Source organism: Eucyclogobius newberryi, unplaced genomic scaffold, assembly GCF_026437365.1.
Source record: "Eucyclogobius newberryi isolate DKJ021-1_F unplaced genomic scaffold, fEucNew1.0.hap1 SCAF_3, whole genome shotgun sequence".
NCBI classification, from domain to species: domain Eukaryota; kingdom Metazoa; phylum Chordata; class Actinopteri; order Gobiiformes; family Gobiidae; genus Eucyclogobius; species Eucyclogobius newberryi.
In genome coordinates this window covers 42687132-42759220 of record NW_027315945.1, presented here as the reverse complement: position 1 = coordinate 42759220, position 72089 = coordinate 42687132, and the positions used below count along the sequence as shown (strand labels likewise).

At 49.5% G+C, this 72089-nt stretch overlaps 1 protein-coding gene and 1 pseudogene across 1 annotated transcript; both read right to left on the bottom strand.

Annotated features, from left to right (window-relative positions):
• Window positions 1-1488: 1488 nt before the first annotated feature.
• LOC140374510 (dynein regulatory complex protein 11 pseudogene) lies at window positions 1489-4029 on the bottom strand (annotated as a pseudogene).
• A 10983-nt stretch (window positions 4030-15012) lies between these two features.
• Window positions 15013-34284, bottom strand: prune (prune exopolyphosphatase). The gene is made up of 9 exons (XM_072461259.1): window positions 34055-34284; window positions 30126-30251; window positions 29844-30046; window positions 23935-24116; window positions 21512-21670; window positions 20896-20990; window positions 19134-19292; window positions 16608-16698; window positions 15013-15500 (listed from the first exon to the last, which is right to left on the bottom strand). Exons 1-9 carry the CDS (start codon window positions 34091-34093, stop codon window positions 15313-15315), a joined length of 1242 nt encoding a protein of 413 aa, XP_072317360.1. The 5' UTR covers window positions 34094-34284; the 3' UTR covers window positions 15013-15312.
• Between the last annotated feature and the right edge of the window lie 37805 nt (window positions 34285-72089).

Genomic DNA, 72089 nt, shown 5'->3' with positions numbered 1-72089 from the left:
GTGGAGCCATCTTAATGCCTGATTTGATCAGACTTTCAAAATGGCTGGGAAGGCCCATGGGTGAGAGTGGAGATGAGAAGGAGAATGATGAATCTTTAGTGGGAGTAGATGTTGCAGGGGGAACCCAGGGCTGGTGTGAAGGCAGGGGCGATGACAGGGATGTTGTTGGGCTTGTCACAGATGGGTCCAAGGCCTTTGAAGATTGTTCCTTTGCTGGAGGCGGTGGAGGTGAATGTGGAGCAGCTGGAGCTGAATCCTTTGCTGGTGGTGGTGGAGCAGCTGCTGATGAATCCTTTGGTGGAGGCTGAGGTTGTGGTGCTTTTGATGCTGAAACATTGGCTCGGTCTCTGGCTGAGGGAGCAGGAATTCTTCTCTCATTCCTCTCTTCTCTAACTATCTGCTCAGGACCCTGTCCAGGCCCAGTCCAATGCCTCAGAGCGTGGAGCAGGTTCTCTGTCAGCACCCTCACTCCACCTCTGCATAGGTGGGGGCCATTTCTCTTAAACAGGTCCTCTCGTTTCCAGAATAGATAGAAGTTCTCAATATAGTGTAGTCCTCTCGGGGAGCACTCTTTGGACAGCCATGTGTTCAGCTGAAGAAGCCGGCTAAACTTGTTTATCCTCCTGTCGATGTTTGGAAGAGGTCCACTTATGAAAGTTTTGATTTCCATTTTATCAAGCACGTCGAATAACTTCAAGAAGTCTTTTTTCAAAACTTCAGTCTGTTCCCGCCGCATGTCCACTGCACCCACGTGCACAATCAGCTGTTTAGCTCCTCCATGCTTAGCCATAATATTTGGAAGGAGTGACGTTATCTCAGAAACAGTGGCGCTTGGAAAAGAATGTGTGTTTATCTTTTCATGCGTCACGTGACTTATCGCGCCGTCCCCAACTAAAACAATCTGCGTGACCTTGGCTTCTGGCACAGATCCTCCTCGCTGTATTTTGGCCACGTCATCGTTCCTTTTTTCATTTAATTCCATCTCTGAAAGTGGTAAAAATCTGTTGGTGAGCTGTATTTTAGGTGACTTCACGTTATCTTTGTATCGTTTAGGCTTTGCTCCAAGTTTGTTCCAAGAAACAGCCTGGTCTTTCTGGTTTTTAGACAGTTTTGGAAACGACACAGAGTCACTGCGGTTTAGATTGAAAGTAGCAGTTTTTCTTGTAAAAAGTGTGCTCTTCTTACCGTCGGTTGACACAGGAATGGTATCGTGAAGAACTTTTTCAGATTCCAAAACAAATATCCGTGTTTTCAGCTCATTAATTTCTTGTTGATATTTCCGACAGCGTTCACAGTCTTTCTCCCTTCTTCTCCCGGACATGTCGCTGGCGTCAGATATGTCGTTAAAACTGGAAAAAATTTCTTAAAATCCTTGGTTTACTTGAAAAAGTCTAAAGCAAAAATGTTTGGAAGACAAAAACTGATTAAAAAGCAAAATAAATAAGGAAAGCAGCGATAGCAAGCGGAGCGAGCAAAAAAGCGTGTGCACTCTTCGGAAGCAGAGTGTATAGGAAAGAATCAAACAAAGATTATCTGCAAAATTGTCAGATTTTTGACACTTTTATTTGCCTTTTTTCTTTGTATCTTTGCCTTTGGCAGGTTTGGCGGCAGGCTCGTCCCTGTCCTGTCCTGAAGCAGCTTTAAGGCGCTTCTTGCCCAGAGGGGTCTTTGCGTACCAGCTCTTCAGAGCCTCTTCTTTCTGCTGCAGCACTGGATCAACTGTGGATAAGGACTCGATGAACTCCAGAGCGCTCAGGGGACTTTTTTCTTGCTGCAGGATTCGTCTTTTTGTCAGAACTGTCTGAATGACCTTGACAATATGACCGGGAGTGTAACCCTCAGAGATCCTGGAGAGTGAACTCAGATTCAGGGACGGAGTCACTTTTCCTCCATGTTTTTGAAGGAGCTGCTTCCACAGAATGCACCGGGAGCCGTAGTCCGGGGTGGGAACCAGAAGGATTCTGCTGTAGATTCGACACAGTCCTTTTATGTTGGCGCTGATGGGATCATCGGTTGTTCCAATGATGAGCACTCGATCCTCTCCTTTTATTAACTTCAGACATTTAGGCAGGTCTTTTTTCAGTCGTCCAGGATCAAGCTCTATTTCTTCAAGAACATTTTTGTGAAACATCTTTTCTGCATCTCCAAACCAAATGACAGACGGCTGTAACAACCGCGCGACCTTGAAGACCATATGAAGCATCATCGTGAGTCCACTTTTCCCAGGGAACTTCCCAACGGTGTTGAGGGGCGACAGGTCAAACAGAGTGGCCCCCGTTTCCTGACAGATGGCGTGGACCAGCATCTTTTTGCCTACACCTGCCGGGCCGGCCAACAGGATGGACTTGATTAAAGGAGCTTTTTCATGGACAAACTGAGAACATAAAGGTAAAATGGCATAAAGAGATAAAACCTGCCGCACGTCTGACAGCGATGGCATGGGCTCGATGTCGCTCTCCCTCAGCGTCGTCCCGAGATAACTCGAGTCCCCGAGAAAATCTTTCATCTTGACATGATGTGGTTGTTTGAAAAGCCCCTGCTCCGCCAGCTCCTGACACAGAGACTCAAGCGTCCGATCCGCCGTCAGATCTTTTTCCTTTTTCTTTCCCTTTTTGGACTCTTTCTTTTTCTTGGCCTTCGCTTTTGCCTGACCAACTTTTTCTTTATCTACATTTATCTTCCACTCAGCAAGCTCGTGTCTCATCTGCTCGTCCACCTGCAGTCGAATCTCTGCTTCAATATCTTTCCTCTTCTCTTCCTTGATTAGTTCCACTTCATGCTTTTGATCATAGTTTTCTGATTCATCACGATTTTTCCAACAGTCGTCATACATTTGATTTCCAACAACCAAGTCGGCCAAAAAAGCTGATGGTAACATTTTTAGTCCCGTCTCCTCTTCAGCTTCCTCTATCTTGCCCTTGTCCTTCTTTCCTTGTTCGTCGTTTCCTTCCACCATTTCCTTTGCAGCAAGTTCTTCCATTAAGACCTGTGGATTCTTTTGAGCAAAAATGAGGGTTGATCCTCCGTCTTCATCGTCTGGATAATCTGGAAATCTTTGCGTTGCATCTCGACATTCAAAAAACCACTGTCTGATCTGGTCTTTCATGGTCTGGCTCATGTCGCGTGCTTCTACACTTCTGAGTTGATTGGTGATCGCTACAATGGATTTCTGAAAGTCGTCCTCGTGCTGCACTTGTACGAGTCGTGTGCGAGTCTCATTTTCTCCAGCTGTGATTTCTGAAGCAAGTGTTTCATCATATTTTGGATGAATGGCCATCCCCAGAAGAACCTCCTCCTGCTCTCGCTCAGTCTTTGTTCTCTTTCTTGTGACGTGGCCCTTCCAGAACTTCTGAACACAGATGGTGGCCGCCTCGACGTCCGCCGCCTGTGGGTCCTTGTTCCTGGACGTTTGGGTCATATTCCCGCCTTCTTGGTTCAACTTGGCCCTCAGTCGTCCTTGACGCGCTCTCTCCACAACTTGGATGAGCTTCACGGCCTCTTCCAGACTCATTTCCTTGTCCACATCAAGTGGTGGACATTTAGTGTTCTCTATTGCCCTAAGGATCTCAGAGACCATTTCTTTACGTTGTTTTACATCTTTGCTGCATTCACTTCTAAAATGTCGTGGAATAGGAACCTCCAGATCCCTCGGTGTTAGTTTTAAGCCGTGTAAAACATCGTCCATATAATGGTATTCACAAAACTCTTTTTCCACCATTTCATTTTTCAACTCTAGCACTCGTCCCATGACACCATCAAGATTCGCCCTGATGACCGCTCTCTTCTGCGGGTGCACCACCTGGTCATACACCACCTGCAGGTCTCTGAACACCTGAAGGTATCGCACATAAAGAACTGCGAGTCGCTGAAAAAACACCACTCTGTCCTTCTCTGGACGAAGAGGCTCTGGAGGCAGTTCTGCCGCCAGGAGCTGGCTCAGCTCGGCCTGGGCGTCGGCCCAGAGCTCAGAGTATGTCCTCTGGGACATGAAGACATACAGACATAAAACCACAACAGCTCAGAGTATGTCCTCTGGGACAAGAAGACATACAGACATAAAACCACAACAGCTCAGAGTATGTCCTCTGGGACATGAAGACATACAGATGTAACTTATATAAAGTGTTCTGCTTTAAATTCACATGGGACTGAACATTCTTCTTTTAATAACGGTTGGTGCATTTGTTGTTGTTGTTGTTGTTGTTGTTTTATGGCGGCTGCATCACCTCCAGACTTTATTCTTTAGACTTTATTTGTTGTTGTTGTTATTGTTGTTTTATGGCGGTTGGCATCCAAGTGTTACATTACCGCCAGACTTTATTCCTTAGACTTTATTCCAGCTCTACACTTCATTTGCCGCCGCCTCCTGTAGTTATACGTCTTCTTCTTTGGTTTTTATCATCATTCATGATGATGACATCATCATCATGAGTGATGTCATCAAGCAACAACAACACAACAGATCATCGAATCTGGTTGTCACGACAACACAAGATCCTCTAATGCCAGAGTTGAAATAGTTTAGAATTCTATGGTGAACTTTGCTGTTTAATATGCATATGACAGTTTAGACACATGTCCCAGCGTCCCGTGTCCTTAGACACATGTCCCAGCGTCCCGTGTCCTTAGACACATGTCCCAGCGTCCCGTGTCCTTAGACACATGTCCCAGCGTCCCGTGTCCTTAGACACATGTCCCAGGGTCCCGTGTCCTTAGACACATGTCCCAGCGTCCCGTGTCCTTAGACACATGTCCCAGCGTCCCGTGTCCTTAGACACATGTCCCAGCGTCCCGTGTCCTTAGACACATGTCCCAGCGTCCCGTGTCCTTAGACACATGTCCCAGGGTCCCGTGTCCTTAGACACATGTCCCAGCGTCCCGTGTCCTTAGCTCCTCCTTCTGCAGGAAAAACTACAAAACCTCTCAGTGAAGGACAGATGTGAGACAGTGGCAACAGGGACTTTTGAAAAGGTCCTTGTTCTTCCCTAACAGACGGTGTGGGTTAGTGTTTTTAACCCTGCGCAGGTTAAAAACACTTTTTCTTATAATACAATTCATGTTGTAAACATAAAACAACAAAAACAGACCGTGGGTCATCCAGACCTGAAGAGAGCAGAAAATATTTAAGCTTAATATTTGGTTATAATAAACTTTTCACACTGACTTTGAACGAGTTACGCACTTATATATTTCTTCTCGTCAAGACTATTGTAAGTGGCTGTAGTGTGGGCGTGACCAGTCCTCTACTGTCCTTATGCCTCATGTCTAATGTCTCATGTCTCATGTCTCATGCCTCATGTCTCATGTCTCATGCCTCATGCCTCATGTCTCATGTCTCATGCCTCATGTCTCATGTCTCATGTCTCATGCCTCATGTCTCATGTCTCATGCCTCATGTCTCATGTCTCATGCCTCATGTCTCATGCCTCATGCCTCATGTCTCATGTATCATGTCTCATGCCTCATGCATCATGTCTTATGCCTCATGCCTCATGTCTCATGCCTGTCTCATGTCTCATAACTCATGCCTCATGTCTCATGTCTCATGTCTCATGTCTCATGCCTCATGTCTCATGTCTCATGCCTCATGTCTCATGTCTGATGCCTGAGTCATGCCTCATGTCTCATGCCTCATGCCTCATGTCTCATGCCTCATGTCTCATGCCTCATGCCTCATGTCTCATGTCTCATGCTTCATGTCTCATGCCTCATGCCTCATGTCTATCTCATGTCTCATGCCTTATGTCTGTTTCATGTCTCATGTCTCATGCCTCATGTCTGTCTCATGTCTCATGTCTCATGTCTCATGCCTCATGCCTCATGTCTCATGCCTCATGTCTGTCTCATGTCTGATGCCTCATGTCTCATGCCTGTCTCATGTCTCATGCCTGTCTCATGTCTCATACCTCATGTCTCATGTCTCATGCCTCATGCCTCATGTCTCATGCCTTATGTCTCATGCCTCATGTCTCATGTCTCATGTCTCATGCCTCATGTCTCATGCCTCATGTCTCATGTCTCATGCCTCATGCCTCATGCCTCATGCCTCATGCCTCATGCCTCATGTCTCATACCTCATACCTCATGTCTCATGCCTCATGTCTCATGCCTCATGTCTCATGTCTCATGCCTCATGCCTCATGTCTCATGCCTCATGTCTCATGTCTCATGCCTCATGTCTCATGCCTCATGTCTGATGTCTCATGTCTCATGTCTCATGTCTCATGTCTCATGCCTCATGCCTCATGTCTCATGTCTCATGCCTCATGTCTCATGCCTCATGTCTCATGCCTGTCTCATGCCTCATGTCTCATGCCTCATGTCTCATGTCTGATGCCTCATGTCTCATGCCTGTCTCATGTCTCATGTCTCATGTCTCATGCCTCATGTCTCATGTCTCATGCCTCATGCCTCATGTCTCATGTCTGATGCCTCATGCCTCATGTCTCATGTCTGATGCCTGAGTCATGCCTCATGTCTCATGCCTCATGTCTCATGTCTCATGTTTCATGTCTCATGTCTCATGCCTTATGTCTGTTTCATGTCTCATGTCTCATGCCTCATGTCTGTCTCATGTCTCATGCCTTATGTCTGTTTCATGTCTCATGTCTCATGCCTCATGTCTGTCTCATGTCTCATGCATCATGCCTCTTGCCACCACAGACATTGTCTGTCTCCATCGCCACCACAGACATTGTTGATTCATTTCTCCCTGTGGCCCTAAGAGGCAACTGTTGTTGTGATTTTGGGCCTTACAAAAATAAATTGATTTGATTTGATGTCTCATGTCTCAAGCCTCATGTCTGTCTCATGTCTCATGCCTCATGCCTCATGTCTCATGCCTGTCTCATGTCTCATGCCTCATGTCTCATGCCTCATGTCTCATGTCTGATACCTCATGTCTCATGCCTGTCTCATGTCTCATGCCTCATGTCTCATTCCTCATGTCTCGTGCCTCATGTCTCATGTTTCATGTCTCATGCTTCATGTCTCATGTCTCATGCCTCATGTCTGTCTCATGTCTCAAGCCTTATGTCTGTCTCATGTCTCATGTCTCATATCTCATGTCTCATGTCTGATGCCTCATGTCTCATGCCTGTCTCATGTCTCATGCCTCACGCCTCATGTCTCATTTCTCATGTCTCATACCTCATGCCTCATGTCTCATGCCGCATGCCTCATGTCTCATGTCTCATGTCTCATACCTCATGCCTCATGTCTCATGCCTCATGTCTCATGCCGCATGCCTCATGCCTCATGTATCATGCCTCATGTCTCATACCTCATGCCTCATGTCTCATGCCTCATGTCTCATGCCGCATGCCTCATGTCTCATGTCTCATGTCTCATGCCTCATGTCTGTCTTATGTCTCAAGCCTTATGTCTGTCTCATGTCTCATGCCTCATGTCTCATGTCTGTCTCATGTCTCATGTCTCATGTCTCATGTCTCATGTCTCATATCTCATGCCTCATGCCTCATGTCTCATGCCTCATGCCTCATGCCTCATGCCTCATGTCTCATGCTTCATGTCTCATGCCTCATGTCTCATGCTTCATGTCTGTCTCATGTCTCATGTCTCATGCCTCATGTCTAATGTCTAATGTCTCATGCCTCATGCCTCATGCCTCATGCCTCATGTCTGTCTCATGTCTCATGCCTCATGCCTCATGCCTCATGTTTCATGCCTCATGCCTCATGCCTCATGCCTCGCCTCATGCCTCATGCCTCATGCCTCATGCCTCATGCCTCATGCCTCATGTCTCATGTCTTATGTCTTATGTCTCATGCCTCATGCTTCATGTCTCATGTCTCTGGCCTCATGCCTCATGCTTCATGCCTCATGCTTCATGCCTCATGCCTCATGCCTCATGCCTCATGCCTCATGCCTCATGTATCATGACTCATGCCTCATGCCTCATGTCTCATGCCTCATGCCTCATGTCTCATGCTTGATGCCTCATGCCTCGCCTCATGCCTCATGTCTCATGCCTAATTTCTCATGCTTCATGTCTCATGCCTCATGCCTGTCTCATGCCTCATGCCTCATGTCTCATGCTTCATGTCTGTCTCATGTCTCATGTCTCATGCCTCATGTCTAATGTCTCATGCCTCATGTCTGTCAGATGTCTCATGTCTCATGCCTCATGTCTCATGCCTCATGCCTCATGTCTCATGTCTCATGCCTCATGCCTCATGCCTCATGTCTCACATCTCATGCCTCATGTCTCATGTCTCATGTCTCATGCCTCATGTCTCATGCCTCATGTCTCATGTCTCATGCCTCATGCCCCATGCCTCATGTGTCATGTCTCATTTCCCATGCCTCATGCCTCATGCCTCATGTCTAATGTCTCATGCCTCATGTCTGTCTAATGTCTCATCCCTCATGTCTGTCTCATGCCTCATGTCTCATGCCTCATGTCTCATTCTTCATGTCTCATGTCTCATGCCTCATGTCTGTCTCATGGCTCATGCCTTATGTCTGTCTCATGTCTCATACCTCATGTCTCATGCCTCATGTCTCATGCCTCATGCCTCATGTCTAATGTCTCATGCCTCATGTCTGTCTAATGTCTCATGTCTCATGTCTCATTTCTGTCTCATGTCTCATGCCACATGTGTGTCTCATGTCTCATGTCACATGCCTCATACCTCATGCCTCATGTCTCATGCCTCATGTCTCATGTCTCATGTCTCATGCCTCATGCCTCATGTCTCATGCCTCATGCCTCGTGCCTCATGTCTCATGCTTCATGTCTCATGCCTCATGTGTGTCTCATGTCTCATATCTCATGTCTCATGCCTCATGTTTCATGTCTCATGCCTCAAGCCTCATGCTTCATGCCTCATGCCTCGCCTCATGCCTCATGCCTCATGTCTCATGCCTCATGTCTCATGCCTCATGCTTCATGCCTCATGCCTCATGTCTCATGCCTCATGTCTCATGTCTCATGCTTCATGCCTCATGCTTCATGCCTCATGCCTCATGTCTCATGCCTCATGTCTCATGTCTCATGCCTCATGTCTCATGCCTCATGTCTGTCTCATGTCTCATGCCTTATGTCTGTCTCATGTCTCATGCCTCATGTCTCATGCCTCATGTCTGTCTCATGTCCCATGCCTCATGTCTCATGCCTAATGTCTGTCTCATGTCTCATGTCTAATGTCTCATGTCTCATGCCTCATGTCTGTCTCATGTCTCATGCCTCATTTTTCATTTATCATGGCTCATGTCTGTCTCATGTCTCATGCCTCATGTCTGTCTCATGTCTCATGCCTCATGTCTGTCTCATGTCTCATGCCTCATGTCTCATGCCTCATGTCTGTCTCATGTCTCATGTCTAATGTCTGTCTTATGTCTCATGTCTCATGCCTCATGTCTCATGTCTGTCTCATGTCTCATGTCTCATGTCTGTCTCATGTCTCATGTCTGTCTCATGCCTCATATCTGTCTCATGTCTCATGCCTCATGTCTCATGCCTCATGTCTCATGCCTCATGTTTCATGTCTCATGCCTCATGTCTCATGCCTCATGCCTCATGTATCATGCCTCATGTCTCATGCCTCATGCCTCATGTCTCATGCCTCATGTCTCATGCCTCATGCCTCATGCCTCATGTCTCATGCCTCATGTCTCATGCCTCATTTTTCATTTATCATGGCTCATGTCTGTCTCATGTCTCATGCCTTATGTCTGTCTCATGTCTCATGCCTCATGTCTCATGCCTCATGTCTGTCTCATGTCTCATGTCTAATGTCTCATGCCTCATGTCTGTCTCATGTCTCATGCCTCATGTCTCATGTCTGTCTCATGTCTGTCTCATGCCTCATATCTGTCTCATGTCTCATGCCTCATGCCTCATGTCTCATGCCTCATGTTTCATGTCTCATGCCTTATGTCTCATGCCTCATGTATCATGCCTCATGTATCATGTCTCATGTCTCATGCCTCATGTCTCATGCCTCATGTCTCATGCCTCATGCCTCATGTCTCATGCCTCATGCCTCATGTCTCATGCCTCATGTCTTATGCCTCATGTCTCATGTCTCATGCCTCATGCCTCATGCCTCATGCCTCATGTCTCATGCCTCATGTCTCATGTCTGATGCCTCATGTCTCATGTATGATGTCTCATGTCTGATGCCTCATGTCTCATGCCTGTCTCATGTCTCATGCCTCATGTCTCATGTCTCATGTCTCATGCTTCATGTCTCATGTCTCATGCCTCATGCCTCATGTCTCATGCCTGTCTCATGTCTCATGCCACATGCCTCATGTCTCATGCCTCATGCCTCATGTCTCATGCCTCATGCCTCATGTCTCATGTCTCATGCCTCATGTCTCATGTCTCATGTCTGATGCCTCATGTCTAATGTCTCATGCCTCATGCCTCATGTCTCATGTCTCATGTCTCATGCCTCATGCTTCATGTCTCATGTCTCATGCCTCATGTCTCATGTATCATGTCTCATGTCTCATGCTTCATGTCTCATGTCTCATGCCTCATGTCCGTCTCATGTCTCAAGCCTTATGTCTGTCTCATGTCTTACGTCTCATGCCTCATGTCTCATATCTCATGTCTCATGTCTGATGCCTCATGTCTCATGCCTCATGTCTCATGCATGTCTCATGTCTCATGCCACATGCCTCATGCCTCATGCCTCATGTCTCATGTCTCATGTCTCATGTCTCATGCCTCATGCCTCATGTCTCATGCCTCATGTCTCATGTCTGATGCCTGAGTCATGCCTCATGCCTCATGTCTAATGTCTCATGTCTCATGCCTCATGCCTCATGCCTCATGCCTCATGTCTCATGCCTCATGTCTCATGTCTCATGTCTGATGCCTGAGTCATGCCTCATGCCTCATGTCTAATGTCTCATGTCTCATGCCTCATGTCTCATGCCTCATGCCTCATGTCTCATGCCTCATGTCTCATGTCTCATGTCTGATGCCTGAGTCATGTTTTATGCCTTATGTCTGTTTCATGTCTCATGTCTCATGCCTCATGTCTGTCTCATGCCTAATGTCTCATGCCTCATGCCTCATGCCTCATGTCTCATGTCTCATGCCTCATGCCTCATGTCTCTTGTCTCATGTCTCATGCCTCATGCCTCATGTCTCATGCCTCATGTCTCATGTCTCATGTCTCATGCCTCATGTCTCATGCCTCATGCCTCATGTCTCATACCTCATACCTCATGTCTCATGTCTCATGCCTCATGTCTAATGCCTCATGTCTCATGTCTCATGTCTCATGCCTCATGTCTCATGCCTCATGTCTCATGTCTGATGTCTCATGTCTCAAGTCTCATGCCTCATGCCTCATGTCTCATGTCTCATGCCTCATGTCTCATGCCTCATGTCTGATGCCTCATGTTTCATGCCTGTCTCATGCCTCATGTCTCATGCCTCATGTCTCATGCCTCATGTCTCATGTCTGATGCCTCATGTCTCATGCCTGTCTCATGTCTCATGTCTCATTTCTCATGCCTCATGTCTCATGCCTCATGCCTCATAACTCATGTCTCATGTCTGATGCCTCTTGTCTCATGCCTGTCTCATGTCTCATGTCTCATGTCTCATGCCTCATGTCTCATGTCTCATGTCTCATGTCTCATGCCTCATGTCTCATGTCTCATGCCTCATGTCTCATGTCTGATGCCTGAGTCATGCCTCATGTCTCATGCCTCATGCCTCATGTCTCATGCTTCATGTCTCATGTCTCATGCCTCATGTCTGTCTCATGTCTCATGCCTTATGTCTGTTTCATGTCTCATGTCTCATGCCTCATGTCTGTCTCATGTCTCATGTCTCATGCATCATGCCTCATGTCTCAAGCATCATGTCTGTCTCATGTCTCATGCCTCATGTCTCATGTCTGATGCCTCATGCCTCATGTCTCATGTCTCATGTCTGATGCCTCATGTCTTATGCCTGTCTCATGTCTCATGTCTCATGCCTCATGTCTCATGCCTCATGTCTCATGTCTCATGCCTCATGTCTCATGTCTGATGCCTGAGTCATGCCTCATGTCTCATGCCTCAAGCCTCATGCCTCATGCCTCATGTCTCATGCTTCATGTCTCATGTCTCATGCCTCATGTCTGTCTCATGTCTCATGCCTTATGCCTCATGCCTCATGTCTCATGTCTCATGTCTCATGCCTCATGCCTCATGTCTCATGCCTCAAGCCTCATGCCTCATGCCTCATGCCTCATGTCTCATGTTTCATGTCTCATGCTTCATGTCTCATGTCTCATGCCTCATGTCTGTCTCATGTCTCAAGCCTTATGTCTGTCTCATGTCTCATGCCTCATGTCTCATATCTCACGTCTCATGTCTGATGCCTCATGTCTCATGCCTCATGTATCATGCCTGTCTCATGTCTCATGTCTCATGCCTCATGTCTCATGCCTTATGTCTGTCTCATGTCTCATGTCTCATGTCTCATGCCTCATGTCTCATGCCGCATGCCTCATGTCTCATGTCTCATGCCTTATGTCTGTCTCATGTCTCATGTCTCATGCCTCATGTCTCATGTCTCATATCTCATGCCTCATGCCTCATGTCTCATGTCTCATGTCTCATGTCTCATGCCTCATGCTTCATGTCTCATGTCTCATGTCTCATGTCTCATGCCTCATGTCTCATGTATCATGTCTCATGTCTCATGCTTCATGTCTCATGTCTCATGCCTCATGTCCGTCTCATGTCTCAAGCCTTATGTCTGTCTCATGTCTTACGTCTCATGCCTCATGCCTCATGTCTCATGTCTCATGTCTCATATCTCATGTCTCATGTCTCATGTCTGATGCCTCATGTCTCATGCCTCATGTCTCATGCATGTCTCATGTCTCATGCCACATGCCTCATGCCTCATGCCTCATGTCTCATGTCTCAAGCCTCATGCCTCATGTCTCATGTCTCATGCCTCATGCCTCATGTCTCATGTCTCATGTCTGATGCCTCATGTCTAATGTCTCATGTCTCATGCCTCATGTCTCATGCCTCATGCCTCATGTCTCATGCCTCATGTCTCATGTCTCATGTCTGATGCCTGAGTCATGCCTCATGCCTCATGTCTAATGTCTCATGTCTCATGTCTCATGCCTCATGTCTCATGCCTCATGCCTCATGTCTCATGCCTCATGTCTCATGTCTCATGTCTGATGCCTGAGTCATGCCTCATGCCTCATGTCTAATGTCTCATGTCTCATGCCTCATGTCTCATGCCTCATGCCTCATGTCTCATGCCTCATGTCTCATGTCTCATGTCTGATGCCTGAGTCATGCCTCATGTCTCATGTCTCATGCCTCATGTCTATCTCATGTTTTATGCCTTATGTCTGTCTCATGTCTCATGCCTCATGCCTCATGTCTCTTGTCTCATGTCTCATGCCTCATGCCTCATGTCTCATGCCTCATGTCTCATGTCTCATGTCTCATGCCTCATGTCTCATGCCTCATGCCTCATGTCTCATACCTCATACCTCATGTCTCATGCCTCATGTCTCATGCCTCATGTCTCATGCCTCTTGTCTCATGTCTCATACCTCATGCCTCATGTCTAATGCCTCATGTCTCATGTCTCATGTCTCATGCCTCATGTCTCATGCCTCATGTCTCATGTCTGATGTCTCATGTCTCAAGTCTCATGCCTCATGCCTCATGTCTCATGTCTCATGCCTCATGTCTCATGTCTCATGCCTCATGTCTGATGCCTCATGTTTCATGCCTGTCTCATGCCTCATGTCTCATGCCTCATGTCTCATGTCTGATGCCTCATGTCTCATGCCTGTCTCATGTCTCATGTCTCATTTCTCATGCCTCATGTCTCATGTCTCATGCCTCATGCCTCATAACTCATGTCTCATGTCTGATGCCTCTTGTCTCATGCCTGTCTCATGTCTCATGTCTCATGTCTCATGCCTCATGTCTCATGTCTCATGTCTCATGTCTCATGCCTCATGTCTCATGCTTCATGTCTCATGTCTCATGCCTCATGTCTGTCTCATGTCTCATGCCTTATGTCTGTTTCATGTCTCATGTCTCATGCCTCATGTCTGTCTCATGTATCATGTCTCATGCATCATGCCTCATGTCTCAAGCCTCATGTCTGTCTCATGTCTCATGCCTCATGTCTCATGTCTGATGCCTCATGCCTCATGTCTCATGTCTCATGTCTGATGCCTCATGTCTCATGCCTGTCTCATGTCTCATGTCTCATGCCTCATGTCTCATGTCTCATGCCTCATGTCTCATGTCTGATGCCTGAGGCATGCCTCATGTCTCATGCCTCAAGCCTCATGCCTCATGTCTCATGCTTCATGTCTCATGTCTCATGCCTCATGTCTGTCTCATGTCTCATGCCTTATGTCTGTTTCATGTCTCATGTCTCATGCCTCATGTCTGTCTCATGTCTCATGTCTCATGCCTCATGTCTCATGCCTCATGTCTCATGCCTCATGTCTCATGTCTCATGTATGATGCCTCATGTCTCATGTCTGATAACTCATGTCTCATGCCTGTCTCATGTCTCATGCCTCATGTCTCATTCCTCATGTCTCGTGTCTGATGCCTCATGTCTCATGTCTCATGCCTCATGTCTCATGCCTCATGTCTCATGTCTGATACCTCATGTCTCATGCCTGTCTCATGTCTCATGCCTCATGTCTCATGCCTCATGTCTCATGTCTGATACCTCATGTCTCATGCCTGTCTCATGTCTCATGCCTCATGCCTCATGTCTCATTCCTCATGCCTCATGTCTCATGTTTCATGTCTCATGCTTCATGTCTCATGTCTCATGCCTCATGTCTGTCTCATGTCTCAAGCCTTATGTCTGTCTCATGTCTCATATCTCACGTCTCATGTCTGATGCCTCATGTCTCATGCCTCATGTATCATGCCTTGGATCATTAAATGCTGTTGAAAGACTTTATTACACATTGTACAACATTATAACGATGTAATTTCACATTCACAAAATATAATTCACTTTCATTTACATTTAGTTCATAACTTCAGCTGCATCGATGCCATTCTTGAATCCTTTATTTAACAAACACAAAGTCCAATGAAACAGTAAAAAGTGTGTTTCCTGTAACTCGACCGACCTGGATTTCAAAATAAAATGTTTAAGGTCGGGTTTTCTTGATTTTCATTAGTATGTCATACTAATGATGTCATACTAATGATGTCATACTAATGATGTCATACTAATGATGTCATACACCACTCCCGGTCCTGGACTCAGTCCCGGTCCTGGACTCAGTCCCGGTCCTGGACTCAGTCCCGGTCCTGGACTCAGTCCCGGTCCAGGCTGAGTCTGGTCTGCAGCTCTGTCAGGTTCAGGCCCTGGTCCAGAGGACATCCTTCCACCAGACTGTTGACCGGAGTGGGAGGAACCTGTAGCTCCTGAGCGCTCCACGTCACGTCCTTCACAAAGTCCTTCAGCAGCGGCAGCAGCTTCTTCCTCGATGCCACGCTGTTGCCTGGAAACAAAGCGGTTGAAAAAAGCATTATTTGTCAAGTTCTTGTCCTCTGAACGCGTCTTGTTCCTTTGAGGGTCAGTTTCCTGGACTTTAATATGACATTTTAGTTTTTTTAAATCACAGCATCTACTAAACACATTACTACTGTTTCTATAGCATTTGTATAATAAGATGAAGACTTCACTTCCTGTGAGAATATTCTGTTCCTCATTCTACTGAGCCTCTCTCAGTCGCACCCACACGCCCTCTTTCTCTAGCGCTAACCTAGCCTAGCCGCTAGTGTCATAAACAATCCCTTTATCAGGAGGTCCCGCCCAGTGGGCAGGGCCTCCTGAGTAGGATAAATATCTGAGTTCCCAGACTCTTCTCAGATTGAGAATAACTCTTGGATGAGAGTCGAAATGTGAGACCAGACGATAAACTGAAACTTTTTCTACGACGTCATATTTTCTGGTCCAATGGGATCAAAGCTGAACTGAACAGCTGCTCGTCCAGATGAAGCCTCAAAACAACGTAGTCTTGTGTGTTTTGTGGAAAGTTCAGGCTCATACGCAGGGATGGCCCCTCCCACTTCAGAGGGTTCATCCCTATTAGTTCAGAATCTGACCTATGGTCTTAGTCGCCTAAAGTGGATGAGCCCCGGGTGCAGAGCAGCAGTGTAAGACGCTCTTCTGTCGCTGAGCTCCTGCCCGCTCTGTCGCTGAGCTCCACGTGAGGCAGAGGTCACGTGAGGCAGAGGTCACGTGAGGCAGAGGTCACGTCAGGTAGAGGTCACGTGAGGCAGAGGTCACGTCAGGTAGAGGTCACGTGAGGCAGAGGTCACGTGAGGCAGAGGTCACGTGAGGCAGAGGTCACGTGAGGCAGAGGTCATGTGACGCAGAGGTCACGTGAGGCAGAGGTCATGTGGAGCAGGTTAACAGATGCCAAATGTTGTTTTACTTTTTACAGCAGTTGAGAATTTGATTTCCAATAATCCAGCAATGCAAAGAACATATATATTTTCCAGGGCATCTGGCTTCTTCCCTCATTTTCCATGTCATAGCTACTTTCCCTGAAGAACTTTGAACTTTAAATATAGTTTGTACTGAAAGCATCAGGACATTGTACCTTGGTGAAAGGCGGTGATGTGCGGATGGACGCAGCTGATTGGTCGAAGTTCGAGGGCGGGGCTTTCTGCTTGTTCCAGGTAAAGACTCACCTGAAGAAAGAGTTTGAGTACTCGAGTAAATGGTCATTCCATTACAAAAAAGCTTTGATTATGACTTTACTGCCTCGATAATTCGTTAAACTTACATATTTAATTGAAAACACGGGAAACTGTGGCGAGCGGAACTACTTTAAGACCCCAAGATCAACATAAAGGGTTACCCTATCCTTTAACCCTTAACCCTAACCGTTAACCATTAACCCTAACCTTCAACCCTGACCTTTAACACTTAACCCTAACCTTCCAATATTTATACTGTTCTGTGGTAAGCCCCGCCCATTGGGCGGAGCCTCCTGAAGAGGAAAGAGTTGTTTGTTTCAACAGACACTTACCCTCTTTGTATCTACTGAGCCTCTTCAGTCCTTTAATGGACTCTTAGTCTCCCCTTTGTCTTTGTGAGACCCTGGCTCACCCTGAGGACCTGAGGACATCTAAATGTCCTGGTCCTTTCCCTCTCCAGGGGTTCAGGATCCCATTGTAGACCACAGGAAACAAGAGTTGGAAACCTTCTCTGATCACATCAATGCTGTGGACCCACATATCAGGTTTACAAGAGAAGACCCTAAGGAGAATCGCTTGGCCTTTCTTGATTGTTCCACGATCAGAGGAGAGGACGGGAAACTCCAAATAGAAGTATATATGAAACCTACACACACGGACCAGTATCTGCTCTTTGGTTCCAACCACCCACTACAGCACAAGCTGTGATCAGAACCTCACAACACAGAGGACAAGAGGTGTCCACCAGCTCAGAGGACGAGAGGTGTCCACCAGCTCAGAGGACAAGAGGTGTCCACCAGCTCAGAGGACAAGAGGTGTCCACCAGCTCAGAGGACGAGAGGTGTCCACCAGCTCAGAGGACGAGAGGTGTCCACCAGCTCAGAGGACGAGAGGTGTCGACCAGCTCAGAGGACGAGAGGTGTCCACCAGCTCAGAGGACGAGAGGTGTCCACCAGCTCAGAGGACGAGAGGTGTCCACCAGCTCAGAGGACGAGAGGTGTCCACCAGCTCAGAGGACGAGAGGTGTCCACCAGCTCAGAGGGCAAGAAGAAAGAGGAAAAACATGTGTGAAATGCCCTCTCAGCCTGTGGTTACCCCGCTTGGGCTCTCAACAGAGTGAAGAGAACCAAGAAGCAGGACAAAAGGGAAACTGAACAGAGAAGGAAGGGTGTTTCTATCCCTTATGTGTCTGGCCTGTCGGAAAAACTGCAGAGAATTTTTAGACAACACGAAGTCCCTGTTTATTTTAAACCAGGAAACACTTTAAGACAAAAACTGGTTCACCCAAAGGACAAGTTGCCGACTCAAAAACAGAGCAATGTAGTTTATTCTGTCCAATGCAGTGAAGAAAGCTGTAAAGAACGGTACATAGGTGAGACAAAACAGCCTCTGCACAAGAGGCTCTATCAGCACAGAAGAAATACTAGTTCAGGACAACAGAAGACACTGGAGTTCAGGACCACAGAAGACACTGGAGTTCAGGACCACAGAAGACACTGGAGTTCAGGACCACAGAAGACACTGGAGTTCAGGACCACAGAAGACACTGGCGTCCAGGACCACAGAAGACACTGGAGTTCAGGACCACAGAAGACACTGGAGTTCAGGTCCACAGAAGACACTGGCGTCCAGGACCACAGAAGGTTTGAAGCAGGAGAAAAGATGGTTTGAAAGACGAGTTAAAGAAGCTATTTTTGTTAAAAAAAAAAAAAAAAAACCTTCTTTAAACAGAAACGGAGGTCTAAGGTTCAATCTTCCTGTGGTCTACAATGGGATCCTGAACCCCTGGAGAGGGAGAGGACCAGGACATTTAGATGTCCTCAGGTCCTCAGGGTGAGCCAGGGTCTCACAAAGACAAAGGGGAGACTAAGAGTCCATTAAAGGGTTGAAGAGGCTCGGTAGATACAAGGGGGAGTTTCTGTTGAAACAAACAACTCTTTCCTCTTCAGGAAGGCTCCGCCCAATGGGCGGGGCTTACCACAGAACAGTATTAATATCGGAGTTCTCGATCTAAATTCTCTCATTGACAATGACTCTTGGATGAAGTCGAAACGTCTATTCTTTCTGAGTCCAGATGAAACAACTGAAGCTTTTTCTACAACCTTAACCCTGACCTTTAACCTTAACCTGACCTTTAACCTTAACCTGACCTTTAACCTTAACCTGACCTTTAACCTTAACCTGACCTTTAACCTTAACCTGACCTTTAACTGTTAGTCTGGTTAATTAGTCCTTTATATATTTATATATATCCTTTGAATATAAATAAATAAATCACCCCGAGACTAGACCGAGACTCGCCCCGCCCCGAGACTCGCCCCGCCCCTCGCCCCGCACCGAGACTCTCGCCCCGAGACTCTCGCCCCGAGACAAGCCCCGCCCCTCGCCCCGAGACTCGCCCCGAGACTAGACTGTGGGAGACTTACCTGCTCTCTGATTGGCTGGCTGATGCTGAATACTCCAAGCTCTCTGATTGGTTGTTGTGTAGCACTGAAGGAGATTGACATGAGCAGGAGTAAATCAAATCCCATCCTCTGACTGAAGGCTGAAAGCTCCGCCTCCAGGGCCCGCCCATCCAGGAAGTGCTTAACAAGAAACAATAGATTTGAGCTTTAAAGGAATAAAAGTGGATTTATTGCAGATTTGAGAAATCAGCGACTGTTAGCCCCGCCTCCTCTACAGCTCCGCCTCTACAGCTCCGCCTCTACAGCCCCGCCTCTACAGCCCCGCCTCCTCTACAGCTCCGCCTCCTCTACAGCCCCGCCTCTACAGCCCCGCCTCTACAGCCCCGCCTCTACAGCCCCGCCTCTACAGCCCCGCCTCTACAGCCCCTCCTCTACAGCCCCGCCTCTACAGCCCCGCCTCTACAGCCCCGCCTCTACAGCCCCGCCTCTACAGCCCCGCCTCTACAGCCCCTCCTCTACAGCCCCGCCTCTACAGCCCCGCCTCTACAGCCCCGCCTCTACAGCCCCGCCTCTACAGCCCCGCCTCTACAGCCCCGCCTCTACAGCCCCGCCTCTACAGCCCCGCCTCCTCTACAGCCCCGCCTCTACAGCCCCGCCTCTACAGCCCCGCCTCTACAGCCCCGCCTCTACAGCCCCTCCTCTACAGCCCCGCCTCTACAGCCCCGCCTCTACAGCCCCGCCTCTACAGCCCCGCCTCTACAGCCCCGCCTCTACAGCCCCGCCTCCTCTACAGCCCCGCCTCTACAGCCCCGCCTCTACAGCCCCGCCTCTACAGCCCCGCCTCTACAGCCCCGCCTCTACAGCCCCGCCTCCTCTACAGCCCCGCCTCTACAGCCCCGCCTCTACAGCCCCGCCTCTACAGCCCCGCCTCTACAGCCCCGCCTCTACAGCCCCGCCTCTACAGCCCCTCCTCTACAGCCCCGCCTCTACAGCCCCGCCTCTACAGCCCCGCCTCTACAGCCCCGCCTCCTCTACAGCCCCGCCTCCTCTACAGCCCCGCCTCCACAGCCCCGCCTCCACAGCCCCACCTCCACAGCCCCGCCTCCACAGCCTCTACAGCTCCGCCTTGTTCATTAGCGCGATCGCATCATCATCTCGTCTCTTCTGAGCTCTGAGTCTTTCTCTTTGTCATGTTTGTATCGTAACTGAACATATCGACATATCAACCACACATGTGTAACCATGGAAACGTGCTGCAATGGGAACCAGGCTGCAGGTGTGCAGTAGCACGCAGGGAATGATTGACAAGTGGAAGAACTACTCCATGTTCACGACAACAGGAAATGAGACATTTTACTCACCAAAAAATCTATAATTCCTTCGAGTGCCAAGTTAAAAGTTGATTAATATAAAAGGAGTAAGTGTGTCTTTAGAGCTTTATAACACTCAGAGGTGTGTCTTTAGAGCTTTATAACACTCAGAGGTGTGTCTTTAGAGCTTTATAACACTCAGAGGTGTGTCTTTAGAGCTTTATAACACTCAGAGGTGTGTCTTTAGAGCTTTATAACACTCAGAGGTGTGTCTTTAGAGCTTTATAACACTCAGAGGTGTGTCTTTAGAGCTTTATAACACTCAGAGGTGTGTCTTTAGAGCTTTATAACACTCTGAGGTGTGTCTTTAGAGCTTTATAACACTCAGAGGTGTGTCTTTAGAGCTTTATAACACTCTGAGGTGTGTCTTTAGAGCTTTATAACACTCAGGTGTGTCTTTAGAGCTCTTTTACCTGAAGGGGGCGATAGAGGACACTGATGCCGAGGTGAAGGTCGGGTCCAGACACAGACTTAAGATCCTTCTTCAACATCTGCTCCAAGTTTAGACCTGAAACATCCAGGACCAGGACTAAAGCAGGTCTAAAGCAGGACTAAAGCAGGACTAAAACAGGTCCAAAGCAGGACTAAAGCAGGACTAAAGCAGGACTAAAACAGGTCCAAAGCAGGACTAAAGCAGGACTAAAGCAGGACTAAAGCAGGACTAAAGCAGGACTAAAACAGGTCCAAAGCAGGACTAAAGCAGGACTAAAGCAGGACTAAAGCAGGTCTAAAGCAGGACTAAAGCAGGACTAAAGCAGGTCTAAAGCAGGACTAAAGCAGGTCTAAAGCAGGACTAAAGCAGGTCTAAAGCAGGTCTAAAGCAGGACTAAAGTAGGACTAAAGCAGGACTAAAGCAGGTCTAAAGCAGGTCTAAAGCAGGACTAAAGCAGGACTAAAGCAGGACTAAAGCAGGTCTAAAGCAGGACTAAAGCAGGACTAAAGCAGGTCTAAAGCAGGACTAAAGCAGGTCTAAAGCAGGACTAAAGCAGGTCTAAAGCAGGACTAAAGCAGGACTAAAGCTGCTCTTACCACTCACGTTGAACTTGGCCTCCTGCAGCTCTGAGAACAGCTCAGTTCTTTGGGGCAGAGTCTGGACTTTGGTCTGAAGCTGAAGAATTACGTCCAAGTCTTTGGGAGTCACTTTCCCCGCCTCAGGCACCAAGTCCACACAGTCCACCAGGATGGTCCCTGTGGGGGAAAAAGTGAATTAAATGAGTCATTGAGGCAATAAAAATATTACTCAATTTACTTGATTCATCGTTGCAGCTGTAAAAAAGAACTAAAAATGACTAAAACCAGGCCCTAAAACCAGGCCCTAAACCCAGGCCCTAAAACCAGGCCCTAAACCCAGGCCCTAAAACCAGGCCCTGAAACCAGGCCCTAAAACCCAGGCCCTAAACCCAGGCCCTAAACCCAGGCCCTAAACCCAGGCCCTAAACCCAGGCCCTAAACCAGGCCCTAAACCCAGGCCCTAAAACCAGGCCCTAAACCAGGCCCTGAAACCAGGCCCTAAACCCAGGCCCTAAACCCAGGCCCTAAACCCAGGCCCTAAACCCAGGCCCTAAACTAGGCCCTAAACTGTCATCACATTTCACTTCTGGAACTGTTCGGTTTGAGCACTTTTCCTCCCTATTTTTTCTATTCACATATTTTGTCTGTTTCGTTTCTTGTTTAATGATCTTTTCAGTTTGGTATTAGATTGGCCCCCGGCCCCCGGGCCCGGCCCCTGGTGCCTTTAAAAGGTCCCATAACATGCAAAATAGACTTTTCAGAGCTTTTAACCTTCTTACATTGCTATTTGTGCTTCATATGTGTCCAGAGTGTTTTTGTGATTGATTCAGTTTTTAGCTTTAGTACAGACTATCTCCTTCCTCCAATCTCCAAACTGACGGGCGGTGTCTACAAGACCGCGTCATAATCACAGGCACGCCTCATCATCCCCCCTCCCGGGTCGCGGGGGCAGCAGTCTGAGCAGGGGGTCCCAGACTTCCCTCTCCCCAGACAATTCCTCCAACTCCTCCGGGGGGATCCCGAGGCGTTCCCAGGCCAGCCGAGAGACATAGTCTCTCCAGCGTGTCCTGGGTCTTCCCCGGGGCCTCTTCCCAGTGGGACATGCCTGAAACACCTCCCGAGGGAGGGGCCCAGGGAGGGAACAGATGCCCGAGCCACCTCAGCTGGAGGAGCAGCGGCTCTTCTCCGAGCTCCCCCCATGTGGCCAAGCTCCTCATCTTATCTCTAAGGGAGCGCCCAGCCACACGGTGGAGGAAACTCATTTCGACCGCTTGTATCTGCGATCTTGCCCTTTCGGTCACTACCCAAAGCTCATGACCATAGGTGAGGTCAGAACGTAGAGCGACCGGTAAATCCAGAGCTTTGTCTTTGGACTCAGCTCCCTCTTCACCACAACAGTCGATGCAGCTGCTGCACCGATCCAACTGTCAATCACAGGCTCCATCCTTCATTCACTCATGAACACGCCCCCGAGATACTTGAACTCCTCCACTTGGGACAAGGACCCCCCACCCACCTGGAGAGGACAAGGACCCCCCACCCACCTGGAGAGGACAAGGACCCCCCACCCACCTGGAGAGGACAAGGACCCCCCACCCACCTGGAGAGGACAAGGACCCCCCACCCACCTGGAGAGGACAAGGACCCCCCCACCCACCTGGAGAGGACAAGGACCCCCCACCCACCTGGAGAGGACAAGGACTCCCCACCCACCTGGAGAGGACAAGGACCCCCCACCCACCTGGAGAGGACAAGGACCCCCCCACCCACCTGGAGAGGACAAGGACCCCCCACCCACCTGGAGAGGACAAGGACCCCCCACCCACCTGGAGAGGACAAGGACCCCCCACCCACCTGGAGAGGACAAGGACCCCCCACCCACCTGGAGAGGACAAGCCACTTTTTTCCAGTCGAGAACTATGGCCTCTGATTTGGAGCTGATTCTCATCCCAGACGCTTCACACTCGGCTGCAAACCGTCCCAGTGCAGCAGCAGGTCCGGGTTTGATGGAGCCTGGCCCACCAGGTCCATGTTTCTGTTGCAACTCTGGTTATATTTTTGGGCCCGGGGTTTGAAAAGTCAGTATTTATTTTAATGTGAAATCTTAATAAAATCCTTTACATTTGCTTTTGTCTCCAGTGTCATTCCAAATATGTTTAAGCCCCTTTTGGGGTCATAACAAGGACAAACACGGTTGTCACTCGGCCACATGCAGAGGATCATGCCCCCGCCCCGCCCCAGCCCCGCCCCGCACAAGCCCCGCCCCGCCACACTGGGCATTGAAATATGTGCAACGTAATAAACTAGACAATGGGAAATGTAAATGTTTTAAATTATGGGAAATTGGGCCTCAGGCCATATTGCTTGGGGGTCCGGAGTTAGCCCGCGGGCCGCCTATTGGCTGTGGCTTTGGGGGGGTGTGGCCTGTTGCCGTGACTCACCATAGAGCAGTGTGGTGATCTGGGGATCGTCCAGCAGCTGCGGCGCCTTCTGCAAGACTCGCTCTGCCACCAGCGTCGCACACGAGCCCACCATCTCCACGGCAACGGGACAGGAAGTGACTCGCTCCAGTCTGTGATGGTCGATGACCTCCACCACCGCCTCCTCCAGGTCGTTGTCAGAACTGCACACAGAATGACACAGTTCTCCTCTGTTCTAGCGTGTTCTCCACTGTTCTAGCGTGTTCTCCTCTGTTCTAGCGCGTTCTCCTCTGTTCTAGCGCGTTCTCCTCCTCTGTTCTGGCGCGTTCTCCTCCTCTGTTCTGGCGCGTTCTCCTCCTCTGTTCTGGCGCGTTCTCCTCCTCTGTTCTGGCGCGTTCTCCTCCTCTGTTCTGGCGCGTTCTCCTCCTCTGTTCTGGCGCGTTCTCCTCCTCTGTTCTGGCGCGTTCTCCTCCTCTGTTCTGGCGCGTTCTCCTCCTCTGTTCTGGCGCGTTCTCCTCCTCTGTTCTGGCGCGTTCTCCTCCTCTGTTCTGGCGCGTTCTCCTCCTCTGTTCTGGCGCGTTCTCCTCCTCTGTTCTGGCGCGTTCTCCTCCTCTGTTCTAGCGCGTTCTCCTCCTCTGTTCTAGCGCGTTCTCCTCCTCTGTTCTAGCGCGTTCTCCTCCTCTGTTCTAGCGCGTTCTCCTCCTCTGTTCTAGCGCGTTCTCCTCCTCTGTTCCAGCGCGTTCTCCTCCTCTGTTCCAGCGCGTTCTCCTCCTCTGTTCCAGCGCGTTCTCCTCTATTCTAGCGCGTTCTCCTCTATTCTAGCGCGTTCTCCTCTATTCTAGCGTGTTCTCCTCTATTCTAGCGCGTTCTCCTCTATTCTAGCGTGTTCTCCTCTGTTCTAGCGTGTTCTCCTCTGTTCTAGCGTGTTCTCCTCTGTTCTAGCGTGTTCTCTGTTCTAGCGTGTTCTCTGTTCTAGCGTGTTCTCTGTTCTAGCGTGTTCTCTGTTCTAGCGTGTTCTCTGTTCTAGCGTGTTCTCCTCCTCTGTTCCTGTTCTAGCGTGTTCTCCTCTGTTCTAGCGCGTTCTCCTCTGTTCTAGCGCGTTCTCCTCCCCTGTTCTAGCGCGTTCTCCTCCTCTGTTCTAGCGCGTTCTGTTCCTCTGTTCTAGCGCGTTCTGTTCCTCTGTTCTAGCGCGTTCTCCTCCTCTGTTCTAGCGCGTTCTCCTCCTCTGTTCTAGCGCGTTCTCCTCCTCTGTTCTAGCGCGTTCTCCTCCTCTGTTCTAGCGTGTTCTCCTCCACTGTTCCTGTTCTAGCGTGTTCTCCACTGTTCTAGCGTGTTCTCCTCCTCTGTTCCTGTTCTAGCGTGTTCTCCACTGTTCTAGCGCGTTCTCCTCCTCTGTTCCAGCGCGTTCTCCTCTATTCTAGCGCGTTCTCCTCTATTCTAGCGCGTTCTCCTCTATTCTAGCGTGTTCTCCTCTATTCTAGCGCGTTCTCCTCTATTCTAGCGCGTTCTCCTCTATTCTAGCGTCGTGTTCTCTGTTCTAGCGTGTTCTCTGTTCTAGCGTGTTCTCTGTTCTAGCGTGTTCTCTGTTCTAGCGTGTTCTCTGTTCTAGCGTGTTCTCTGTTCTAGCGTGTTCTCTGTTCTAGCGTGTTCTCTGTTCTAGCGTGTTCTCTGTTCTAGCGTGTTCTCTGTTCTAGCGTGTTCTCTGTTCTAGCGTGTTCTCTGTTCTAGCGTATTCTCTGTTCTAGCGTGTTCTCTGTTCTAGCGTGTTCTCCTCCTCTGTTCCTGTTCTAGCGTGTTCTCCTCTGTTCTAGCGCGTTCTCCTCCTCTGTTCTAGCGCGTTCTCCTCCCCTGTTCTAGCGCGTTCTCCTCCCCTGTTCTAGCGCGTTCTCCTCCCCTGTTCTAGCGCGTTCTGTTCCTCTGTTCTAGCGCGTTCTGTTCCTCTGTTCTAGCGCGTTCTCCTCCTCTGTTCTAGCGCGTTCTCCTCCTCTGTTCTAGCGCGTTCTCCTCCTCTGTTCTAGCGCGTTCTCCTCCTCTGTTCTAGCGTGTTCTCCTCCACTGTTCCTGTTCTAGCGTGTTCTCCACTGTTCTAGCGTGTTCTCCTCCTCTGTTCCTGTTCTAGCGTGTTCTCCACTGTTCTAGCGCGTTCTCCTCCTCTGTTCTAGCGCGTTCTCCTCCTCTGTTCTAGCGCGTTCTCCTCCTCTGTTCTAGCGCGTTCTCCTCCTCTGTTCCAGCATGTTCCTCTGTTCTAGCGTGTTCTCCTCTGTTCTAGCGTGTTCTGTTCTAGCGTGTTCTGTTCTAGCGTGTTCTGTTCTAGCGTGTTCTGTTCTAGCGTGTTCTCTGTTCTAGCGTGTTCTCTGTTCTAGCGTGTTCTCTGTTCTAGCGTGTTCTCTTTTCTAGCGTGTTCTCTGTTCTAGCGTGTTCTCTGTTCTAGCGTGTTCTCTGTTCTAGCGTGTTCTCTGTTCTAGCGTGTTCTCTGTTCTAGCGTGTTCTCTGTTCTAGCGTGTTCTCTGTTCTAGCGTGTTCTCTGTTCTAGCGTGTTCTCTGTTCTAGCGTGTTCTCTGTTCTAGCGTGTTCTCTGTTCTAGCGTGTTCTCTGTTCTAGCGTGTTCTCTGTTCTAGCGTGTTCTCTGTTCTAGCGTGTTCTCCTCCTCTGTTCCTGTTCTAGCGTGTTCTCTGTTCTAGCGTGTTCTCCTCCTCTGTTCCTGTTCTAGCGTGTTCTCCTCTGTTCTAGCGTGTTCTCCTCTGTTCTAGCGCGTTCTCCTCCCCTGTTCTAGCGCGTTCTCCTCCCCTGTTCTAGCGCGTTCTCCTCCCCTGTTCTAGCGCGTTCTCCTCCCCTGTTCTAGCGCGTTCTCCTCCCCTGTTCTAGCGCGTTCTCCTCCCCTGTTCTAGCGCGTTCTCCTCCCCTGTTCTAGCGCGTTCTCCTCCTCTGTTCTAGCGCGTTCTCCTCCTCTGTTCTAGCGCGTTCTCCTCCTCTGTTCTAGCGCGTTCTCCTCCTCTGTTCTAGCGCGTTCTCCTCCTCTGTTCTAGCGCGTTCTCCTCCTCTGTTCTAGCGCGTTCTCCTCCTCTGTTCTAGCGCGTTCTCCTCCTCTGTTCTAGCGCGTTCTCCTCCTCTGTTCTAGCGCGTTCTCCTCCTCTGTTCTAGCGCGTTCTCCTCCTCTGTTCTAGCGCGTTCTCCTCCTCTGTTCTAGCGCGTTCTCCTCCTCTGTTCTAGCGCGTTCTCCTCCTCTGTTCTAGCGCGTTCTCCTCCTCTGTTCCAGCGCGTTCTCCTCCTCTGTTCTAGCGTGTTCTCCTCCTCTGTTCTAGCGTGTTCTCCTCCTCTGTTCCTGTTCTAGCGTGTTCTCCACTGTTCTAGCGTGTTCTCCTCCTCTGTTCCTGTTCTAGCGTGTTCTCCACTGTTCTAGCGTCTTCTCCTCCTCTGTTCCTGTTCTAGCGTGTTCTCCACTGTTCTAGCGTCTTCTCCTCCTCTGTTCCTGTTCTAGCGTGTTCTCCACTGTTCTAGCGTCTTCTCCTCCTCTGTTCCTGTTCTAGCGTGTTCTCCACTGTTCCAGCGCGTTCTGTTCCTCTGTTCCAGCGCGTTCTGTTCCTCTGTTCCAGCGCGTTCTCCTCCTCTGTTCCAGCGCGTTCTCCTCCTCTGTTCCAGCGCGTTCTCCTCCTCTGTTCTAGCGCGTTCTCCTCCTCTGTTCTAGCGCGTTCTCCTCCTCTGTTCTAGCGCGTTCTCCTCCTCTGTTCTAGCGCGTTCTCCTCCTCTGTTCCTGTTCTAGCGTGTTCTCCTCCTCTGTTCTAGCGCGTTCTCCTCCTCTGTTCCTGTTCTAGCGTGTTCTCCACTGGTCTAGCGCGTTCTCCTCCTCTGTTCCTGTTCCGGCGCGTTCTCCTCCTCTGTTCCGGCGCGTTCTCCTCCTCTGTTCCGGCGCGTTCTCCTCCTCTGTTCCGGCGCGTTCTCCTCCTCTGTTCCGGCGCGTTCTCCTCCTCTGTTCCGGCGCGTTCTCCTCCTCTGTTCCGGCGCGTTCTCCTCCTCTGTTCCGGCGCGTTCTCCTCCTCTGTTCCGGCGCGTTCTCCTCCTCTGTTCCGGCGCGTTCTCCTCCTCTGTTCCGGCGCGTTCTCCTCCTCTGTTCCGGCGCGTTCTCCTCCTCTGTTCCAGCGCGTTCTCCTCCTCTGTTCTAGCGCGTTCTCCTCCTCTGTTCTAGCGCGTTCTCCTCCTCTGTTCCAGCGCGTTCTCCTCCTCTGTTCCAGCGCGTTCTCCTCCTCTGTTCCAGCGCGTTCTCCTCCTCTGTTCCAGCGCGTTCTCCTCCTCTGTTCCAGCGCGTTCTCCTCCTCTGTTCCAGCGTGTTCTCCTCCTCTGTTCCTGTTCTAGCGTGTTCTCTGTTCTAGCGTGTTCTGTTCTAGCGTGTTCTCTGTTCTAGCGTGTTCTCTGTTCTAGCGTGTTCTGTTCTAGCGTGTTCTCCTCCTCTGTTCCTGTTCTAGCGTGTTCCTCTGTTCTAGCGTGTTCCTCTGTTCTAGCGTGTTCTCCTCTGTTCTAGCGTGTTCTCCTCTGTTCTAGCGCGTTCTCCTCCTCTGTTCTAGCGCGTTCTCCTCCTCTGTTCTAGCGCGTTCTCCTCCTCTGTTCTAGCGCGTTCTCCTCCTCTGTTCTAGCGCGTTCTCCTCCTCTGTTCTAGCGTGTTCTCCTCCTCTGTTCCTGTTCTAGCATGTTCTCCTCTATTCTAGCGTGTTCTCCTCTATTCTAGCGTGTTCTCTGTTCTAGCGTGTTCTCTGTTCTAGCGTGTTCTCCTCCTCTGTTCCTGTTCTAGCGTGTTCCTCTGTTCTAGCGTGTTCCTCTGTTCTAGCGTGTTCTCCTCTGTTCTAGCGTGTTCTCTGTTCTAGCGTGTTCTCTGTTCTAGCGTGTTCTCTGTTCTAGCGTGTTCTCTGTTCTAGCGTGTTCTCTGTTCTAGCGTGTTCTCTGTTCTAGCGTGTTCTCTGTTCTAGCGTGTTCTCCTCTGTTCTAGCGTGTTCTCTGTTCTAGCGTGTTCTCTGTTCTAGCGTGTTCTCTGTTCTAGCGTGTTCCTCTGTTCTAGCGTGTTCTCCTCTGTTCTAGCGTGTTCTCCTCTGTTCTAGCGTGTTCTCCTCTGTTCTAGCGTGTTCTCTGTTCTAGCGTGTTCTCTGTTCTAGCGTGTTCTCTGTTCTAGCGTGTTCTCCTCTGTTCTAGCGTGTTCTCTGTTCTAGCGTGTTCTCTGTTCTAGCGTGTTCTCCTCTGTTCCTGTTCTAGCGTGTTCCTCTGTTCTAGCGTGTTCCTTTGTTCTAGCGTGTTCTCCTCTGTTCTAGCGTGTTCTCCTCTGTTCTAGCGTGTTCTCTGTTCTAGCGTGTTCTCTGTTCTAGCGTGTCCTCTGTTCTAGCGTGTCCTCTGTTCTAGCGTGTTCTCTGTTCTAGCGTGTTCTCTGTTCTAGCGTGTTCTCTGTTCTAGCGTGTTCTCTGTTCTAGCGTGTTCTCCTCCTCTGTTCCTGTTCTAGCGTGTTCCTCTGTTCTAGCGTGTTCCTCTGTTCTAGCGTGTTCTCCTCTGTTCTAGCGTGTTCTCCTCTGTTCTAGCGTGTTCTCCTCTGTTCTAGCGTGTTCTCCTCTGTTCTAGCGTGTTCTCCTCTGTTCTAGAGCCTCTGTTCTAGCGTGTTCTCCTCTGTTCTAGCGTGTTCTCTGTTCTAGCGTGTTCTCTGTTCTAGCGTGTTCTCCTCTGTTCCTGTTCTAGCGTGTTCCTCTGTTCTAGCGTGTTCCTCTGTTCTAGCGTGTTCTCCTCTGTTCTAGCGTGTTCTCCTCTGTTCTAGCGTGTTCTCCTCTGTTCTAGCGTGTTCTCCTCTGTTCTAGCGTGTTCTCCTCTGTTCTAGCGTGTTCTCCTCTGTTCTAGCGTGTTCTCCTCTGTTCTAGCGTGTTCTCTGTTCTAGCGTGTTCTCTGTTCTAGCGTGTTCTCACTCTGGTAGAACGTTGTGGTCCACCAGGGTCAGTCTCAGTCTTCGTTCTCTCTGGAGTCGCCTCAGATCCAGTTGGTCCCGGAACACGAGCAGATCCCGACTCAAACCGCTCTTTGTGAGAAGAACCAGAGCGTCCGACCTTAGAACCAGATCTTGTTCCGGAATGTTCATGACGGGAACCACCGAGGCCCCGCCCCCTTCAGTCTGTGAGAGAGAGAGATCTAACGGGATCTGAACCAGTTTAACGTGGATCCTCAGAAGAGGATCTGAACCGGTTCATTACCTTGTGGAGGAAGTAAGCGTAGACCAAAGCACAGACCATTGAGTCCATGTCACAGGCTTCATTTCCCAGAACCACATGGACCAGACCAGAACCAGAACCAGAACCAGAACCAGAACCAGGACCAGGCTGAAAGAGAGAAAGGTCAAGTCTGAACCAGGTCTGAACCCAGTGCCACAGAGAGGGGCCCCCGAGAGGAACTGTCTGCAGCCGCCCCTGTAGGTTTGTGTCCCGTGTGGCGCTGTAGGTGCGTGTCCGTGTCCCGTGTGGCGCTGTAGGTGCATGTCCCATGTGGAGCTGTAGGTTTGTGTCCGTGTCCCGTGTGGCGCTGTAGGTGCGTGTCCCGTGTGGCGCTGTAGGTGCGTGTGCCGTGTGGCGCTGTAGGTGCGTGTGCCGTGTGGCGCTGTAGGTGCGTGTGCCGTGTGGCGCTGTAGGTGCGTGTCCCATGTCCCGTGTGGCGCTGTAGGTGCGTGTCCGTGTCCCGTGTGGCGCTGTAGGTGCGTGTCCGTGTTCCGTGTGGCGCTGTAGGTGCGTGTCCCGTGTGGAGCTGTAGGTTTGTGTCCGTGTCCCGTGTGGAGCTGTAGGTTTGTGTCCGTGTCCCGTGTGGAGCTGTAGGTTTGTGTCCGTGTCCCGTGTGGCGCTGTAGGTGCGTGTCCCGTGTGGAGCTGTAGGTTTGTGTCCGTGTCCCGTGTGGTGCTGTAGGTGCGTGTCCCGTGTGGCGCTGTAGGTGCGTGTCCCGTGTGGTGCTGTAGGTGCGTGTCCCGTGTGGCGCTGTAGGTGCGTGTCCCATGTCCCGTGTGGCGCTGTAGGTGCGTGTCCCGTGTGGCGCTGTAGGTGCGTGTCCCGTGTGGAGCTGTAGGTTTGTGTCCGTGTCCCGTGTGGCGCTGTAGGTGCGTGTCCCGTGTGGAGCTGTAAGTTTGTGTCCGTGTCCTGTGTGGCGCTGTAGGTGCGTGTCGTGTCCCGTGTGGCGCTGTAAGTGCGTGTCCGTGTCCCGTGTGGCGCTGTAGGTGCGTGTGGCGCTGTAGGTGCGTGTCCCGTGTGGCGCTGTAGGTGCGTGTCCCGTGTGGCGCTGTAGGTGCGTGTCCCATGTCCCGTGTGGAGCTGTAGGTGCGTGTCCGTGTCCCGTGTGGCGCTGTAGGTGTGTGTCCCGTGTGGAGCTGTAGGTTTGTGTCCGTGTCCCGTGTGGTGCTGTAGGTGCGTGTCCCGTGTGGCGCTGTAGGTGCGTGTCCCGTGTGGCGCTGTAGGTGCGTGTCCCGTGTGGCGCTGTAGGTGCGTGTCCCGTGTGGCGCTGTAGGTGCGTGTCCCGTGTGGCGCTGTAGGTGCGTGTCCCGTGTGGCGCTGTAGGTGCGTGTCCCGTGTGGCGCTGTAGGTGCGTGTCCCGTGTGGCGCTGTAGGTGCGTGTCCCGTGTGGCGCTGTAGGTGCGTGTCCCATGTCCCGTGTGGCGCTGTAGGTGCGTGTCCCGTGTGGCGCTGTAGGTGCGTGTCCCGTGTGGAGCTGTAGGTTTGTGTCCGTGTCCCGTGTGGAGCTGTAGGTTTGTGTCCGTGTCCCGTGTAGAGCTGTAGGTTTGTGTCCGTGTGGCGCTGTAGGTGCGTGTCCCGTGTGGAGCTGTAGGTTTGTGTCCGTGTCCCGTGTGGTGCTGTAGGTGCGTGTCCCGTGTGGCGCTGTAGGTGCGTGTCCCGTGTGGCGCTGTAGGTGCGTGTCCCGTGTGGCGCTGTAGGTGCGTGTGCCGTGTGGCGCTGTAGGTGCGTGTCCCATGTCCCGTGTGGCGCTCTAGGTGCGTGTCCGGTGTGGAGCTGTAGGTTTGTGTCCGTGTCCCGTGTGGCGCTGTAGGTGCGTGTCCCGTGTGGCGCTGTAGGTGCGTGTCCCGTGTGGCGCTGTAGGTGCGTGTCCCGTGTGGCGCTGTAGGTGCGTGTGCCGTGTGGCGCTGTAGGTGCGTGTGCCGTGTGGCGCTGTAGGTGCGTGTCCCGTGTGGAGCTGTAGGTTTGTGTCCGTGTCCCGTGTGGTGCTGTAGGTGCGTGTCCCGTGTGGCGCTGTAGGTGCGTGTCCCGTGTGGCGCTGTAGGTGCGTGTCCCGTGTGGCGCTGTAGGTGCGTGTCCCGTTTGGCGCTGTAGGTGCGTGTCCCGTGTGGCGCTGTAGGTGCGTGTCCCGTGTGGCGCTGTAGGTCCCGTGTGGCGCTGTAGGTGCGTGTCCCATGTCCCGTGTGGCGCTGTAGGTGCGTGTCCGTGTCTCGTGTGGCGCTGTAGGTGCGTGTCCCGTGTGGCGCTGTAGGTGCGTGTCCCGTGTGGAGCTGTAGGTTTGTGCCCGTGTCCCGTGTGGCGCTGTAGGTGCGTGTCCCGTGTGGCGCTGTAGGTGCGTGTCCCGTGTGGCGCTGTAGGTGCGTGTCCCGTGTGGCGCTGTAGGTGCGTGTCCCGTGTGGAGCTGTAGGTTTGTGTCCGTGTCCCGTGTGGTGCTGTAGGTGCGTGTCCCGTGTGGCGCTGTAGGTGCGTGTCCCGTGTGGCGCTGTAGGTGCGTGTCCCGTGTGGCGCTGTGGGTGCGTGTCCCGTGGGTGCGTGTCCCGTGTGGCGCTGTAGGTGCGTGTCCCGTGTGGCGCTGTAGGTGCGTGTCCCGTGTGGAGCTGTAGGTGCGTGTCCCATGTCCCGTGTGGAGCTGTAGGTGCGTGTCCCATGTCCCGTGTGGAGCTGTAGGTGCGTGTCCCATGTCCCGTGTGGCGCTGTAGGTGCGTGTCCCATGTCCCGTGTGGAGCTGTAGGTGCGTGTCCCATGTCCCGTGTGGAGCTGTAGGTGCGTGTCCGTGTCCCGTGTGGCGCTGTAGGTGCGTGTCCGTGTCCTGTGTGGCGCTGTAGGTGCGTGTCCCGTGTGGAGCTGTAGGTTTGTGTCCGTGTCCCGTGTGGTGCTGTAGGTGCGTGTCCCGTGTGGCGCTGTAGGTGCGTGTCCCGTGTGGCGCTGTAGGTGCGTGTCCCGTGTGGCGCTGTGGGTGCGTGTCCCGTGTGGCGCTGTAGGTGCGTGTCCCATGTCCCGTGTGGAGCTGTAGGTGCGTGTCCCATGTCCCGTGTGGAGCTGTAGGTGCGTGTCCCATGTCCCGTGTGGCGCTGTAGGTGCGTGTCCGTGTCCCGTGTGGCGCTGTAGGTGCGTGTCCCATGTCCCGTGTGGAGCTGTAGGTGCGTGTCCGTGTCCCGTGTGGCGCTGTAGGTGCGTGTCCCATGTCCCGTGTGGAGCTGTAGGTGCGTGTCCGTGTCCCGTGTGGCGCTGTAGGTGCGTGTCCCATGTCCCGTGTGGAGCTGTAGGTGCGTGTCCGTGTCCCGTGTGGCGCTGTAGGTGCGTGTCCCATGTCCCGTGTGGAGCTGTAGGTGCGTGTCCGTGTCCCGTGTGGCGCTGTAGGTGCGTGTCCCGTGTGGAGCTGTAGGTGCGTGTCCGTGTCCCGTGTGGCGCTGTAGGTGCGTGTCCGTGTCCCGTGTGGCGCTGTAGGTGCGTGTCCCATGTCCCGTGTGGCGCTGTAGGTGCGTGTCCCATGTCCCGTGTGGAGCTGTAGGTGCGTGTCCGTGTCCCGTGTGGCGCTGTAGGTGCGTGTCCCATGTCCCGTGTGGCGCTGTAGGTGCGTGTCCCATGTCCCGTGTGGCGCTGTAGGTGCGTGTCCCATGTCCCGTGTGGAGCTGTAGGTGCGTGTCCGTGTCCCGTGTGGCGCTGTAGGTGCGTGTCCCATGTCCCGTGTGGAGCTGTAGGTGCGTGTCCGTGTCCCGTGTGGCGCTGTAGGTGCGTGTCCCATGTCCCGTGTGGAGCTGTAGGTGCGTGTCCCATGTCCCGTGTGGAGCTGTAGGTGCGTGTCCCATGTCCCGTGTGGAGCTGTAGGTGCGTGTCCCGTGTCCCATGTCCCGTGTGGCGCTGTAGGTGCGTGTCCCATGTCCCGTGTGGCGCTGTAGGTGCGTGTCCGTTACCAGCGCTACTCCGCGGCTTCTCGTCAGAAACTCCTCCATCTGCTCGTCCTCCGGGTTCACGGCGCCTCGTCCTCCGGGTTCACGGCGCCTCGTCCTCCGGGTTCACGGCGCCTCGTCCTCCGGGTTCACGGCGCCTCGTCCTCCGGTGCCTCCGCTGCAGTTCTCGCCGCTGCAGCTGAACTCTCCGGTTAACCGTTAACAGAGGCTCCGCACATGACAGCGGGACGAGGTGAAAGGTCAGGCCACCGGAGGAGCGTCATCAGCGGCTACAGCTCTGCACAGTGCCGCCCCGAGTCCAACTGAGAGCACTGCATCCTCCGAGCTACAGAAACACGGACAGAACTACAAATACTATATATATATATATATATATATATATATATATATATATATATATATATATACTGTTCACTTTCTGCACCACATCTGTAAATTGAAATGTACATTTTGTGTCAATAATAAGCCTATTTTTAATTTTATCCTTTAGTAGATTAAAATTGTTTTTCTTTAACGCGCCTTTTTATTTGATATAGATTCTTTTATCATTGGCTCCATGGGACATGGGACATGGGACAAGTTCCATGGGACATGGAACATGGGACATGGGACATGGGACATGGAACATGGGACATGGGACATGAGACATGGAACATGTTAAGTGACCATCTAGGGATGAGCCCCAGGTGCAGAGCAGCAGTTCAAGACGCTCCTCTGTCGCTGAACTCCTGCCCGCTCTGTCACATGTGAAGTGTTCAGATTCAAGACAGATAGAGACTGTGTGTGTCCCTCGTGTCCCTCGTGTCCCTCGTACAAATAATGCCAAAAAGTCACATCTCAGAAAAACTATTTCAGGCTCAGACCAAATAACTTAAGGAAAATAACAATCACAAATGACACAAATACACAAATGAATAAACACGTAAAATGTGGACTGCTAAACATTAGAGCAATTTCCTCCAAATCGCTCTTAGTTAATGAATTAATTAGTGACTATAACATAGATCTTCAGCTCTAACTGAAACGTGGCTTCAACAAGACGACTACGTCAGACTAAATGAGTCCACCCCACCCACCCATGTAAACCCCACCCACCCATGTTAACCCCACCCACCTATGTTAACCCCACCCACCCATGTAAACCCCACCCACCCATGTTAACCCCACCCACCCATGTTAACCCCACCCACCCATGTTAACCCCACCCACCCATGGTAACCCCACCCATCCATGTTAACCCCACCCACCCATGTTAACCCCACCCACTCATGTTAACCCCACCCACCCACGTTAACCCCACCCACCCATGTAAACCCCACCCACCCATGTTAACCCCACCCACCCATGTTAACCCCACCCAGCCATGTTAACCCCACCCACCCATGTAAACCCCACCCACCCATGGTAACCCCACCCATGTTAACCCCACCCACCTATGTTAACCCCACCCACCCATGTAAACCCCACCCACCCATGTTAACCCCACCCACCCATGTTAACCCCACCCACCCATGTAAACCCCACCCACTCATGTTAACCCCACCCACCCATGTAAACCCCACCCACCCATGTTAACCCCACCCACCCATGTAAACCCCACCCACCCATGTTAACCCCACCCACCCATGTTAACCCCACCCACCCATGTAAACCCCACCCACCCATGTTAACCCCACCCACCTATGTTAACCCCACCCACCCATGTTAACCCCACCCACCCATGTTAACCCCACCCACCCATGGTAACCCCACCCATCCATGTTAACCCCACCCACCCATGTAAACCCCACCCACCCATGTTAACCCCACCCACCCATGTTAACCCCACCCACCAATGGTGACCCCACCCACCAATGGTAACCCCACCCATCCATGTTAACCCCACCCACCCATGTTAACCCCACCCACCCATGTTAACCCCACCCACCCATGGTAACCCCACCCATCCATGTTAACCCCACCCACCCATGTAAACCCCACCCACCCATGGTAACCCCACCCATCCATGTTAACCCCACCCACCCATGTAAACCCCACCCATCCATGTTAACCCCACCCACCCATGTAAACCCCACCCACCCATGGTAACCCCACCCATCCATGTTAACCCCACCCACCTATGTTAACCCCACCCACCCATGTTAACCCCACCCACCCATGTTAACCCCACCCACCCATGGTAACCCCACCCATCCATGTTAACCCCACCCACCCATGTAAACCCCACCCACCCATGTTAACCCCACCCACCCATGTTAACCCCACCCACCAATGGTGACCCCACCCACCAATGGTAACCCCACCCATCCATGTTAACCCCACCCATCCATGTTAACCCCACCCACCCATGTAAACCCCACCCACCCATGGTAACCCCACCCATCCATGTTAACCCCACCCACCCATGTAAACCCCACCCATCCATGTTAACCCCACCCACCCATGTAAACCCCACCCACCCATGGTAACCCCACCCATCCATGTTAACCCCACCCACCCATGTAAACCCCACCCACCCATGGTAACCCCACCCATCCATGTTAACCCCACCCACCCATGTTAACCCCACCCACCCATGTTAACCCCACCCACCCATGTTAACCCCACCCACCCATGTAAACCCCACCCACCCATGTTAACCCCACCCACCCATGTTAACCCCACCCACCCATGTAAACCCCACCCACCCATGTTAACCCCACCCACCCATGTAAACCCCACCCACCCATGTTAACCCCACCCATGTTAACTTTCAGACTGCCAGGAGCACAGAGGTGGTGGTGTGGCAGTGATCTCCCACTCAAGCGACTCATGAGCCCTAAAACTAACAATGCATTTCACTCATTTGAAAGCCTTATGCTGTCAATCACGTGTCCAAATATGAAAAACCAAAAAGGAGTTTTGTTCATAGTTATCTACCGACCTCCTGGTCCATATTCAGAGTTTTTAACAGAGTTTTCTGACTTTATATCAAACTTAGAGTTAGCCTGGGATAAAATAGTTATAGTTGGAGACTTTAATATCCACGTGAACATGAGTGATGACGCTCTCAGTAATGCCTTCAGCGCCTTGTTAGACAGCATTGGTTTCACTCAGAATGTAAATAAACCGACTCACACTCACAAGAACACTCTGGATCTTGTCCTAACGTATGGAACAGAGATTAGTGACCTCATTGTCCTCCCTCAAAACTCTATATTGTCAGATCATTTCATAATTACATTTCAGTTTATTCTTAAAGATCATCCAGTCCCACAAAATAAAGTTATAATGAAAAGGACAATATCTGAAAAATCTATCTCAAAATTCAAAGAAATTATAGAGCCAATATTCAGTGACATGTCATGTGATCATGTCATGTGATCATGTCATGTGATCATGTCATGTGATCACGTCATATGATCACGTCATGTGATCACGTCATGTGATCCTGCTGAGAACAGTTTTAGTCCCAGTTTAAGTGATCAATGTGTCGACTTGACCATGAATTCTCTGAAGTCTGCTCTTGATGTTGTAGCGCCGTTAAAACAGAAGGTCATTAGGCCAAAGCGCCTCCTCCTGGTACAACCAAGAACTGCGTTCACATAAACAAAGAGTTAGAAAGTTAGAGGGATTATTTCGTCGCTCTCACACAGAAGAATCTCTAAAAGCAGGAGAAGTTGCTCCTGTCCTGTCAGCAGCTCTGTGTGAGGCCAGAACCAGAGACTATTCACATCTAATAGAAATCAACAAAAGTAACACTACATTTCTTTTCAGCGCTGTAGCTAGGCTAACAAACTGTCACAGCAGTAGAGCCCTCACTCCCAGCTTCTCTCAGCTCTGATGATTTCCTCCTATTTTTTACCAAAAAAATAAAAACAATCAGAGATAAATGAGATAAAATTACTCGCTCTATTAGCCCTGAACGAGCCCAAACTGTAAATCTAACGTCCCATATAAATCCACCTGTGACTTTAGAAATGTTCAGCTGTTGATCAAGAGAGAGAACTTCAGCCCTTATGTCCTCTAAAAGCTCCACTTGTGTCCTAGACCCCATTCCAAGCTCCTCAAAGACATTCTCCCCCTAATTATAGACTCTATTCTTACTATAATAAATACTTCTGTAGAAAGTGCTTATGTTCCGCGTCCTTCAAACATGCAGTCATTAAACCTCTTCTGAAAAAGACTCATCTAGATCCCGACCTATTGTTAAACTACAGACCTATTTATAACACACCGCAGCAGGGTTCAGAGCCCACCACAGCAGGGTTCAGAGCCCACCACAGCACTGAAACTGCACTAGTTAAAGTCACAAATGATTTGTTATTAGCCGCTGACGATGGACTGGTCTCAGTCCTGGTCCTGTTGGACCTCAGCGCAGCGTTTGACACCATCGACCACAACATTCTACTGCAGAGGTTAGAATGTGATGTAGGTGTCAGAGGCCCCGCCCTCAGAGGCCCATACCTCAGAGGCTCCGCCCTCAGAGGCCCCGCCCTCAGCTGGTTTAAATCCTATTTATCTGATAGGTTCCAATTTGTTCATGTAAACCAGAGCTCCTCACCTGCTCTAAAGTAATTTACGGTGTGCCACAGGGATCAGTACTCGGTCCAATTCTGTTTACTCTTTACATGCAGCCGTTAGGTCACATGATCAGGTCACATGGCATTAACTTCCACTGCTATGCAGATGACACTCAGCTGTATTTATCAATGAAACCTGATCAGAGCGATCAAGTAGACAGACTTAGTACTTGTGTGAAGGAGATAAAAACCTGGATGACACTAAACTACCTGCTTCTTAACCCTGAAAAAACCGAGGTCATTGTGCTGGTCCTAAGCATCTACGAGACGCTCTATCTGAGCAGATAGTCACACTGGACAATGTCAGTGAAGCCTCCAGTTCTACTGTAAGAAACCTTGGAGTCTTATTTGACCAGGAGCTCTCATTTAAAGCTCATATAAATCAAGCTTGTAAAACAGCCTATTTCCATTTGCGCAACAAGAGCCAAAATCAGAAGAATCCTGCCTAAAAGTGATGCTGAAAAACTTATCCATGCATTTGTAACGACTAGATTAGACTACTGTAACTCCTGCTCACAGCAGGTCCTAAAAGCTCCATAAAAAGCTTTAACTGGTTCAAAATGCAGCAGCAAGATTACAACAGGAACAAAAAGAAGAGAGCACATTACGCCGGTGCTGGAGTCTCTTCACTGGCTCCTGTCGAGTTTAGAATCACATTTAAAATTCTACTCTTGACCTACAAAGCCATAAATGACATGGCCCCATCCTACCTCAAAGATGCTATAGAACCATCTCATCCAAACAGAGCTCTTCGCTCTCAGAATGCTGGCCTTCTGGTGGTGCCAAGAGTCTCTAAAAGTACTGTAGGAGGTAGAGCCTTCTGGTGGTGCCAAGAGTCTCTAAAAGTACTGTAGGAGGTAGAGCCTTCTGGTGGTGCCAAGAGTCTCTAAAAGTACTGTAGGAGGTAGAGCCTTCTGGTGGTGCCAAGAGTCTCTAAAAGTACTGTAGGAGGTAGAGCCTTCTGGTGGTGCCAAGAGTCTCTAAAAGTACTGTAGGAGGTAGAGCGTTTAGCTACCAAGCTCCTGTGTTATGGAATCAGCTCCCGACCCATGTTAAATATGCTGACACAGTCTCTTCATTTAAGTCCAGGCTTAAAACGTTCCTCTTCGAAATCGCTTATGGTCAGAGTAGTTAGGAACATAAAGATAAACCCACAGCTTTAGCTACGCTGCCCTAGGAGTAACTATGCTGGGGGAAGTATGACAGCTTGAGCACTATCCTCTTCTTCTTCTGACTACTTATTCTATCAAACAATATTTATTTTTTGATTCCACTTGCAAACTGTTCACCGCCTTCTTTTCTTTCTCTCACTCCTGAGGACCTGTGGACCCAGATGTCCCTCTCCTGGTGAAGTGTCCCTGCCCTGTGTGGACGGTCCCTCATCTGCCTGAAGAGTGTCTCCAGCTCCAGTCTCCCTCGTGTCTGTGAGAGTCACGTCCTCCTTCACTGGAACTAACACAGGGACATACGCTTTTGTCCCAAAGAGGTTTTTTTTGTAGTTTTTCCTGCAGAAGGAGGAGCTAAGGACAGAGGGAGGAGCTAAGGACAGAGGACCTGGGACATTGTCCCTCACCACCACAGACATTGTTGATTCATTTCTCCCTGTGGCCCTCAGAGGCAACTGTTGTTGTGATTTTGGGCCTTACAAAAATAAATTGATTTGATTTGATTTGATTTGAACATGGAACATGAAACATGGGACATGGGACATGGGACATGGGACATGGAATATAGAACATGGGACATGGGACATGGGACATGGGACATGGGACATGGAACATTGGACAGTGGACATGGAACATGAAACATGGGACATGGGACATGGGACATGGAATATAGAACATGGGACATGGGACATGGGACATGGAACATGGGACATGTGACATGGGACATGGAACGTGGAACATGGGACATTGGACAGTGGACATGGAACATGAAACATGGGACATGGAACATGGAACATGGAACATGGGACAGTGGACATGGAACATGAAACATGGGACAGTGGACATGGAACATGAAACATGGGATATGGGACATGGAACAATGAACATGGGACATGGGACATGGGACATGGGACATGGGACATGGGACATGCGACATGAAACATGGAACATGGGACATGGAACATGGGACATGGAACAATGAACATGGGACATGGAACATGGAACATGGAACATTGGACAGTGGACATGGAACATGAAACATGGGACATGGGACATGGAATATAGAACATGGGACATGGGACATGGGACATGGGACATGGGACATGGAACATGGGACATGTGACATGGGACATGGAACATGGAACATGGGACATTGGACAGTGGACATGGAACATGAAACATGGGACATGGAACATGGGACAGTGGACATGGAACATGAAACATGGGACAGTGGACATGGAACATGAAACATGGGATATGGGACATGGGACATGGGAAATGGAACATGGGACATGGAACATGGGACATGGAACAATGAACATGGGACATGGGACATGCGACATGAAACATGGGACATGGGACATGGAATATGGAACATGGGACATGGAACATGGAACATGGGACATGGGACATGGGACATGGGACATGGGACATGCGACATGAAACATGGGACATGGGACATGGGACATGGAACATGGAACATGGGACATGGACCATGGGACATGGGACATGGAACATTGGACAGTGGACATGGAACATGAAACATGGGACATGGAACATGGAATATGGAATATGGAACATGGGACATGGACCATGGGACATGGAACATGGAACATGGGACAGTGGACATGGAACATGAAACATGGGACATGGGACATGGGACATGAAACATGGGATATGTTCCATGGGACATTGAACATGGGACATGGGACATGGAACATGGGACATGGGACATGGGACATGAAACATGGGACATGGAACATGGGACATGGGACATGGGACATGGAACATTAAAAATGGGACATGTTCCATGGGACATTGAACATGGGACATGAAACATGGGACATGGGACATGGAACATGGGACATGGAACATGGAACATGGGACATGGGACATGGGACATGGAACATGGGAAATGGGACATGGAACATGGAACATGAGACATGGGACATGGAATATGGAATATGGAACATGGGACATGGACCATGGGACATGGAACATGGGACAGTGGACATGGAACATGAAACATGAAACATGGGACATGGGACATGGGACATGAAACATGGGATATGTTCCATGGGACATTGAACATGGGACATGGGACATGGAACATGGGACATGGGACATGGAACATGGAACATGGGACATGGGACATGGGACATGGAACATGGAACATGGAACATGGAACATGAAACATGGGACATGTTCCATGGGACATGGGACATGAAACATGGGACATGGAACATGGGACATGGGACATTAAAAATGGGACATGTTCCATGGAACATGAAACATGGGACATGTTCCATGGGACATGGGACATGAAACATGGGACATGGAACATGGGACATGGGACATTAAAAATGGGACATGTTCCATGGGACATTGAACATGGGACATGAAACATGGGACATGGGACATGGAACATGGGACATGGGACATGGGACATGGAACATGGGAAATGGGACATGGAACATGGAACATGAGACATGGGACATGGGACATGGAACATGGAACATGGAACATGGGACAGTGGACATGGAACATGAAACATGGGACATGGGACAGTGGACATGGAACATGAAACATGGGACATGGGACATGGGACATGGGACATGGAATATGGAACATGGGACATGGAACATGGGACAGTGGACATGGAACATGAAACATGGGACAGTGGACATGGAACATGAAACATGGGATATGGGACATGGGACATGGGAAAGGGAACATGGGACATGGAACAATGAACATGGGACATGGGACATGCGACATGGAACATGGAACATTGGACAGTGGACATGAAACATGAAACATGGGACATGGGACATGGAATATGGAACATGGGACATGGAACATGGAACATGGAACATGGGACATGGAACAATGAACATGGGACATGGGACATGCGACATGAAACATGGGACATGGGACATGGGACATGGAACATTGGACAGTGGACATGGAACATGAAACATGGGACATGGACCATGGAACATGGAACATGGGACAGTGGACATGGAACATGAAACATGGGACATGGAACATGGGACATGGGACATGGGACATGGAACACGGGACATGGAACATGGGAAATGGGACATGGAACATGGAACATGAGACATGGGACATGGGACATGGAACATGGAACATGGGACATGGAACATGGGACATGGGACATGGGACATGGGACATGGAACATGGAACATGGAACATGGGACATGGAACATGGGACATGGGACATGGAACATTAAAAATGGGACATGTTCCATGGGACATTGAACATGGGACATGGAATATGGGACATGGGACATGGAACATGAAACATGGGACATGGAACATGGAACATGGAACATGGAACATGGGATATGGGACATGGGATATGGGACATGGGACATGGAACATGAAACATGGGACATGGGACATGGAACATGGGACATGGAACATGGAACATGGGATATGGGACATGGGATATGGGACATGGGACATGGAACATGGGACATTGGACATGGGACATGGGACATGGAACATGGGACATTGGACATGGGACATGGAACATGGAACATGGGACAGTCGACATGGAACATGAAACATGGGACATGGGACATGGGACATGGAACATGGGACAGTGGACATGGAACATGAAACATGGGTTATGGGACATGGGACATGGAACATGGAACATGGGACATTGGACATGGGACATGGGACATGGGACATGGAACATGGAACATGGGACAGTCGACATGGAACATGAAACATGGGACATGGGACATGGGACATGGAACATGGAACATGGGACATTGGACATGGGACATGGAACATGGAACATGGGACAGTCGACATGGAACATGAAACATGGGACATGGGACATGGAACATGGAACATAAAACATGGGACATGAAACATGGGACATGTTCCATGGGACATTGAACATGGGACATGGGACATGGAACATGGGACATGGGACATGGGACATGGAACATGGGACAGTGGACATGGAACATGAAACATGGGACATGGGACATGGGACATGGAACATGGGACATGGCACATGGGACATGGGACATGGGACATGGGACATGAAACATGGGACATTGAACATGGGACATGGGACATGGAACATGGGACATTGGACATGGAACATGAAACATGGGACATTGAACATGGGACATGGGACATGGGACATGGGACATGGAACATGGGACATGGGACATGGAACATGAAACATGGGACATGGGACATGGGACATGAAACATGGGACATGGGACATGGGACATGGGACATAGGACATGGAACATGGGACATGGGACATGGAACATGGATGGACCATGGGACATGGAACATGGGACATGGAACATGGGACATGGGACATCGGACATGGAACATGGAACATGGGACATGAAACATGGAACATGGGACATGGGACATGGAACATGGGACATGGGACATGGGACATGGAACATGCAACATGGAACATGGGACAGTGGACATGGAACATGAAACATGGGACATGGAACATGGAACATGGGACATGGCACATGGGACATGGAACATGGAACATGGGACAGTGGACATGGAACATGGAACATGGGACATGGAACATGGAACATGAAACATGGGACATGTTCCATGGGACATGGAACATGGGACATGGGACATGGGACATGAAACATGGGACATGGAACATGGGATATTGAACATGGGACATGGGACATGGAACATGGGACATGGAACATGGGACATGGAACAATGAACATGGGACATGGGACATGCGACATGAAACATGGGACATGGGATATGGGACATGGAACATGGAACATTGGACAGTGGACATGGAACATGAAACATGGGACATGGGACATGGAATATGGATAATGGAACATGGGACATGGAACATGGGACATGGAACATGGGACAGTGGACATGGAACATGAAACATGGGATATGTTCCATGGGACATTGAACATGGGACATGGGACATGGAACATGGGACATGGAACATGGAACATTGAACATGGGACATGGAACATGGAACATGAAACATGGAACATGTTCCATGGGACATGGGACATGAAACATGGGACATGGAACATGGGACATGGGACATGGAACATGGAACATGGAACATGGGACAGTGGACATGGAACATGAAACATGGGACATGGGACATGGGACATGGAACATGGGACATGGCACATGGGACATGGGACATGGGACATGGGACATGGGACATGAAACATGGGACATGAAACATGGGACATTGAACATGGGACATGGGACATGGAACATGGAACATGGGACATGGGACATGGAACATGGGACATTGAACATGGGACATGGGACATGGGACATGGAACATGGGACATGGGACATGGAACATGAAACATGGGACATGGGACATGGGACATGGGACATGAAACATGGGACATGGGACATGGGACATAGGCATGGAACATGGGACATGGAACATGGGACATGGGACATCGGACATGGAACATGGGACATGGGACATGGAACATGGAACATGGAACATGGAACATGGGACATGGGACATGGCACATGGAACATGGGACAGTGGACATGGAACATGAAACATGGGATATGGGACATGGAACATGGGACATGGAACATGAAACATGAAACATGGAACATGGGACATGGGACATGGAACATGGGACATGGGACATGGGACATGGAACATGGAACATGGAACATGGGACAGTGGACATGGAACATGAAACATGGGACATGGAACATGGAACATGGGACATGGCACATGGCACATGGGACATGGAACATGGAACATGGGACAGTGGACATGGAACATGGGACATGGCACATGGGACATGGAACATGGAACATGGGACAGTGGACATGGAACATGGAACATGGAACATGGGACATGGAACATGGAACATGAAACATGGGACATGTTCCATGGGACATGGGACATGGGACATGGGACATGAAACATGGGACATGGAACATGGGATATTGAACATGGGACATGGGACATGGAACATGGGACATGGGACATGGGATATGGGACATGGAACATGGGACATGGAACAATGAACATGGAACATGGGACATGGGACATGCGACATGAAACATGGGACATGGAACATGGCACATGGCACATGGAACATGGAACATGGGACATGGGACATGGGACATGGAACATGGGACATGGGACATGGGACATGGGACATGGGACATGAAACATGGGACATGGAACATGGAACATGGCACATGGAACATGGAACATGGCACATGGAACATGGAACATGGGACATGGGACATGGGACATGGGACATGGGACATGGGACATGAAACATTGGACAGTGGACATGGAACATGGAACATGAGACATGGGACATGGGACATGGAACATGGAACATGGGACATGGAACATGGGACATGGGACATGGGACATGGAACATGGAACATGGGACATGGAACATGGGACATGGGACATGGAACATGGGACATGGAACATGGAACATTGGACATGGGACATGGGACATGGAACATGGGACATGGGACAGTGGACATGGAACATGAAACATGGGTTATGGGACATGGAACATGGAACATGGAACATTAAAAATGGGACATGTTCCATGGGACATTGAACATGGGACATGGAAATAGGGACATTGGACATGGAACATGAAACATGGGACATGGAACATGGAACATGGAACATGGGATATGGGACATGGGATATGGGACATGGGACATGGAACATGAAACATGGGACATGGGACATGGAACATGGGACATGGAACATGGAACATTGGACATGGGACATGGGACATGGAACATGGGACATGGGACAGTGGACATGGAACATGAAACATGGGTTATGGGACATGGAACATGGAACATGGGACATGGGACATGGAACATGGAACATGAAACATGAAACATGGGACATGGGACATGGGACATGAAACATGGGACATGTTCCATGGGACATTGAACATGGGACATGGGACATGGAACATGGGACATGGAACATGAAACATGGGACATGGGACATGGGACATGAAACATGGGACATGGGACATGGGACATAGGACATGGAACATGGGACATGGGACATGGAACATGGATGGAACATGGGACATGGAACATGGGACATGGAACATGGGACATGGGACATCGGACATGGAACATGGGACATGGGACATGGGACATGGAACATGGAACATGGAACATGGAACATGGGACATGGGACATGGAACATGGGACATGGAACATGGGACATGGGACATGGGACATGGGACATGGGACATGGAACATGGGACATGGGACATGGAACATTAAAAATGGGACATGTTCCATGGGACATTGAACATGGGACATGGAATATGGGACATGGGACATGGAACATGAAACATGGGACATGGAACATGGAACATGGAACATGGGATATGGGACATGGGATATGGGACATGGGACATGGGACATGGAACATGAAACATGGGACATGGGACATGGAACATGGGACATGGAACATGGAACATGGGATATGGGACATGGGATATGGGACATGGGACATGGGACATGGAACATGGGACATTGGACATGGGACATGGGACATGGAACATGGGACATTGGACATGGGACATGGAACATGGAACATGGGACAGTCGACATGGAACATGAAACATGGGACATGGGACATGGGACATGGAACATGGAACATGGGACAGTGGACATGGAACATGGGACATGGGACATGGGACATGGGACATGGGACATGGAACATGGAACATGGGACATGGAACATGGGACATGGGACATGGAACATTAAAAATGGGACATGTTCCATGGGACATTGAACATGGGACATGGAATATGGGACATGGGACATGGAACATGAAACATGGGACATGGAACATGGAACATGGAACATGGGATATGGGACATGGGATATGGGACATGGGACATGGGACATGGAACATGAAACATGGGACATGGGACATGGAACATGGGACATGGAACATGGAACATGGGATATGGGACATGGGATATGGGACATGGGACATGGGACATGGAACATGGGACATTGGACATGGGACATGGGACATGGAACATGGGACATTGGACATGGGACATGGAACATGGAACATGGGACAGTCGACATGGAAAATGAAACATGGGACATGGGACATGGGACATGGAACATGGAACATGGGACAGTGGACATGGAACATGAAACATGGGTTATGGGACATGGAACATGGAACATGGAACATGGGACATGGGACATGGAACATGAAACATGGGACATGAAACATGGGACATGTTCCATGGGACATTGAACATGGGACATGGGACATGGAACATGGGACATGGGACATGGAACATGGAACATGGGACAGTGGACATGGAACATGAAACATGGGACATGGGACATGGGACATGGAACATGGGACATGGCACATGGGACATGGGACATGGGACATGGGACATGGGACATGAAACATGGGACATTGAACATGGGACATGGGACATGGAACATGGGACATTGGACATGGAACATGAAACATGGGACATTGAACATGGGACATGGGACATGGGACATGGGACATGGAACATGGGACATGGGACATGGAACATGAAACATGGGACATGGGACATGGGACATGAAACATGGGGCATGGGACATGGGACATAGGACATGGAACATGGGACATGGGACATGGAACATGGATGGAACATGGGACATGGAACATGGGACATGGAACATGGGACATGGGACATCGGACATGGAACATGGGACATGGGACATGGAACATGGAACATGGAACATGGGACATGGGACATGGGACATGGCACATGGAACATGGGACAGTGGACATGGAACATGAAACATGGGATATGGGACATGGAACATGGGACATGGAACATGAAACATGAAACATGGAACATGGGACATGGGACATGGAACATGGGACATGGGACATGGGACATGGAACATGGAACATGGAACATGGGACAGTGGACATGGAACATGAAACATGGGACATGGAACATGGGACATGGCACATGGGACATGGAACATGGAACATGGGACAGTGGACATGGAACATGGAACATGGGACATGGGATATGGGACATGGAACATGGGACATGGAACAATGAACATGGAACATGGGACATGGGACATGCGACATGAAACATGGGACATGGGATATGGGACATGGAACATGGAACATTGGACAGTGGACATGGAACATGAAACATGGGACATGGGACATGGAATATGGAATATGGAACATGGGACATGGACCATGGGACATGGAACATGGAACATGAAACATGGGACATGGGACATGGGACATGTAACATGGGACATGGGACATGGGACATGGGACATGTAACATGGGACATGGGACATGAAACATGGGATATGTTCCATGGGACATTGAACATGGGACATGGGACATGGAACATGGAACATGGAACATGGGACATGGGACATGGAACATGGAACATGAAACATGGGACATGTTCCATGGGACATGAAACATGGGACATGGAACATGGGACATGGGACATGGGACATGGAACATGGAACATGGGACAGTGGACATGGAACATGAAACATGGGACATGGGACATGGGACATGGAACATGGGACATGGCACATGGGACATGGGACATGGGACATGGGACATGAAACATGGGACATTGAACATGGGACATGGAACATGGGACATGGGACATGGAACATGAAACATGGGACATTGAACATGGGACATGGGACATGGGACATGGGACATGGAACATGGGACATGGAACATGAAACATGGGACATGGGACATGGGACATGGGACATGGGACATGGGACATGGGACATGAAACATGGGACATGGGACATGGGACATAGGACATGGAACATGGGACATGGGACATGGAACATGGGACATGGAACATGGGACATGGGACATCGGACATGGAACATGGGACATGGGACATGGGACATGGAACATGGAACATGGAACATGGGACATGGGACATGGCACATGGAACATGGGACAGTGGACATGGAACATGAAAATTGGGATATGGGACATGGAACATGGGACATGGAACATGAAACATGAAACATGGAACATGGGACATGGGACATGGAACATGGGACATGGGACATGGGACATGGAACATGGAACATGGAACATGGGACAGTGGACATGGAACATGAAACATGGGACATGGAACATGGAACATGGGTATGGCACATGGAACATGGAACATGAAACATGGGACATGTTCCATGGGACATGGAACATGGGACATGGGACATGAAACATGGAACATGGGATATTGAACATGGGACATGGGACATGGAACATGGGACATGGGACATGGGATATGGGACATGGAACATGGGACATGGAACAATGAACATGGAACATGGGACATGGGACATGCGACATGAAACATGGGACATGGAACATGGCACATGGCACATGGAACATGGAACATGGGACATGGGACATGGGACATGGAACATGGGACATGGGACATGGGACATGGGACATGGGACATGGGACATGGGACATGGGACATGAAACATGGGACATGGAACATGGAACATGGCACATGGAACATGGAACATGGCACATGGAACATGGAACATGGGACATGGGACATGGAACATGGGACATGGGACATGGGACATGGGACATGGAACATGGAACATGGGACATGGAACATGGGACATGGGACATGAAACATGGGACATGGAACATTAAAAATGGGACATGTTCCATGGGACATTGAACATGGGACATGGAATATGGGACATTGGACATGGAACATGAAACATGGAACATGGAACATGGAACATGGAACATTGGACATGGGACATGGGACATGGAACATGGGACATGGGACATGGGACATGGAACATGGGACATGGGACAGTGGACATGGAACATGAAACATGGGTTATGGGACATGGAACATGGAACATGGAACATGGAACATGGAACATGGGACATGGGACATGGAACATGGAACATGAAACATGGGACATGGGACATGAAACATGGGACATGTTCCATGGGACATTGAACATGGGACATGGGACATGGAACATGGGACATGGGACATGGAACATGAAACATGGGACATGGGACATGGGACATGGGACATGAAACATGGGACATGGGACATGGGACATAGGACATGGAACATGGGACATGGGACATGGAACATGGATGGAACATGGGACATGGAACATGGGACATGGAACATGGGACATGGAACATGGGACATGGGACATCGGACATGGAACATGGGACATGGGACATGGGACATGGGACATGGAACATGGAACATGGAACATGGGACATGGGACATGGCACATGGAACATGGGACAGTGGACATGGAACATGAAACATGGGATATGGGACATGGAACATGGGACATGGTACATGGGACATGGAACATGAAACATGAAACATGGAACATGGGACATGGGACATGGAACATGGAACATGGGACAGTGGACATGGAACATGAAACATGAAACATGGGACATGGAACATGGAACATGGGACATGGCACATGGGACATGGAACATGGAACATGGGACAGTGGACATGGTACATGGAACATGGGACATGGAACATGGGACATGGGACATGAAACATGGGACATGGAACATGGGATATTGAACATGGGACATGGGACATGGAACATGGGACATGGGACATGGGACATGGGATATGGGACATGGAACATGGGACATGGAATAATGAACATGGAACATGGGACATGGGACATGCGACATGAAACATGGGACATGGGATATGGGACATGGAACATGGAACATTGGACAGTGGACATGGAACATGAAACATGGGACATGGGACATGGGACATGGGACATGGAATACGGAATATGGAACATGGGACATGGACCATGGGACATGGAACATGGAACATGAAACATGGGACATGGGACATGGGACATGGGACATGTAACATGGGACATGGGACATGGGACATGGGACATGTAACATGGGACATGGGACATGAAACATGGGATATGTTCCATGGGACATTGAACATGGGACATGGGACATGGAACATGGGACATGGAACATGGAACATGGAACATGGGACATGGGACATGGAACATGGAACATGAAACATGGGACATGTTCCATGGGAAATGGGACATGAAACATGGGACATGGCACATGGAACATGGGACAGTGGACATGGAACATGAAAATTGGGATATGGGACATGGAACATGGGACATGGAACATGAAACATGAAACATGAAACATGGAACATGGGACATGGGACATGGAACATGGGACATGGGACATGGGACATGGAACATGGAACATGGAACATGGGACAGTGGACATGGAACATGAAACATGGGACATGGAACATGGAACATGGGACATGGCACATGGAACATGGAACATGAAACATGGGACATGTTCCATGGGACATGGAACATGGGACATGGGACATGAAACATGGAACATGGGATATTGAACATGGGACATGGGACATGGAACATGGGACATGGGACATGGGATATGGGACATGGAACATGGGACATGGAACAATGAACATGGAACATGGGACATGGGACATGCGACATGAAACATGGGACATGGAACATGGAACATGGCACATGGAACATGGAACATGGGACATGGGACATGGGACATGGGACATGGGACATGGAACATGGAACATGGGACATGGAACATGGGACATGGGACATGAAACATGGGACATGGAACATTAAAAATGGGACATGTTCCATGGGACATTGAACATGGGACATGGAATATGGGACATTGGACATGGAACATGAAACATGGAACATGGAACATGGAACATGGAACATGGAACATTGGACATGGGACATGGGACATGGAACATGGGACATGGGACAGTGGACATGGAACATGAAACATGGGTTATGGGACATGGAACATGGAACATGGAACATGGAACATGGAACATGGGACATGGGACATGGAACATGGAACATGAAACATGGGACATGGGACATGAAACATGGGACATGTTCCATGGGACATTGAACATGGGACATGGGACATGGAACATGGGACATGGGACATGGAACATGAAACATGGGACATGGGACATGGGACATGGGACATGAAACATGGGACATGGGACATGGGACATAGGACATGGAACATGGGACATGGGACATGGAACATGGATGGAACATGGGACATGGAACATGGGACATGGAACATGGGACATGGGACATCGGACATGGAACATGGGACATGGGACATGGGACATGGGACATGGAACATGGAACATGGAACATGGAACATGGGACATGGGACATGGCACATGGAACATGGGACAGTGGACATGGAACATGAAACATGGGATATGGGACATGGAACATGAAACATGAAACATGGAACATGGGACATGGGACATGGAACATGGAACATGGGACAGTGGACATGGAACATGAAACATGGGACATGGAACATGGAACATGGGACATGGCACATGGGACATGGAACATGGAACATGGGACAGTGGACATGGTACATGGTACATGGAACATGGGACATGGAACATGGGACATGGGACATGGGACATGAAACATGGGACATGGAACATGGGATATTGAACATGGGACATGGGACATGGAACATGGGACATGGGACATGGGACATGGGATATGGGACATGGAACATGGGACATGGAATAATGAACATGGAACATGGGACATGGGACATGCGACATGAAACATGGGACATGGGATATGGGACATGGAACATGGAACATTGGACAGTGGACATGGAACATGAAACATGGGACATGGGACATGGGACATGGAATACGGAATATGGAACATGGGACATGGACCATGGGACATGGAACATGGAACATGAAACATGGGACATGGGACATGGGACATGGGACATGTAACATGGGACATGGGACATGGGACATGGGACATGTAACATGGGACATGGGACATGAAACATGGGATATGTTCCATGGGACATTGAACATGGGACATGGGACATGGAACATGGGACATGGAACATGGGACATGGGACATGGAACATGGAACATGAAACATGGGACATGTTCCATGGGAAATGGGACATGAAACATGGGACATGGAACAAGGGACATGGGACATGGGACTAGGGACAAGGAACATTAAAAATGGGACATGTTCCATGGGACATTGAACATGGGACATGAAACATGGGACATGGAACATGGAACATGGGACATGGGACATGGAACATGGGACATGGGAAATGGGACATGGAACATGGAACATGAGACATGGGACATGGGACATGGGACATGGAACATGGAACATTGGACAGTGGACATGGAACATGAAATATGGGACATGGGACATGGAATATGGAACATGGGACATGGGACATGGGACATGGAACATGGAACATGGAACATGGGACAGTGGACATGAAACATGAAACATGGGACATGGGACATGGGACATGGAACATGGGACATGGAACATGGAACATGGCACATGGAACATGGAACATGAGACATGGGACATGGGACATGGAACATGGAACATGGGACATGGGACATGGGACATGGGACATGGAACATGGAACATGGGACATGGAACATGGGACATGGGACATGAAACATGGGACATGGAACATTAAAAATGGGACATGTTCCATGGGACATTGAACATGGGACATGGAATATGGGACATGGGACATGGAACATGAAACATGGGACATGGAACATGGAACATGGAACATGGAACATGGAACATGGGATATGGGACATTGGCTATGGGACATGGGACATGGAACATGAAACATGGGACATGGGACATGGAACATGGGACATGGAACATGGAACATTGGACATGGGACATGGGACATGGAACATGGGACATGGGACATGGGACATGGGACATGGAACATGGGACATGGGACAGTGGACATGGAACATGAAACATGGGTTATGGGACATGGAACATGGAACATGGAACATGGAACATGAAACAAGAAACATGGGACATGGGACATGGGACATGAAACATGGGACATGTTCCATGGGACATTGAACATGGGACATGGAACATGGGACATGGGACATGGAACATGAAACATGGGACATGGGACATGGGACATGGGACATGGGACATGAAACATGGGACATGGGACATGGGACATAGGACATGGAACATGGGACATGGGACATGGGACATGGAACATGGATGGAACATGGGACATGGAACATGGGGCATGGGACATCGGACATGGAACATGGGACATGGGACATGGGACATGGAACATGGAACATGGAACATGGGACATGGGACATGGGACATGGCACATGGAACATGGGACAGTGGACATGGAACATGAAACATGGGATATGGGACATGGAACATGGGACATGGAACATGAAACATGAAACATGGAACATGGGACATGGGACATGGAACATGGAACATGGGACAGTGGACATGGAACATGAAACATGGGACATGGAACATGGAACATGGGACATGGCACATGGGACATGGAACATGGAACATGGAACATGGGACAGTGGACATGGAACATGGAACATGGGACATGGAACATGGAACATGGGACATGGGACATGAAACATGGGACATGGAACATGGGATATTGAACATGGGACATGGGACATGGAACATGGGACATGGGACATGGGATATGGGACATGGAACATGGGACATGGAACAATGAACATGGAACATGGGACATGCGACATGAAACATGGGACATGGGATATGGGACATGGAACATGGAACATTGGACAGTGGACATGGAATATGGAATATGGAATATGGAACATGGGACATGGACCATGGGACATGGAACATGGAACATGAAACATGGGACATGGGACATGTAACATGGGACATGGGACATGGGACATGGGACATTGGACATGGGACATGTAACATGGGACATGGGACATGAAACATGGGATATGTTCCATGGGACATTGAACATGGGACATGGGACATGGAACATGGGACATGGAACATGGAACATGGAACATGGGACATGGGACATGGGACATGGAACATGGAACATGAAACATGGGACATGTTCCATGGGACATGGGACATGAAACATGGGACATGGAACATGGGACATGGGACTAGGGACAAGGAACATTAAAAATGGGACATGTTCCATGGGACATTGAACATGGGACATGAAACATGGGACATGGGACATGGAACATGGAACATGGGACATGGGACATGGAACATGGGACATGGGACATGGAACATGGGAAATGGGACATGGAACATGGAACATGAGACATGGGACATGGGACATGGGACATGGAACATGGAACATTGGACAGTGGACATGGAACATGAAATATGGGACATGGGACATGGAATATGGAACATGGGACATGGAACATGGAACATGGGACAGTGGACATGGAACATGAAACATGGGACATGGGACATGGGACATGGAACATGGGACATGGGACATGGAACATGGAACATGGAACATGAGACATGGGACATGGGACATGGGACATGGAACATGGGACATTGAACATGGGACATGGGACATGGAACATGGGACATGGGACATGGAACAGGAAACATGAAACATGGGACATGGAACATGAAACATGGGAGATGGGACATGGGACATGGGACATGGGAAATGGAACATGGAACATGGGACATGGAACAATGAACATGGGACATGCGACATGAAACATGGGACATGGGACATGAAACATGGGACATGGAACATGGAACATTGGACAGTGGACATGGAACATGAAACATGGGACAGTGGACATGGAACATGAAACATGGGATATGGGACATGGGACATGGGAAATGGAACATGGGACATGGAACATGGGACATGGAACAATGAACATGGGACATGGGACATGGAACATGGAACATGGAACATGGAAGATGGAACATTGGACAGTGGACATGAAACATGAAACATGGGACATGGGACATGGAATATGGAACATGGGACATGGGACATGGGACATGGAACATTGGACAGTGGACATGGAATATGGAACATGGGACATGGAACATGGAACATGGAACATGGGACATGGGACATGGGACATGGAACATTGGACAGTGGACATGGAACATGAAACATGGGACATGGAACATTGGACAGTGGACATGAAACATGAAACATGGGACATGGGACATGGAATATGGAACATGGGACATGGACCATGGGACATGGAAAATGGGACATGGGACATGGGACATGGAACACGGGACATGGAACATGGGAAATGGGACATGGAACATGGAACATGAGACATGGGACATGGGACATGGAACATGGAACATGGGACATGGAACATGGGACATGGGACATGGGACATGGAACATGGAACATGGGACATGGAACATGGGACATGGGACATGAAACATGGGACATGGAACATTAAAAATGGGACATGTTCCATGGGACATTGAACATGGGACATGGAATATGGGACATGGGACATGGAACATGAAACATGAAACATGGGACATGGGACATGGAACATGGGACATGGAACATGGGACATGGAACATGGGATATGGGACATGGGATATGGGACATGGGACATGGAACATGAAACATGGGACATGGGACATGGAACATGGGACATTGGACATGGGACATGGGACATGGAACATGGGACATTGGACATGGAACATGGAACATGGGACAGTCGACATGGAACATGAAACATGGGACATGGGACATGGGACATGGAACATGGAACATGGGACAGTGGACATGGAACATGAAACATGGGTTATGGGACATGGAACATGGAACATGGAACATGGGACATGGGACATGGGACATGGAACATGGAACATGGGACATGGGACATGGAACATGGAACATGGGACAGTCGACATGGAACATGAAACATGGGACATGGAACATGGAACATGGGACATGGGACATGGAACATGGAACATGGGACAGTCGACATGGAACATGAAACATGGGACATGGGACATGGGACATGGGACATGGAACATGGAACATGGGACAGTCGACATGGAACATGAAACATGGGACATGGGACATGGGACATGGAACATGGGACAGTGGACATGGAATATGAAACATGGGTTATGGGACATGGAACATGGAACATGGAACATGGGACATGGGACATGGAACATGGAACATGGGACATGGGACATGGGACATGAAACATGGGACATGTTCCATGGGACATTGAACATGGGACATGGAACAAGGGACATGGGATATGGAACATGGAACATGGGACAGTGGACATGGAACATGAAACATGGGACATGGGACATGGAACATGGGACACGGCACATGGGACATGGGACATGGGACATGGGACATGAAACATGGGACATTGAACATGGGACATGGGAAATGGAACATGGGACATGGGACATGGAACATGAAACATGGGACATTGAACATGGGACATGGGACATGGGACATGGGACATGGAACATGGGACATGGAACATGAAACATGAAACATGGGACATGGGACATGGGACATGGAACATGGGACATGGAACATGAAACATGAAACATGGGACATGGGACATGGGACATGTGACATGGGACATGAAACATGGGACATGGGACATGGGACATAGGACATAGGACATGGAACATGGGACATGGGACATGGAACATGGATGGAACATGGGACATGGAACATGGGACATGGAAAATGGGACATGGGACATCGGACATGGAACATGGGACATGGGACATGGGACATGGAACATGGAACATTGGACAGTGGACATGGAACATGAAACATGGGACATGGGACATGGAATATGGAACATGGAACATGGGACATGGAACATGGAACATGGAACATGGGACATGGGACATGCGACATGAAACAAGGGACATGGGACATGGGACATGGAACATGGAACATTGGACAGTGGACATGGAACATGAAACATGAAACATGGGACATGGGACATGGAATATGGAATATGGAACATGGGACATGGGACATGTAACATGGGACATGGGACATGAAACATGGGATATGTTCCATTGGACATTGAACATGGGACATGGGACATGGAACATGGGACATGGAACATGGAACATGGGACATGGGACATGGGACATGGAACATGGAACATGAAACATGGGACATGTTCCATGGAACATGAAACATGGGACATGGGACATGAAACATGGGACATGGAACATGGGACATGGGACATGGGACTAGGGACATGGAACATTAAAAATGGGACATGTTCCATGGGACATTGAACATGGGACATGAAACATGGGACATGGGACATGGAACATGGAACATGGGACATGGGACATGGAACATGGGAAATGGGACATGGAACATGGAACATGGGACATGGAACATGGAACATGGAACATTGGACAGTGGACATGGAACATGAAATATGGGACATGGGACATGGAATATGGAACATGGGACATGGAACATGGGACAGTGGACATGGAACATGGGACATGGGACATGGGACATGGAACATGGGACATGGAACATGGAACATGGAACATGAGACATGGGACATGGGACATGGAACATGGAACATGGGACATTGAACATGGGACATGGGACATGGAACATGGGACATGGGACATGTAACAGGAAACATGAAACATGGGACATGGAACATGGAACATGGGAGATGGGACATGGGACATGGGAAATGGAACATGGGACATGGAACAATGAACATGGGACATGCGACATGAAACATGGGACATGGAACATGGAACATGGAACATTGGACAGTGGACATGGAACATGAAACATGGGACAGTGGACATGGAACATGAAACATGGGATATGGGACATGGGACATGGGAAATGGAACATGGGACATGGAACATGGGACATGGAACAATGAACATGAAACATGGGACTTGGGACATGGGACATGGAACATGGAACATGGAACATGGAACATTGGACAGTGGACATGAAACATGAAACATGGGACATGGGACATGGACCATGGAACATGGAACATGTGACATGGGACATGGAACATTGGACAGTGGACATGAAACATGGGACATGGGACATGGAATATGGAAAATGGGACATGGAACATGTAACATGGAACATGGGACATGGAACATGGGACATGGGACATGGGACATGGAACATTGGACATGGGACATGGGACATGGGACATGGGACATGGGACATGGAACATTGGACAGTGGACATGGAACATGAAACATGGGACATGGAATATGGAACATGGGACATGGACCATGGGACATGGAACATGGGACATGGGACATTGAACATGGGACATGGAATATGGGACATGGGACATGGAACATGAAACATGGGACATGGAACATGGAACATGGGACATGGGACATGGAACATGAAACATGGGACATGGGACATGGAACATGGGGTATGGAACATGGAACATGGGATATGGGACATGGGATATGGGACATGGGACATGGAACATGAAACATGGGACATGGGACATGGAACATGGGACATTGGACATGGGACATGGGACATGGAACATGGGACATTGGACATGGGACATGGAACATGGAACATGGGACAGTCGACATGGAACATGAAACATGGGACATGGGACATGGGACATGGGACATGGAACATGGAACATGGGACAGTGGACATGGAACATGAAACATGGGTTATGGGACATGGACCATGGAACATGGAACATGAAACATGAAACATGGGACATGGGGCATGAAACATGGGACATGGGACATGGAACATGGAACATGGGACAGTGGACATGGAACATGAAACATGGGACATGGGACATGGGACATGGGACATGTAACATGGGACATGGCACATGGGACATGGGACATGGGACATGGGACATGAAACATGGGACATTGAACATGGGACATCGGAAATGGAACATGGGACATGGGACATGGAACATGAAACATGGGACATTGAACATGGGACATGGGACATGGGACATGGAACATGGGACATGGGACATGGAACATGAAACATGGGACATGGGACATGGGACATGGGACATGGGACATGGGACATGGGACATGAAACATGGGACATGGGACATGGGACATAGGACATGGGACATGGGACATGGAACATGGATGGAACATGGGACATGGAACATGGGACATGGAACATGGGACATGGGACATCGGACATGGAACATGGGACATGGGACATGGGACATGGGACATGGAACATGGAACATGGAACATGGGACATGGAACATGGGACATGGGACATCGGACATGGAACATGGGACATGGGACATGGGACATGGGACATGGAACATGGAACATGGAACATGGGACATGGGACATGGAACATGGGACATGGGACATGGGACATGGAACATGGAACATGGAACATGGGACAGTGGACATGGAACATGAAACATGGGATATGGGACATGGAACATGGGACATGGTACATGGTACATGGGACATGGAACATGAAACATGAAACATGAAACATGGGACATGGAACATGGAACATGGGACATGGCACATGGGACATGGAACATGGAACATGGAACATGGGACATGGAACATGGAACATGAAACATGGGACATGTTCCATGGGACATGGAACATGGGACATGAAACATGGGACATGGAACATGGGATAATGAACATGGGACATGGGACATGGAACATGGGACATGGGACATGAAACATGAAACATGGGACATGGGACATGGAACATGAAACATGGGACATGGAACATGGGATATTGAACATGGGACATGGAACATGGAACATGGCACATGGAACATGGAACATGGGACATGGGACATGGAACATGGGACATGGGACATGGGACATTGGACATGAAACATGGGACATGGAACATGGGATATTGAACATGGGACATGGGACATGGAACATGGGACATGAAACATGAAACATGAAACATGGGACATGGGACATGGGACATGAAACATGGGACATGGAACATGGGATATTGAACATGGGACATGGAACATGGGACATGGGACATGGGACATGGAACATGGGACAGGGGACATGGGACATGGGACATGGGACATGGCACATGGAACATGGAACATGAGACATGGGACATGGGACATGGAACATGGAACATGGGACATGGAACATGGGACATGGGACATGGGACATGGAACATGGAACATGGGACATGGAACATGGGACATGGGACATGAAACATGGGACATGGAACATTAAAAATGGGACATGTTCCATGGGACATTGAACATGGGACATGGAATATGGGACATGGGACATGGAACATGAAACATGGGACATGGGACATGGAACATGGGACATGGAACATGGAACATTGGACATGGGACATGGGACATGGAACATGGGACATTGGACATGGGACATGGAACATGGGACATTGGACATGGGACAAGGAACATGGAACATGGGACAGTCGACATGGAACATGAAACTTGGGACATGGGACATGGGACATGGAACATGGGACATGGGACATGGGACATGGGACATGGGACAGTGGACATGGAACATGAAACATGGGTTATGGGACATGGAACATGGAACATGGAACATGGGACATGGGACATGGAACATGGAACATGAAACATGAAACATGGGACATGGGACATGGGACATGAAACATGGGACATGTTCCATGGGACATTGAACATGGGATATGGGACATGGAACATGGGACATGGAACATGGAACATGGGACAGTGGACATGAAACATGAAACATGGGACATGGGACATGGGACATGGAACATGGGACATGGCACATGGGACATGGGACATGGGACATGAAACATGGGACATTGAACATGGGACATGGGACATGGAACATGGGACATGGGACATGGAACATGAAACATGGGACATTGAACATGGGACATGGGACATGGGACATGGGACATGGAACTTGGGACATGGGACATGGGACATGGAACATGGGACATGGGACATAGGACATGGAACATGGGACATGGGACATGGAACATGGATGGAACATGGGATATGGAACATGGGACATGGGACATCGGACATGGGACATGGGACATGGAACATGGAACATGGGACATGGGACATGGCACATGGAACATGGGACAGTGGACATGGAACATGAAACATGGGACATGGAACATGGAACATGGAACATGGGACATGGAACATGGAACATGGGACATGTTCCATGGGACATGGAACATGGGACATGGGACATGAAACATGGGACATGGAACATGGGATATTGAACATGGGACATGGGACATGGAACATGGGACATGGGACATGAAACATGAAACATGAAACATGGGACATGGGACATGGGACATGAAACATGGGACATGGAACATGGGATATTGAACATGGGACATGGAACATGGAACATGGCACATGGAACATGGAACATGGGACATGGAACATGGGACATGGGACATGGGACATGGGACATGAAACATGGGACATGGAACATGGAACATGGGACATGGGACATGGAACATGGGACATGGAACATGGAACATGGCATATGGAACATGGAACATGAGACATGGGACATGGGACATGGAACATGGAACATGGGACATGGAACATGGGACATGGGACATGGGACATGGAACATGGAACATGGGACATGGGACATGAAACATGGAACATGGGACATGGGACATGGGACATGGGACATGGGACATGGGACATGGGACATGGGACATGAAACATGGGACATGGAACATGGAACATGGCACATGGAACATGGAACATGGCACATGGAACATGGAACATGGGACATGGGACATGGAACATGGGACATGGAACATGGAACATGGCACATGGAACATGGAACATGAGACATGGGACATGGGACATGGAACATGGAACATGGGACATGGAACATGGGACATGGGACATGGGACATGGAACATGGAACATGGGACATGGGACATGAAACATGGAACATGGGACATGGGACATGGAACATGGGACATGGGACATGGGACATGGGACATGGGACATGGGACATGAAACATGGGACATGGAACATGGAACATGGCACATGGAACATGGAACATGGCACATGGAACATGGAACATGGGACATGGGACATGGAACATGGGACATGGAACATGGAACATGGCACATGGAACATGGAACATGAGACATGGGACATGGGACATGGAACATGGAACATGGGACATGGAACATGGGACATGGGACATGGGACATGGAACATGGAACATGGGACATGGGACATGAAACATGGGACATGGAACATTAAAAATGGGACATGTTCCATGGGACATTGAACATGGGACATGGAATATGGGACATGGGACATGGAACATGAAACATGGGACATGGAACATGGAACATGGAACATGGAACATGGGATATGGGACATGGGATATGGGACATGGGACATGGAACATGAAACATGGGACATGGGACATGGAACATGGGACATGGAACATGGAACATGGAACATGGAACATGGAACATGGGATATGGGACATGGGATATGGGACATGGGACATGGAACATGAAACATGGGACATGGGACATGGAACATGGGACATTGAACATGGGACATGGGACATGGGACATGGCACATGGAACATGGAACATGGGACAGTGGACATGGAACATGAAACATGGGATATGGGACATGGAACATGGGACATGGTACATGGGACATGGAACATGAAACATGAAACATGGAACATGGGACATGGGACATGGAACATGGGACATGGGACATGGGACATGGAACATGGAACATGGAACATGGGACATGGAACATGGGACATGGGACATGAAACATGGGACATGGAACATTAAAAATGGGACATGTTCCATGGGACATTGAACATGGGACATGGAATATGGGACATGGGACATGGGACATGGAACATGAAACATGGGACATGGAACATGGACTATGGAACATGGGATATGGGACATGGGACATGGAACATGGGATATGGGACATGGGACATGGAACATGAAACATGAAACATGGGACATGGGACATGGAACATGGGACATTGGACATGGGACATGGGACATGGAACATGGGACATTGGACATGGGACATGGAACATGGAACATGGGACAGTCGACATGGAACATGAAACATGGGACATGGGACATGGGACATGGAACATGGAACATGGGACGGTGGACATGGAACATGAAACATGGGTTATGGGACATGGAACATGGAACATGGAACATGGGACATGGGACATGGAACATGGAACATGGAACATGAAACATGAAACATGGGACAAGGGACATGGGACATGAAACATGGGACATGTTCCATGGGACATTGAACATGGGACATGGGACATGGAACATGGAACATGGGACAGTGAACATGGAACATGAAACATGGGACATGGAACATGGGACATGGCACATGGGACATGGAACATGGAACATGGGACAGTGGACATGGCACATGGGACATGGGACATGGGACATGAAACATGGGACATTGAACATGGGACATGGGACATGGGACATGGAACATGAAACATGGGACATTGAACATGGGACATGGGACATGGAACATGGGACATGGGACATGGAACATGAAACATAGGACATGGGACATGGGACATGGGACATGAAACATTGGACATGGGACATGGGACATAGGACATGGAACATGGGACATGGGACATGGAACATGGATGGAACATGGGACATGGAACATGGGACATGGGACATCGGACATGGAACATGGGACATGGGACATGGAACATGGAACATGGAACATGGGACATGTGACATGGGACATGGGACATGGAACATGAAACATGGGACAGTGGACATGGAACATGAAACATGGGACATGGAACATGGGACATGGCACATGGGACATGGAACATGGAACATGGGACAGTGGACATGGAACATGGAACATGGGACATGGAACATGGAACATGGAACATGAAACATGGGACATGTTCCATGGGACATGGGACATGAAACATAGGACATGGAACATGGGATATTGAACATGGGACATGGGACATGGAACATGGGACATGGGACATGAAACATGAAACATGAAACATGGGACATGGGACATGGGACATGAAACATGGGACATGGAACATGGGACATGGGACATGGGACATGGGACATGGGACATGGGACATGAAACATGGGACATGGAACATGGGACATGGAACATGGCACATGGAACATGGAACATGGGACATGGGACATGGGACATGGAACATGGGACATGGGACATGGGACATGGGACATGGCACATGGCACATGGCACATGAAACATGGGACATGGAAAATTGGACAGTGGACATGGAACATGAAACATGGGACATGGGACATGGGACATGGGACATGGAACATGGAACATGGGACAGTGGACATGGAACATGAAACATGGGACATGGGACATGGGACATGGAACATGGAACATGGGACATGGAACATGGAACATGGGACAGTGGACATGGAACATGAAACATGGAACATGGGACATGGAACATGGGACATGGAACATGGAACATGGGACAGTGGACAGTGGACAGTGGACAGTGGACATGGAACATGAAACATGGGACATGGGACATGGGACATGGAACATGGGACATGGAACATGGGACATGGAACATGGAAAATGGGACATTGAACATGGGACATGGGACATGAAACATGGGACATGGAACATTAAAAATGGGACATGTTCCATGGGACATTGAACATGGGACATGGGACATGGAACATGGGACATGGGACATGGGACATGGGACATGGGACATGGGACATGGAACATGGAACATGGGACAGTGGACATGGAACATGAAACATGGGATATGGGACATGGAACATGGGACATGGGACATGGGACATGGAACATGGAACATGGAACATGGGACATGGGACATGGGACTAGGGAAAAGGAACATTAAAAATGGGACATGTTCCATGGAACATGGAACATGGGACTTGGGACATGGGACTAGGGAAAAGGAACATTAAAAATGGGACATGTTCCATGGGACATTGAACATGGGACATGAAACATGGGACATGGGACATGGGACATGGAACATGGGACATGGGACATGGAACATGGAACATGGAACATGGGACATGGGACTAGGGACAAGGAACATTAAAAATGGGACATGTTCCATGGGACATTGAACATGGGACATGAAACATGGGACATGGGACATGGAACATGGAACATGGGACATGGGACATGGGACATGGGACATGGAACATGGGAAATGGGACATGGAACATGGAACATGAGACATGGGACTAGGGACAAGGAACATTAAAAATGGGACATGTTCCATGGGACATTGAACATGGGACATGAAACATGGGACATGGGACATGGAACATGGAACATGGGACATGGGACATGGGACATGGGACATGGAACATGGGACATGGGATATGGGACATGGGACATGGGACATGGGACATGGGACATGGGACATGGAACATGGGAAATGGGACATGGAACATGGAACATGAGACATGGGACTAGGGACAAGGAACATTAAAAATGGGACATGTTCCATGGGACATTGAACATGGGACATGAAACATGGGACATGGGACATGGAACATGGAACATGGGACATGGGACATGGGACATGGGACATGGAACATGGGACATGGGATATGGGACATGGGACATGGGACATGGAACATGGAACATTGGACAGTGGACAATGAACATGAAATATGGGACATGGGACATGGAATATGGAACATGGGACATGGAACATGGGACATGGAACATGGAACATGGAACATGGGACAGTGGACATGGAACATGAAACATGGGACATGGGACATGGGACATGGAACATGGGACATGGAACATGGAACATGGAACATGAGACATGGGACATGGGACATGGGACATGGAACATGGAACATGGAACATGGGACATTGAACATGGGACATGGGACATGGAACATGGGACATGGGACATGGAACAGGAAACATGAAACATGGGACATGGAACATGGAACATGGAACATGAAACATGGGAGATGGGACATGGGACATGGGAAATGGAACATGGGACATGGAACAATGAACATGGGACATGCGACATGAAACATGGGACATGGGACATGAAACATGGGACATGGAACATGGAACATTGGACAGTGGACATGGAACATGAAACATGGGACAGTGGACATGGAACATGAAACATGGGATATGGGACATGGGACATGGGAAATGGAACATGGGACATGGAACATGGGACATGGAACAATGAACATGGGACATGCGACATGAAACATGGGACATGGGACATGGGACATGGAACATGGAACATGGAACATGGAACATTGGACAGTGGACATGAAACATGAAACATGGGACATGGGACATGGAATATGGAACATGGGACATGGAACATGGAACATGGAACACGGGACATGGAACATGGGAAATGGGACATGGAACATGGAACATGAGACATGGGACATGGGACATGGAACATGGGACATGGAACATGGAACATGGGACATGGGACATGGAACATGGGACATGGGACATGAAACATGGGACATGGAACATTAAAAATGGGACATGTTCCATGGGACAAGAAACATGGGTTATGGGACATGGAACATGGAACATGGGACATGGGACATGGGACATGGAACATGGAACATGAAACATGAAACATGGGACATGGGACATGGAACATGGAACATGGGATATGGGACATGGGATATGGGACATGGGACATGGAACATGAAACATGGGACATGGGACATGGAACATGGGACATGGAACATGGGACATTGGACATGGGACATGGAACATGGAACATGGGACAGTCGACATGGAACATGAAACATGGGACATGGGACATGGGACATGGAACATGGAACATGGGACAGTGGACATGGAACATGAAACATGGGTTATGGGACATGGAACATGGAACATGGAACATGGAACATGGGACATGGGACATGGAACATGGAACATGGGACATGGGACATGGGACATGAAACATGGGACATGTTCCATTGGACATTGAACATGGGACATGGGACATGGAACATGGGACATGGGACATGGAACATGGAACATGGGACAGTGGACATGGAACATGAAACATGGGACATGGGACATGGGACATGGCACATGGGACATGGGACATGGGACATGGGACATGAAACATGGGACATTGAACATGGGACATGGGAAATGGAACATGGGACATGGGACATGGAACATGAAACATGGGACATTGAACATGGGACATGGGACATGGGACATGGAACATGGGACATGGGACATGGGACATGAAACATGGGACATGGGACATAGGACATGGAACATGGGACATGGGACATGGAACATGGATGGAACATGGGACATGGAACATGGGACATGGAACATGGGACATGGGACATCGGACATGGAACATGGGACATGGGACATGGGACATGGAACATTGGACAGTGGACATGGAACATGAAACATGGGACATTGGACATGGAATATGGAACATGGGACATGGAACATGGAACATGGAACATGGGACATGGGACATGCGACATGAAACATGGGACATGGGACATGGAACATGGAACATTGGACAGTGGACATGGAACATGAAACATGAAACATTGGACATGGGACATGGAATATGGAATATGGGACATGGGACATGGACCATGGGACATGGAACATGGAACATGAAACATGGGACATGGGACATGGGACATGGGAAATGTAACATGGGACATGGGACATGAAACATGGGATATGTTCCATGGGACATTGAACATGGGACATGGGACATGGAACATGGGACATGGAACATGGAACATGGAACATGGGACATGGGACATGGGACATGGAACATGGAACATGGAACATGAAACATGGGACATGTTCCATGGAACATGAAACATGGGACATGTTCCATGGGACATGGGACATGAAACATGGGACATGGAACACGGGACATGGGACATGGGACTAGGGACATGGAACATTAAAAATGGGACATGTTCCATGGGACATTGAACATGGGACATGAAACATGGGACATGGAACATGGAACATGGGACATGGGACATGGGACATGGAACATTGGACAGTGGACATGGAACATGAAACATGGGACATGGAATATGGAATATGGAACATAGGACATGGACCATGGGACATGGAACATGGGACATGGGACATGGAACATGGGACATGGAACATGGGACATGGGACATCGGACATGGAACATGGGACATGGCACATGGAACATGGAACATGGAACATGGGACAGTGGACATGGAACATGAAACATGAAACATGGAACATGGGACATGGAACATGGAACATGGGACATGGGACATGGGACATGGAACATGGAACATGGAACATGGAACATGGGACAGTGGACATGGAACATGAAACATGGGACATGGAACATGGAACATGGGACATGGCACATGGGACATGGAACATGGAACATGGAACATGGGACAGTGGACATGGAACATGGAACATGGGACATGGGACATGGAACATGAAACATGGGACATGTTCCATGGGACATGGGACATGAAACATAGGACATGGAACATGGGATATTGAACATGGGACATGGGACATGGAACATGGGACATGAAACATGAAACATGAAACATGGGACATGGGACATGGGACATGAAACATGGGACATGGAACATGGGACATGGGACATGGGACATGGGACATGGGACATGGGACATGAAACATGGGACATGGAACATGGGACATGGAACATGGAACATGGAACATGGCACATGGAACATGGGACATGGAACATGGAACATGGGACATGGGACATGGAACATGGGACATGGGACATGGGACATGGGACATGGCACATGGCACATGGGACATGGGACATGGGACATGGCACATGGCACATGGCACATGAAACATGGGACATGGGACATGGAACATTGGACAGTGGACATGGAACATGAAACATGGGACATGGGACATGGAACATGGAACATGGAACATGGGACATGGAACATGGAACATGGGACAGTGGACATGGAACATGAAACATGGGACATGGGACATGGGACATGGAACATGGAACATGGGACATGGAACATGGAACATGGGACAGTGGACATGGAACATGAAACATGGAACATGGGACATGGGACATGGAACATGGGACATGGAACATGGAACATGGGACAGTGGACAGTGGACATGGAACATGAAACATGGGACATGGGACATGGAACATGGGACATGGAACATGGGACATGGAACATGGAAAATGGGACATTGAACATGGGACATGGGACATGAAACATGGGACATGGAACATTAAAAATGGGACATGTTCCATGGGACATTGAACATGGGACATGGGACATGGAACATGGGACATGGGACATGGAACATGAAACATGAAACATGAAACATGAAACATGAAACATGAAACATGGCACATGAAACATGGGACATGGGACATGGGACATGGAACATGGAACATGGAACATGGGACAGTGGACATGGAACATGAAACATGGGATATGGGACATGGAACATGAAACATGGGATATGGGACATGGAACATGGGACATGGGACATGGGACATGGAACATGGAACATGGAACATGGAACATGGGACATGGGACATGGGACATGGGACATGGAACATGGGAAATGGGACATGGGACATGGAACATGAGACATGGGACATGGGACATGGGACATGGAACATGGAACATTGGACAGTGGACATGAACATGAAATATGGGACATGGGACATGGAATATGGAACATGGGACATGGAACATGGGACATGGAACATGGAACATGGGACAGTGGACATGGAACATGAAACATGGGACATGGGACATGGGACATGGGACATGGAACATGGGACATGGAACATGGAACATGGAACATGAGACATGGGACATGGGACATGGGACATGGGACATGGAACATGGAACATGGGACATTGAACATGGGACATGGGACATGGAACATGGGACATGGGACATGGAACAGGAAACATGAAACATGGGACATGGAACATGGAACATGGAACATGAAACATGGGAGATGGGACATGGGACATGGGAAATGGAACATGGGACATGGAACATGGGACATGGAACAATGAACATGGGACATGCGACATGAAACAT

Excerpts from the sequence above, each read along its gene's own strand:
- prune (XM_072461259.1), bottom strand. The coding sequence starts at position 34,093 with ATGGAGGAGTTTCTGACGAGAAGCCGCGGAGTAGCGCTG. Across the intron at positions 30,047-30,125 it reads ACGCTTACTTCCTCCACAAG|ACTGAAGGGGGCGGGGCCTC; the intron begins GTAATGAACCGG and ends TCTCTCTCACAG. Across the intron at positions 19,293-20,895 it reads TCCTCTATCGCCCCCTTCAG|CACTTCCTGGATGGGCGGGC; the intron begins GTAAAAGAGCTC and ends TTTCTTGTTAAG.